Raw genomic sequence first — 60,948 nt, 5'->3', positions numbered from 1 at the left:
ACCATAGACTGCATATACAGTCTATGGATTTGACCATGAATAGGCCTCCACCATTCCAAATCTTATCATATAGATGCGCTCACTTAGATAGTCACTGCAAATACAGAGGGACACAATGCAGAGGCACCTGGACAACAATAACAGGCTGAAATGAAGACATATGTATTGTAATAGCAACCTGCCAACTGTCCAGAAACGGAGTCCAGCGAGACCATAGATTCTAGGGATGGGATCATTTAGCTGGGAACTTTATTGACTCTAACTGTCTAACATCATCCCACTTGACTGTTTTAATACAAAGATAAACCTGCTGCTACAGATGTTTCCTTTCATGTCCACTTATGGGTTGTTGCAACATTACCCTTGGAAATGTTGTGTGTGGTAAGTAATGTTAAATCAAATGCCATTAGTATATTGTTCAACGTTGGTGTAGGAGATGGGATTTTGTTGTTACCTCACACAGTTGTTTTTCCATTTCACATCTTTTTTATTTGTTTGTACAGGTATTACAAAATTCCACTTCAATTTAATGTTCACTTACAAATACAGTAGTTGCATACCACTGTGTGATTTAAATGCATTTGGCAAATCGATGGGTAGGAAGTATTGAGCGCAGTGTCCTTTTTCTCCATTTGACAGATCTGTTGTTCCCTATAAACTGTGAGTTTGCTACATACAACAGTACTACATCTTGCAGGGCTTCTAAATTGAGGAAGCAAAGCATAGACTTACAAAACAACTGTTCCTGAGGCACTTCATGAGATATCAAAGGGGATAGTGAGAATTGCAAAAACAGATACCTTACTATCTCATTTTTTTTTGAAAACATTAACAACTAATGAATGACGACGTCTACAATATTTCAGAATCTGACCCTCACTCTAGACTACAATGATGCCCAATTTACAGAAACAGAGAGAGTGAGAGCGATAACAAAAAGGGACCAAAAAAAAGTCTATTTTGTCATATTATTTTGTTTGCTTTTGTTGTGTTTCTTGAGCGTCGAGATGCTCCTTGAATGTCCAAAAACAAACAAACAAAGGGACTAATAATACAAAATAAAACTCAAACATGGCGGTTTGGTCAGTGGGAATCATTGTTTTCGCTGACCCGTGCAGCCTGCGCATCCTGATCTCCGAAGAGGCCAGCCAGTGTTTTGAAGCGTGGGCCCCAGTCACTGATGCACTTAAACTCCTCCTCGGGGTCAGGGGCCAAAGACTCAATGGAGCTGAGCGACTCAGCCACCGAGCCCTCGCCCTCGTACGCATACGTGGCCAGCGAGTCGTACGGCGGCGCCGTGCCGTTGACGTGGTTCTCCATGAGCCGCTGGTGGATGTACGAGCGGATGTCCTCGCTGTCCTCGGCGGCGGCGGCTGCAGCATGGGCCAGGTCCGTCAGAGAGTGTCCGTCTGGCCGGACGTCCCTCCTCAGCGCCAGCTCTTTCATGGCCTTGGGGTTGCGGAGTGTTCCCATGTCGAAGGCATGCGTGTCCTCTTCGCCGCCTCCCTCGTCGTCATAGTGGATGACGTTGTCCCGGATGTCCTCCTTAGAGGACATAAGAGCCTCCTTGTCCTTGTGCCGTCTCAAGCCCACGTAGAGCACCACGATCACTGTTTTCATAAAGCAAACGCACACAGACACACAGCAGAGACATAAATGGTCACATAAGAGAGACTCACATTACTGTCTGTAATCATCCACACCACATACAACACAGTTTCTACAGCAGCACACTGGCTTGTGGCTGGCTAAATCAACTAATATCAACAAATGTTGTTGAAGAATACAGTATAAGTGGTTTCGTTCATGACGAACAATGCAAACACAGCTGTGGGAAAATAAAATAAAAAACATGCTTAAAATGTGGTGGAGAGATCACGTGCTTGGGATCCATTAGCCGATCTCTCTCTTTCTTCTGGCTCTCTCATTCCGAGCGGAACTAAAGGGAATGGCAGCCTGGGGCCAGCTGTAATGCGCTTTTGACATGCTGTCTGTCACCATTGTAGCAAGGCAGTTCTCAGGAAGAGAAGATGGGAGGCAGCCTCTCCTGGATTTCAACCCCCACCCCCCCCCTCCCACATAGTCACACACATACACACTCACACACACACACACACACACACACGCACGCGCATACACACACACACACAAACACACACACACACTCACATACACTCCACACTACCACCACTACTTCAGGCACAAAATACAACACACTAATATTCTCCCTTTTAGAAAACGCTAGCTCGTACAAAATGGTTTAAAGCCTCTTGAATTTACTCTTGTTAGAAAAAATTACCCTAACCTATTTTCAAGGGGAGATATTTTGTTTTTAAACTGCTCTTCTACATTAAATTCATTATTTTTGTGGTGGGGTGGATTAAACTGCATTCTCAAATTACAACAATTTCACTCCAGCTCCCCCAAGTGGAAACTTGAAACACATGCTCAGCTAATTTTTTGAATTCTTATGACTATACATATTGTACAACATACCATTAATGTAAGTAACAAGTATGTTTCACCTTAGTATGAGTAAAATGTATGAGTGTGTGTCTGCACACTTGTGTGTTTTACGTCTTATGTGCGTGTGAGTGTGTGTGCTAGTGCCATCTAGTCACGTGTCTTGTATAGTTTTATTTAATGAGCCCTACTGTATGAAATGTGCTATAGACCCTTTCAAGAGAGTTCTATTATCAGCATCGTAGTTGGCCCCACAAGGCTTCCGTTTTAACATTCCATATGTTATCTTAATGCAGAGGAAGTAGATAGAACCAAATAGAACGTTCATGGGAACCAAATAGAACGTTCAAGCATTGTTTTTGTTTTTATTGTTGAAAGGGTCTATAGTGCATCTCTCTATGTGATTGTGATGACTCCTGAGATGTCCCTTGTCCCTGAGGATGGCCTTGTTTTTGAACTGCATTGCCATGGCATGCTCACTCCCTCACTCACTCACCCAGCAGTATGACTACACACAGCAGGATGGCCACCAGGGCGCCAGTGCTCAGGCCCACTGGCAGGAAGACGGCCTCGGCACTGCACGCCACCAGCGCACCGGCACTGCCGCCGCCGCCGGCGCACGAGCACACCTGCACCGAGAGCGTGGCCGTGCTGCTCCGCACCGGGAAGCCGCCGTCCTCCACCACCACGCCCACCGTGTACCAGCGCTGCTGCTGCCGCCGGAAGCCCGAGCGCCGGGTCACGATGCCCGCCGTGTTGTCTGAGGATGGGAATGTGAGAGAGAGAAAGAGAGAGAGAGAGAGAACACGAGAGGGAACATCAGGAAGGAAAGGAGAGTGCTTGCTGTTAAAGGGAATGACAGATTTGCTTCGTTCTCAATACCAAGTTCAAGTTTTTGCCTGAAATTGCACAGTGTCTGCTTCAGAGGCCACTGTTCCCACCTAGTTTGGCCTATAATCAAATGCTTAACCTCTTTGGAAAACTGAGACACTGTAGTTTGTTGGAAAACAATCAGAAGAACTGTGTGATGTACTGACACAGAGTTACAGAGGCTAGAATAGTGTTTCTTCTTTCTGCCGGATAGCAAGCATCTCTGAACTGACCACATTTCAGCCATCTAAGTCACTTGATATGACTTAGAAACACAACTGAGCCCAAGCACATGCTTGCATTTGAATTATACTTCAGGGGTTCTGATATGGAATGACTACACTAAATATGGAATAATTACACAAAAATATAAATCTTTGCAATTTCTATTTCAATTCAATTGGTGTGTATGAGATGGATTATACATCTGCACAACTAATATTGGATAAAATAACATGACACTGATTATTTCAAGACCCAATATGCTATTTGTAGCATATTGCTAGGGATATACACTGTAGCTAGAAGGTAGGGAAGCACCAAAGGAAGGAGAGGAGGGCATTTTTTATTCAATTTAATTGAGACATAGTTAGATTAATCTGACAATGTAAAGCACTACACATAATTTACATGAAAAATATTGTCATGTATTGATTCCCAAGAGGCCAAGCTTTCAAATGATGTATACTATTATACTGTATGACTATGCTACAATACATAACAATCTTATGTATAAAAATTATTTAGAATGTTGTGGGGTGGTGGGGGAGGGGGGAAACTGCCTCACCGGCAGGACACCGCAGACCATGTGAGGATGTTACGCCCAAAACACACCCATGACTGATTAAGAAACACAAGAACAACCCTTATGCGCCAAGCGCCCGACGTTTGACCACATAATCTGGACTGGCCACGCCTTTAAAGCAACACCAAAGCACTTTTCCTCTTCGGTCCCCCTACAGGTTGGAAGCGGAATTGTCCATTACCGCTGTCATGAATAATTTAGCCACCGCAGCCTACCGTCGCTCGCATGCACACGATTTGTTTATCCAGCACCGGCTTTTGTTTGTTGGTATGTTGCATGATTTTATGAAAGTATGATGTATTGCGACATCAGAAGCAAGTCAAATTTGTAGTTTTTATGTCTCATACAAACTACAGGTCCGATACCCAATCTGGCAAACTTCCATAGTGTGGTTATAACCGATAGAGGGCTGCAAAGCGAATGCAGAAGTGCTGTTCACCCTGTTACGAGTTGATGAACCACTGAAACAATTTTGAAACATTATTTTAGGGTACAAAAGAATCTTTGGTGTTGCTTTAATGTCTATAAACTTTATGCCTCTGACCATCCGTTTCTGATCGCCAAAATAGAGGCTTTGCAAGAGCCAGCCAAAAATCCAAACAGACGAGAAACCCCATTAATCAATTAATTGCAGCCATTTGAGTAGGCTTACAATTGGCCAAAACGCAAGTATTCTCCAAAAGTTGATCTCCTTTGAAGCTGTGAATAAGCGGGAAAGTAGTTCTGGCTAAAAGGGATTACAAGCTTACACGCGTAAGTACTGCGAAGAGCATCCTGTACCTTGAGATTCAAAATGATGTCTTAATAATTGCTACAGCCCCATTTTCAACGTCAGAAAAACACACTCTCCCTGCGTTTCTCAGCCTGAGGAGCTCTGTGTCATGGTGAGTGCAGTGGTCTGGTTGGTGAGTTATTAGTGTATCATTTCTCTCTTCTTTCTCTTGGGGTCAGGTAGAGTGTGCGGCTGAGCCTCGCACCTTCACCGCTGTGACGGTACGACCCGAAAAAGAACTCTCCAAAAAGTCCAGCAGTCTTCAAGAGAGGTGAGAAACATAGCGACACGGGGCCTGGAGCAACAGCGGGCGTGTTGGCGGACGCCTGTCTGCAAAGGCAGCGGTGGCGGCGGCGGCGGCGGCGCAGAGGTGATGTGTCGAGATGCTCCTGTCCTCCACTCAAAGGTCACCTGATCCTGTCGGGGCTGGTTTGTTCCGCGTCGACAGCCGGCGAATTGCACTTGACAATGTAGGGCCCCATTAGACCACAGCCCGAGCCGGAGAGAGAGAAAGAGAGAGAGTGTGTGTATGTGTGTGTGTGTGTGTGTGTGTGTGTGTGTGTGTGTGTGTGTGTGTGTGTGTGTGTGTGTGTGTTGCCTGGCCTGCCTTGAGTGCTCCTGTCTGTGGGAATCAGAGCTGATGATACTCATGTCCAGAGAACAGGCCAAGCCCCCGGGACCGCACTGGCAGCCAGGTGAGAGCATCTGGACAAAATACATCTGATCTGGAACACAGTGTCCCCTACTTTGGTCTTTGGCGTAAAAGACAAACACAAAGGCAACTTCCATCTGGTTATTCTAACATATTCATTTATAGAGTAAACATGCTGGATGTCAGTCAAGTATTACATAAGAACAGAGAAAACTTTTGAGAGCCACATGGTGAAATCCCTTTGGTTTTGACTTACTTCCGAAGTCCCGTACGGTGAAGTTCCTGTTCCGGACATCTTTGAGTGATTTGAAATAAAACCTCTGACCCATTGCAGGCAGATCTCTATCCTGTGCACTGACCAGCTGGATCACCTTGGAAACATGACAAATATTTAAGATGAACTTCATTCAACCTGGGCCTTATTGATAGATCTCTTTTAGATTCAATTTTTATTGCGGATAAAAACAGCCATTTTGTGCAAGCCTGTTAAAGCATTCAATTCATCATTATACAGTAGTATATGGATTTAAATTGTTTTGTCCCTACAAAAGCATTGGACACAAAAGGTGTGAAAGAAGAGCCCAAGATGAAAAATTACAAAGGAAGAGTGTGAATTTGGGCAACACACCGGCCTCTCCACCATATCTGCTGTCCCACTAACATCAACTGATATATGATATCTGATAACTAATAACTAATTTCCCCTACAAACACCAGTTCATTGTAGAACAGTCACATCTACCATTTGTCCCAACTGAGCTGATTATGGGCTCTGAATTGTCAAGACATGATTAAAAAGGACTTTTGTATTGTGTGAGCTGCCTTAACTAAGAGCAAATATAAAAGAGAGAGATAAACAAATCCAGTGCCTGCCAGGACAACAGTTCTTTCAGCTCTATGCTGTTCAGCACCATGGACAGCGCCTTTGTCAAAGCCCACAGACACAGACGGTTCCAGTGACAGGCGCGACCTGGCCACTGCTGCTACCGCCACCACCGGCACCGCTGCTGCTGCTGCTGCCAGCTCACAATCACACACCTGCAGGGCAGCTAGCCCTGCTCTGACTCCGAGGGAGCCGGACAGACAGGGGAGAAGTGTCTAATAAAGGAGCGGCCTGTCTGACAGAGATTGGGACAGGCTGCGCAGGCCCCCTCAATCCCCTCACGGCTCCTCCACCGACCCCCCGCGGCTCCCTGCCCAAGCCTTTCTCACGAGGGAAAGCCAGGCAAATCCCCGGCCTTGTTGAGAGACAGAGAGAGATTTCGAAGAGGGAGTGTGAAAGGAACAATCGGTCTATGTGGGACTCTGTCAAACAAGCTCTCTTTTACAGACTCTTACTCACTAGGGATGAGCAATTGACCTGTGATTTAGAACATGGCATCCCCACTCCTCCTGAAATCATAACAGCTCCATATCAAGGGGCTCATTCAACACATTCATTGAAATCATAAATATAGGTCTATGTTAAGTGTTTCCTGTTTTATCATACATTTGTATTGTACATTGGTGAGCAGATACATATATGTCTATATATATATATATATATATATATATATATATATATCTCCACTGAATGTATGCACACTCTAAGACAGACACACCAACATGCATACAAATACATATAGATACACACAATCACTCACCTGTCCTACTTTGGCACTTTCACAAACAATGGTCTCAGGTGGAATGACAAGCTCTGGAGCAAACTCGTTGACATCCAACACGGTAATTGTGACACCAACCTTGCTAAACAAAAGTGGATTGTCTGTAAGAGAATAGCATTGTCCATTAATTCTTTGGTTTGGTAACAAAGGACCGATCACCAGAGAGTTGTAATATCTATCTCATGAATCCTGTATTTTTCTACAGTGAAACAGTGACACAAGGTGTTCATATGTGGAACTGCAGGCTGTAAACACAACAGTCTAAATTGTGAATTCTTCTTTCTTGGCTTCCATAATTCATATGATTTCATAGTGAATTGATTTTCTAAAGAAAAAACAATATTCTATCTTCTGATCATGACTATTAAATAGTTTAAAGTGTACCAGTCTGACCTACAGGTCAGTATAATTGTGTTTTTTCACATAGAGAGTGGGTTAAGGAATGATTCTAATATGTAAAGATCTTATTTTAATAATATATTTGTCTACATTACTGACTGATATTGACAACAACTGAATATATAAGTAGAAATGACTATATAAAGTATAAATCCTCTAAACAATGTCATTCTCCTACTTCGATACCATTCACACACAGCACTGTTTTACACAATTTCTTCACTAGATGGCAGTATACCGTTACTCATTCAAAAACCACTGAATATTTTTCAAGATAAATGTTCTACTTACTAACTTTAGTTGCAACAACTGTGATGTTGTGTCGTGCCACAGCCTCCCGGTCCAGGAACTCACTGACTGTGATAAGTCCCTCCACTGGGTCAATGTCAAATGCATGCTCCAAATCCCTCTTCCAGTCAATAGAGTACCTTCAGATAAAAAGAAGATAGATTATTGTTCAAGTTTATCACAGCCACATAGTTCCAACCTGTATGGTTAACCTCTAATGGCATAAATGTGTGGACTTCATACAGTGTGAGAGGTGACACTCTGAAACCCGCACACCACTGCTGTGCCACATTAGTCTTGGCATGTGCCCTGTCTGAAGTAACTACGAGACAAAAATGTGGGTAGATCAATCACCAGCCTATCATTTGGATAGAGGAGCAAGATGAAACAAGACAAAACTCTGTCTGCTCTGTCTCTAAAACAACCATTAGACAAAAGCAATGTCAAAATCCCCCTGATGTTTAGACAGAGGTGGACATCCTGGGTCCAGTAAGTAAAAGTTCTACCATATTTGTACCTGTGCACTTAGACCAATCTAAACACTGTATGCAGACAACAATAGGGTGCCAAGTACTTGTATACAAGTATAGCAGACTTTATTTTCAATACAAACTGCATTATATGCTATGAAGTGTATTTGATGTATTATGAAAACATTTGACACCATTATGTCTCTGGTCTACAATTAACACAGACACATAATATTGAGGGGAACACATTCTTTTGTACACAGAAAAACAAAAAACAAACAGAATGAATGATTCATGTTGTGTACTAAAAAGACAGATGTGCTTTTACTGCTGTGGGCTAAAATATGAATGCACTTCTCAATTTGTGGACAAAATAAACATTCATGGACAAAAGTAATTCCGTCCACAGTATAGGTTTTGTCATAGTTCTGTATGATGTGTAAGAAAGAGCTTTGCCAATTGAGAAGCATAATTTCAGACTACTGCATAATCCCAGCTCAGACTGCGCAGGGAGCAATAGGTGGCAGGCTATATCTCCTCTACAACCAGTCAAATCCAAAACATAGGGCTTTCATGGCCCTCAAACATATTAAAACAGTTGGCTTTTTCAGTGTGTTTGTGTGTGTGTGTGTGTGTGTGTGTGTGTGTGTGTGTGTGTGTGTGTGTGTGTGTGTGTGTGTGTGTGTGTGCATAAAAAAGTGACAACAAAGACAAAATATTATTCCAGATATGAAATAAAATCCTCAGACACTGTGTGTCATAGTCCCTATTGACAGGACCTCAACAGGTCACTGCTACTCTGCACTGCATACCGGTGCTTTTGTGATTTAATCTCCCTGTAGAACAATGGCAAATGTACTGCTGTGAAATATTAAAGACCCACCAAAAAGACAGCCTTTTAAGTCGGCTGAGTGACTACAACCTAGCAGGATGTTTCCACATGCAAAATTTATGATGAAACAAAATACTTCTGTGGAAACATGCCGCTTTTGTGTTAGGCCATGCCACATGCTTTAAGCATCAACACAACAAAACATTAAACAACACTCACCTAGAGGAAAATAAAGGAAAACAAACATGCCAATAAATTAGACAGCTAGAAAAGCCCTAACGTGGCTTGTCAGACTGATGCCAGCTAAAAGTACAATACAGACTTTTATCCCTGCTTGGGAATGAAGTGAGATTTATTTTTCTTTTCATCACTTTGTGTATGAAATAAAAATGACTCGGGCTTGGGTTTCAAAAATGGCATTCATAAAAACAAATCCACTGTTTTTATGGCTATGGGAACAGAACAATACCTCGGTGCTTATCTTAGACTTCTTTGTTAACCTGTGTGACTTGTCCGAATGTGTATGTCGCAAAAATAAGTCATAGCTTGTTTTTGTCTGTATGAGAAAAAGAGAAAGAAAGAGAGAGAGATAGATAGATAGAGACAAAGCAAAAAACAGAGAGAGAATAGAGAGAGAGTTTGTTTACCTAATTGGACTGTTGCCTACGTCCATGTCCTGAGCTCTCACTGCGCCCACTATGATCCCTACAGGTGTGTCCTCGTAGGCCTCCATGCTGTAGTGGGGCTTGCTGAACACCGGGGGCTCATCCACGTCCAGCACGTTCACCTTCACTGTCGCCGTGTCCTTAAAGGGCCCCTGGTGCAGGAAGCGAGGGTCCAAGTGCACATTCGAAGCTTCCACTTTAAACGTGTACGCCTTTCTAGTCTCATAGTCCAGACGCTGTAACAAAAGACAGACAGACAGATGGACAGACAAAGAGTGTGTGAGAGAGAGAGGGGGAGAGAGAGAGAGAGAGAGAGAGAGAGAGAGAGAGAGTGGAAGAGGGAGAAAAAAACAGTGAGTGGCACTTTAAGGTATGATACTGACATGGGTGACTTATCTAGTGCCTGCAGTGGTGTGTGTGCATGTGTGTGTGTGTGCCTGGTGACGGGCTGTCGGAGGTGTCACAAGACTGCCCCCACACATCGCACCTGAGGCGGAGTGACAGGAGGGAACAGCGCTCCCCGACAGCAGCCCTCTATCAGGAGGAGCCATTAGCAACGGCTCCCCTCCACCACCACCACCACCACCACCACCGCTCTCCACACAGCACCCACCCCGCTAACCGACCTCGGCCCACACGCCCGTCCCAGCGCGGCATGACATGATGGGGAGGGGTTGTCCCTGACCTGGTTTCTCACAACTTCTTTGGTGCTTTTACAGGTGAACCCAAGCATGGGATTTCATTTAACAAGCTAGGAAGCCTGCAGAAAAAAACACACAACTGAAAAGACAAAGGAGAGGGAATTAAAATGCCCTCCATCCCGAGTGTTTTTTTTTATCTGAGAAGAGGCAGACACTTTAGGCTGCAGTAACATTTCATTTGGGGATTGATGGTGCTCACTCTGTTTATTATGACAGAGAATTAGTTGGGATTAATGAATGCCACATATTTAGACCAAAGCCAAATAGACAAATCAATAGCTCAGCATGATGAAAGAGAGAGGGCTAAATGGCCTCACTTAACTCCTCTCACTCAAACCATGTGACAAATATGGATTTTTAAATAGAATTGAAACCCAGCAAGCCACAAAGTGTATTGTGCTCAGTTTGTCTCCTTAAGTTAATGGCTCAGACGAGCCTATTTTTAGCCTTGAGCTTATTGTCTTGTTTTAACACTATTCAGCATTTCATTTAGCCTAGCCCAGCCTGACTGTTACTCTTTGATTGCTCTGCAGTAAACATTGCAGTAAAGCATTCCCTACTGGAGCAAGAAAAATGTGTAAAGTTATGTTCCAAAGGTAAAGACATTGTTTACTTACTCCCAGCAGAATTTTGGAAAGCAAAGGCAAAAATATTGCACCATTGCACTAAAAGCTTGCACCATTAATGGTGAAGTAAGAAGCAGGCCTTCCATATATATATATATATATATATATACTATAAACCTAGCCATATATATATATATATGGCTAGGTTTATAGTTAGAAATCAATTACAGACATTTATACACGTTTAGAAAAAAACTGAATGTACTTCTGTAAACTAAACCTACCGCAGTTGTACCACAAAGAGTAGTACCGCAAACACTAGTCTAGTACTGAGTGCTTAATAAATAACAATAAGTGATAATGAGAGCATCTGCTGAGTGCAGACTCCATATGCACATCTAAGCCATCCCTACACTTACTTAGTCAAAAAAATACACTGGTGTTGGTCCATTAAAAAGTCTACTGCCTTCAAGCAGACCACACATCAAAATCTGCAGAAAAACTGAGTTCAATTGAGCTGAGCTCACCTCCACTCCCGCACAATTAGCTGAGCAGCACGGTGCCGACCCAGGAGCAGCCCTCTTTGATATGGAAATGTGAGGCGCAGGATTGATTCTCCCATAAGGAGTACTGAGTTAAGGAATGGCAGTTTGAGCCGAGTGAACCCAGCATATGAAGAGGGGCTCTTCGATTCCCATTCAAGGGAGTTGGAGGGTGTATGTCTCATTTAGCCACTGGTTTGCGTCTTTTTATCAAAGATGCTCAGCCGAAAAAACTGGGAAAGTGCACTGACACTGAAGCGTAAACACTCCAGGGGGATTGGCTTGGCCCTGCAAGCACTGCAAACACCAAAACCAGACTGTTTTTATTTTGTGTATCACATTTGTCCCTTTGACGTCCTCCTCAACAGTCATTCTCTTCTTTTGATTTTTGTTTATTTTGCTTCATAAAGCGCCTAACCGAATAACTTGCCGTGTGAACATGAGTTGTGAATGAGTTCTTTTGAAGCAAGCAGTAGTGGGGTAAATTGATCTTTGGCCTAATGGTGTTCCTGCAGGTCTGGAGGAGAATCTGCCATGGATATGATTTAGACAGCACACAAATTGATAAAACGCATACCCCTCTCTCCTCTAGCGCTGCGTGTTTCTCTGGAAAAAACTCCGAAAGAAAGAAATGACGTGCTGAGTGAATAATAGTTATACCGCATAACTCAGAGATCAGAAATGTTACACTTTGCATACAGAATACACAACTGCAACCTTCCTCTCCTGCTCTACTCTAATCACTGACAGGTTATGTGGTCCAAACAGATACACTGTTCACTGTGCCACACCATTGTTCCCAACATAAAAAATAGAAGAAAAATAGAATCCACTGCAAAATACAGCCACATCAACAACAACAGCAACCAGCAAATCCCTGCGGGACACAAACAGAATCACAGATACATCTCCCACACTCATCCCGCTCTGGTCACCCTGCTGCTAGCCTTGTTACTGATGGCAACAGTGCTGCTGTGTCTGCCTCAGTTAAACACAACGAGGGCCAACCACACCATTCACACACACAAACACACACACACACACACACACACACACACACAGAGAGAGAGAGAGAGAGAGAGAGAGAGAGAGAGAGAGAGACTCACCCCCCCCCCCCCCCAGGCCTGGTATCTCCAGGTCTATGTGTGCACTGAGGGCTGACACCCTGCTGAGTGGCTAACAGCTGTGCAGATAAACTGGAGATGAGACAGGGAGTCAGGCCGGTCAGCTTTAACAAGAGCCATGCAAAACCAGCGAGGTCACAATAAACCCAAGAGGTGAGCAAAAGGACTCCGCTGACACTGATGCAATTGGACTGCTACGTGTGTAAGCATAACGTTCAGAATTCATACACGTCTCTAGTTGCACATCCTTGAGGGATTGGGGTTTTTTTTGTCTTTTTTTTTGTAGGTGATATGACTTTCAAGAACAAGGCTTTGTATACTGGCAACTGGGAGCTTTATTTCTTTGTTTATTTTGCTCTGAAGATAACTGAACATCTTCCGTAAAACACCATCTGACAGTCCCATTTTAGCATCAGGCCTTTACTCAACAAAAGACAACAGTACACTAGAGCAAGTAATCCCTTGGTAAACTGGTTGGAATGCTGTTATTTAAGATGAGGGACCTTTTTATTAACTTTAGCTTTTTAAATTACATATTTTCTCCGTTTTGGTTGACCAGTTTCTCTGTGAATAAGAGATGAAAGTGGTTTGTGGCACTGCGTGTATGGTGTAAATCAGTGGGGTGACGTGTTAAGATGAGGTGAACACACCACCACACCACACCCCCCACACCACACAGGCAGCTACCTTTTCTCTGGGGTTTTTGCTGGACAGCTCTGCCAGCTCCAATCTCATCTGAGCAGAGACCGGGGAAGGACAGGAGCGCTTTTATCCCACTGTGGACTCCATAAAACAGCATCTCCATGATCCAATTCACCCTGGTAACGTTCAGAGTTCAAAGAACTCTCCCATCATCTGCTCTGTGGTTTATAAAACATAGCCTATAGGTGGCACTGTCTGTCTCTTCAGCTCTGGCTCCACAGAGGTTACCCCACCACATTTGCAGCAAAGAGATATATGCTTGTGTTTTGATGAGGGACTGTGAATAGGATGAATGGAGATGAGGCCTAGAAATGGATGAAAGAACAACTGGAGACATCATTTGGTGTCAACATCTAACTAATACTTAGGAGACCAATGTTTGTTTGAAAAATACACTTCAGTCATCAAAGCACGAGCGCTTCCATAAAGACAGTTTGAAGACGCTGTGTAACACCATGACTGTCGTTCGCTATCTGACAGGGCCGCACTGCTCATCTGCTGAAATTTTTAACACCACAAACCAGACAGGCTGAACCGCTGGGTTTCCCACTGGCCCACCATTAAGCAAGGCAGTAAGATGCGTCACTGTGTACGTCACATTTTAAAAAACAACCCTCTTGACAGCGACAAACATCTCATCATTTGCTTGTTTAGCAAATGGACAGGCCAATTATTAGAGCTAAGCTTTTTATTTGATCTAACGCAAGACGGGGAGAGCCCACCTTTTATCCCTCTGTCCTCACACAGCCCATTATCTTTTTTAACTCATTAGTGTGGCAGATGCTCTTAACAAAGAAAAAAGAAAAAGAAACACACTCATTCACATCGAGAGAGATAGAGAGAGAGAGGGAGAGAGAGTCAGTAGAACAGTAAACGGTCTTCGACTCACACACTTTGCATGGCACAGCAGGGGGGCTGGGGACAGTCTGCTGTTTTACTGCATTGGGGATGGGTGGAGGGACACTTGTCATTGAGATGGTATAGTGGGGGTGAGAGAGCAAGCGAGTGGAGCGGGGTGGCACCGACACTAACCCCTGTTCTATGGCCCAAGGTTCGGATCTCTCATATTCATATGAAAGTGCTTTTTGGGTCACAGGATATGCCATGCTCACAGTCTGCTTTGTCGGGACGTGGTGTCTTTGTGCCTCTCCCATGGACCTTTAGTCTGGTGCAGAATAGGCTACGTAACGACAGAAAGAAAGACTGAGATAACACTGCTGAAGGATACTACTGAAATCACTGAAATTATTCACAAGTCTCAGGCAGCACCCATCATGTCTCTTGAAGAAATGTGATAGAATTCACATTCGCAATCAATTGGAATTTGAGCTGAGCATAAAAATGGGATGCTGATGATGATGGGATGTAGTGATGTATCCCGGCATGTTTTCACATCAAGTGAAAATGAGACCAGTTTTTAATAAATCTGAAAAAATGTCTGAAGGCTGGTTAGCAGGGTACAGTACCAGTAAATAATGTACTGTCTCCCTGCAAGGCATAGGTTTATGTACTGGAGCATTCTGGCGCAAAGTGAGGTGTCCTTGCTCATAATGCCAGTTCATGAAACACATGGAAGCAGGATGTGACTTTGAGTGTTTTGAGTTACATGTCAGGATGTTGCTCCCATATACATGTCCCATGAAACTGTATATTTGCCCCCAGATAGTCGAAGGCATGTTCCTTGACATACCATCAACACTAATGACTAGAGAGAGCTGCGCTGCAGAAGGACTGAATGCTGAGGGGGGCACAGATGTGTCAGGCACACATTATCATAACGCCCAAGGGGAGAGCATCAATCAGAGCAGCTTTTTTAAAGGACGAGCCAGAGAGTAACTGGCAGACGCGCTGAAATAAAGGCACAGTTAGTTGCCTTTTTCCGTGAGCGCTGAAATAAAGGCACAGTTAGTTGCCTTTTTCCGTGAGCGCTGAAATGCACTCGGCAGTGAGTGGAGAAGCCCGGCTACTCTCACTGGGAAAACACTTTTCCCCTGCAGCCTCGTGTCCGTGAGGCTTTTACCGGGGCTTTTTTGGCACAGCTAAGCACTTACAGCGGGGAGACCCGCGTCGGCCGGCCGCGGCCGTGAGCGTCTGAGAGGATTTCTGCCTGTCACATCACATTAACACGCGTGTGCCTGGACACCGGTGACCACACTCATTTATTTATGACCAGTAAATCAAAAAGGATTGAGCACTTTCTTGAGAAAACTCAAACAACGTATATTTTAAAACCTAACCTGATGCCTCAGCATGACTGAAACAGGTCAGCCAATGCAGGTCCAAGGCTATCTTCCCTATACTGCAGTCCAACCTTTGATCGCTCTGCAGTAAACATTGCAGTAAAGCATTCTCTACTGGAGCAAGAAGAATGTGTAAAGTTATGTTCCAAAGGTAAAGACATCAGCCAATGCAGGTCCAACGCTATCTTCCCTATACTGCAGTCTAGCATCTGACCAGGCGGATAAGGACTCTGACCAAGAACTCCATCCCTGGCGGGTCCATCTGAGCTACTGGACTTTTGAATGAATTGACAGGTTGAGACTTTCCACAGTTGAAACAGGCAACTGAAAGTGCAAGTTCAACAGGAACACATGAATGACAATGCATTATTCATGGCCAATAGCGTGGTTTTGCATGCTGTAATCAGGACTGACTTGTACAAGGGTAAACACTGAGCTCCTGAGGACTGCCAGGGAGTAATATCATTATCTGTACACACGCATGACTGTGTGAGCAGCACAATGCAAAGCGGGCATGTCAGGGAGTAGTGTGCCACCTCCTTGGGCGTATGGCAATGTCCAACAGCACCTTCTGCCCCCGGGGTGAGTGGGGAATAAATCCAGATACAGCGCTGGATGTCCTGCCAGATGACACAGCCAGGAATTTAGTATCACATGGGATGCTTGAGATCACTGGCACATTTGATGTTGTCTACATCATATACTGTAGCATAGTGGGTCGTCGAAATCAAAATGTACTCCTCGAACCGAATGGTAAGATAATAGATGGAGTCACTGAATCGCTTCATTGAGTCCTACCTTTTTGAGGATCACTGTGCCTTCCTGGTTGAGCTCGTTGGTGACAACGTCAAACATGGTGCCCCCATCCCCTGGAACGATACTGTACTCCACTTGCGCATTCTTGCCGTCGTCTAGGTCATGAGCTACGATCTTGCCCACGGCTGACCCAATGGGGGAGGACTCGGGGATGCGCAGGTGAAAGATACCTGCCACACGGAGGACAACAATGAGCACCTGTCACACCACACGCCAAGGTCAACTGGTCAGGCGAAACAAACAAGACAACATAATGACTGGGGGACAAAAAGACAGCAGAAATAGCCACTGAAGGATAAAGTTGTGAGTGGAGAATATGCAGCTCAGTGGAAACTCAGTGGAAGTGTAGCACTAGGGCCATCACTGTCTTGTAGGTTTTCACCATAATTACTTCTAATGTCTGCACAAAATAAATGAAAAAATAAATAAAAAGGGATTTGCATTATTTATATTTTCAGGTGATCAGAGGACTGGCTGTCTCAGACAGACTTAATTGGGTGCAATGTTGTCTTCCCAATGGATCAGAGACACCATATTGAAAGTAAATATGGTAGTGAAAGACTGCTTTGGTAGTGAAAGACCAGCTTTAGTGGCTTGGCTTGAGTTTCTTTACATAAAAGTATGGGTTCAAAAATCTGCATGCTCAACTGATACACAGTTTGCAATTCACAATTCATAATTTATAATGGCACATGCAGTGTTGAATGCATATTACCTGAAAGTCACAAAAAATGAAATAACATAAACACCAAAACAGAACAGTGCATTGCTGACTTGACATGTCTTGCGTGTCTTTGCATCTAGTAACTTAAATAAACAAATGCATTCATATCGAATGATTCTACTTCTATAAGCTATTTAAAGGCTCTCCATAACATACACTATGTGTCACAAGGACAAGGAGAGAAAATAAATAGACCATGCTTTAGATTTTTTTGCTCACTCTTTGTAAATCTGGGGGGGTTGTCGTTGACGTCACTGAGGGTGATGTTGATGGTAGTGGTCCCTGCCAGGCCCCCGAGCTGGCCTCCCATGTCCTTGGCTTGGATGAGGACCTGGTAGACTTCTTTTACCTCTCGGTCCATGTTTGGCAAAGCTGTCTTTATAATCCCTTTACATAATAAAAAAGAGAGAAATACACATTTAGAGAAGGGCCGGGAAACAACCAGAAGAACAGATGACGGCCCTAACCCTACGGATTTGTGGTGCAGAAATCCCTCATGTGGGCTTGCTTTGAGAAATTGGGTGTCTATTTATTGACCACTCATTAATCAGTAAATGGCACCTCTATGAACACAGCCCTTTGACATTCTGCTTATGGCTAATCTTTCCTAATGGTGGCTCCCCCACAGGGAATATCTCTTGATCAAAACTAGCCAATAAGATCCACTTCGCTTTTCTCGACCTCCACGAGGCCATACTACAGAGACAGGATCATACAGTAAATCTTTGTTTATTCTGAGGGCATTTGAGAGCATCTCCCTTCAAAACAAAATAAATAATTCATGAACATTCATTTAAGTAAACACCAACTGAAATGCACACTCTCCCCATCTTGCATATGGACTTTGTGTCTTGCAGGCTGCATCATTTTAGTTGAGATCAGGCATTTTGATATTGCACCTGTTTTTGAGTCCACTGAGAAGTATGGTTGGCCATGGATGATGCTGTACACAATCCTGGCACTGTGTCCATAGGTGGGGTCATCGGCATCACTTGCTGTCACTTGTGTCACATAGGTGCCTGATCAAAAAAATTAAAAATGAAACCATGATTTAAAGCAACCAAGTTAGGAAACTAAGGACACTACAATAAAAAAACACTACAATTAAAAATGAAAGTAAGTCAATGTATAAAATTTGATTCACCAACTATAACTTTATTACAAAGAGGATGTAGGTCACCAGATTTGCAGGGAATATACAAAATGCAAGCCACGTCTGTTGTCTGAAAACATTCCGCAAAAGTAGAATATAAGCACTATTTTTAGGTTAAACATTTTAGTGGGTAACAGACTGGTTTTGATGATGGCATAATCTGCACCCACTGAATAGCGGTGTTTGAATTTAAGACTGGATTAGAGATTAGATTTAAGACCTCTCTGTTAAATTAACTGCGAGGCAGTGTAATGGTATCCAGCTGGGAGTTAGGGCTCTAGGCAGTTAGGACCAGCTCCCAACTTAAGCAGCAAAACCCAAGACAACCAGATCAGTCATTGCGGCGAACAAAGAGACTCTTACTTTGTAACTCCTTCTGTTTGGAAAATAAACTGCATTTCCTTTCATGCTGTCAGTAAGTGAATCACCAAAGTAAACTATTTTATTTAAATACTAACAGTACTTTAAATGAAGCCATTTACAACACATTGTCAGTCTGAGCATATTGTTGCCTAGTGCGAATCCACCGAGTGAAACCATTTTGAGACTGCATCCATGTGGGCCTATATTGCATGCAGAGGACTTCTCACTGGTGTCAGCTTTGACATTGAGCTTTGCAAGTGAGTTGTTTTTGATGATCAAAAAAGACCACCTGGGAATTTCTTGCCCTCCAACTACTGATAGAATAACTTATGCAGAAAATATGCTGTGCATGGAAAATGCCCATTCCCCCAGCAATACTGTGGTCAAAGCTGTGGTCATTAGCCGTGCCTCACAGTCATTATTGGACAAGCATTTGTATTCCTGATAATATTTTTGCCATGTATCATTCTGACCATTGGTCTTACCATCTACTCATATGAGAGCATACAAGGTTAGATCATTCAGGCTTGTTTGCACGTCTCAGCTCCAAGGTGAGAGCTCACTATGTCCAGTGCATCCTCTCCATGGTCAAGCTCAAAAGAGCCAGTGGAGCACGCCTCACCTACAGGTGACATCTCCGGGACAGTGGCCGCATATGGTCCACCCAGGAACTTGGGCTCGTTGTCGTTGATGTCCTGCACCTTGATGATGAACTCGGACTCGGGCTCCAGCGGCCGGCCGGTGCGCATGTCCACCGCCTGGGCCCGCAGCGTGTAGTAAGGCTTCTCCTCCCGGTCCAGGCTCCTTAAGGCATGGATGTCTCCGGTGGTGGGCTCGATGGTGAAGATGGAGCCCACTCCTTCTCCAGACAGGGTGTACTTCACCAGGTTGTCCCCTTTGTCCATGTCTGTGTGGAGCTGAAACACACAGACAGGTGAAGATTAGCCCTGACTTAAGAAGAGTGGAAAGCAAAAATCAAAACACCAAAAATTTGTGAAGCTCTCTGATAATTCTGTCATGTTATGTCTGGCCGGAAAGCGTGACAGGTTTGACTAATTCGCCCCCTTTTATTTTGACATTGACGACAGTTAATTACGACTAATCATCAAGGGGGTGAGAAAAACTGCTTGTTTCAACAAACCTCAATACCTCTAATATCCGCTGTTGGCACCCCTTGGGCAATTGCTATGCTGTGATGTACTGGGCTAAAGCTCTCCTGCTCTCCCTCAGCCTCAGAGAAGGAACAATGCCCCATGATGCGTGATGACTTTGCCTATTTGACTAAGGAGCCGAATGACTGAGGACATGATTTCAAGGCCCGTTAATTCCGAGATGGAAACCTCTAGGAACAATTCATGCTTTATTGAGAAAGACTGTTTTTCAATGGCTCATGTAATGAGTGGTGAGTGTATTTATAGAAGGAAAATAAATAGAATAGATGGGGACATTATCTACAGACCTGAATTGAGAATGTCGGAATCTTTGATGGAGTTGAAGCACCATCTTTAACAAATGTGGTATTGTCTTACAAAAGATTGCTCTGTTAACATTTCCGACTGGCCTCACTCACTTTTATCTGACAAACAACACACACACACACAGTGTAAATAATGTCATCTATGAATAATGAACAGTATTTTAAGAAGAATTTGCTATAGAACCCTGTGGGACAGAATTGTCCTTTGCCTTGTATTGTGCCATAAATCCTGTATTCTGTTTGAATCACAAACTCTGTTTGAATCCCAAATCCAAGTATCTAAATTTGTCATAGCCAGTATGACATTGAGTGAAATTATCATAGTGAAATAGTAGGGATAATGATATTGCTGAAATAATGTGATTGTGGTCTGAAAGTTGTGCATGCAATAAAAAAACAAACAGATAATTCACCATGTGTGCAAGAGATGAGGCATTTGCTAATTTGAGTCCCCATAACACAAAGACCTTTGAAAACTTCCAGGAACTAACATAAGGTAAAATTGAATTGCTAAAGATAACAAGCAAATACCAATGTTGAAAAGAAGCATGAGATCCTTAAACAGCCTACTGTCATGCATTGTTTACATACAGTATATTGATGAAAAACTACTCATTGTTTTCCCTGATGTATTATTGAGGAATTGAAGTATGAAACCCATTTTGATTAGTGACTGACCCTGCAATGTTTTACTAATTGAAAAGAATCGCTTGGATTCTAACACAGAATGGGACGGATTATTATCCATTTCCAAGTATGGGTGATAAATACGTGTTCACACCATCTATGGGGCATAATAGAATGATAAAGCGGAATATCAGTTAGCAGAATGAGGTCAAGCCTCTAATGTGACTGTCCTTTTATGGGCAATGGCAGTGGTATCTCAGCTATTCACTAACATGAGCAGACTTTTGATTTCAGAGAAAACTGGGGCTCTGGATTTTAGACATACACATTTTAAGGCCATCTGCTTATGTTCACAGCTGACAGATCCATAAACCATTTGCTCCAAACTTCTAGTATTACAGAACCATACTGGTAAACAAAGCAATATAAATGGAAATGGATCTATATTTGTTTTTTTTTCTGTTGACACAGTTGATGTTATCTCTTGTGAATGGCTGTGTCAGTGGGGGGACAGGGTAACAGATAGAGATTCTCTGGAGACAAATGACTCACTCTCCTTAAAGGTCACAGAGAAGAGCAGATCATAAAATTGAGGTAATGTATTCTGGAGTCAAAGGGCAAATGGCGTGACATATGTGCTCCTGATTGAAACAAATGAGGGGGTTCTGTGGCAGCCGGAAGGATGTGAAAGACACGAGCGCACTACAACACCCATGACCCCAGCCGAAAGCTAGAATTTTCCAGTCATTTGTCAAGCGTGTAAAATATTTTTTAAAAATCCATGGAATTACAAAATTGTATTATATAACTTATTGGATAGTTTCTATAGTGTTGACAGAATCATTGCATTTTAATTTATAACATTTCTATTTCCTATCATAAGAATTGCCACCCACCCAAGAGAAAAGTTTCCTTATTAGGAAGAAAGTTTTGACTTATTAAGCTTGCACATGACTTACATCACACTATTTTAGTTATTAAAGTTTCAGTCTAATACCCACCCACATACTATCAGGTAGAGCTGGATAAGTAGCACCGTCTGAATAGCTCTCTGATGCATTCACGACAGCTTCTTTCACAGCTCACGGACACAAAAAGACCCTTCACATGAGAAAAGGGGGAGGGTGAACTGTCACATTGTGATTTGGAAGTTAAGCCAGATATACTGAAGTGCTTTCCAGCCTAATGTAGTTTGGAATTAATATTTTTTGTGTTTGGGTCTTGCAGATGGCTTTTGCCTAGTATGGGGCACAGGCAGATTATTTAATTGCACAAAGTAAAGTCATGCAAAATCATCTCTTGAAACATTTTTGCCGCCTGTATCAAACTAAAACATATAACTGATGTCTTTATAGACCCTTTCAAGAGAGTTCCATTATCAGCATCATAGTTGGCCCCACAAGGCTTCCTTTTTAACATTCCATATGTTATCTTAATGCAGAGGAAGTAGATTGGGGCCCAAATAGAACGTTCAAGCATTGTTTTTGTTTTTATTGTTGAAAGGGTCTATAGTTGCTCCATTTGCCCTTTAAAGGGAACATCTGTATGTGCCTTCTGTCCATGCGGTGGTGTTTTTGTTGGGGTAGGGTGTTTGATGACTTGGGGTTTGATAAGAGTTAACTAACTATGAAGAGGATGGGAATCGTATGAGAAAGAGATAGAGAGAGAGACTGAGTAAGACAGAACAAGTGAGAGAGAGAAATAAAGTGAGAGAGGAGAGAGAGAGAGAGACAGAAAGAGAGAGAGAGATGCACTTAATCTTCGACTTAAGGTTAAAAAGGTTTCAATCTTGATTCATCAACCTGGCATTTTGTACCGAGACAGCCTTAACTGTCTGTCTGCAATTAGAGCCTGATCCCTCCCCCTCCCCGCTGCCACTACCTCCGGCCCTGCCCTGGATTAATCAGTAGTCTTGGGCATGGCTCCATGTCATCTGGTGCATCCTTAAAACTATGGGGGGTGGGGAGGGGTGGTATCCTCGCTCACTCCCTAACCATTCCAACAGCAGCAGTGGCAGTTGGCTGTGAGACTGTAGCAGCAGCAGAAGCAGGGGCCACTATCCCTGCCTGTTTGGTCAAAGTGGACGTCTCCCCTCCAAGAGGACAGAGACCGCTGATTGCAGCAGCTATCAGTCCACACAAGTCAATCTAGATCCCATTTAAGCTGCAGGTGCTACAGAATCCAACTTCATCTTAAACAGCCTTTGAAATTTAATTTGGTGCTGCCGAGGGGGAAAAAATCCTTTTAACCTTGCCTCTATGCACTTAACACAGAATCAATGCTTGCAGATCCTGTGATGTCAGGTGTAGTTATCCCATCGACCATTATTGTCAAGACATATTAAATTCTTAAAGGGCACAAGCAGTTCACACACCATCCATCATCACAGACATCAATTTCTCTTTTTTTCAACAAATTCACAAAGGCTAATGTCCTTGTAGCCCTCCTTATAATAATGGGGCAGCCGTGGCCTACTGGTTAGCACTTCGGACCTGTAACCGGAGGGTTGCCGGTTCGAACCCCGACCAGTAGGCACGGCTGAAGTGCCCTTGAGCAAGGCACCTAACCCCTCAATGCTCCCCGAGCGCCGCTGTTGTTGCAGGCAGTTCACTGCACCGGGATTAGTGTGTGCTTCACCTCACTGTGTTTTCACTAATTCACGGATTGGGATAAATGCAGAGACCAAATCACGGGATCAAAAGAGTATATATACACTTATACTTAATATATTTTTCATGAAAAGACAAGGTTGTGGAGTGTGCTGAAACAATGATGAGCTTCAACCATCTAATTCATACACACACATTACTCCCATGTTTTCATGATTCCATAGCCAGACAGAAATAGCCTACATATCTTGAGTTTAGCTGATTTTAAATCATCCACTTGGACCATCCACCTACAGTAAGTGCATATTGTTCTGCTTTGTTCTTGTGTAGTCTCCACAGAGCATGAGGACCACTGTGAGAGATGTCTCCTGGCGCAGTGAGTGCTCTGCTAAGTTCAGTATTTCATTTAAACTCATCCGAGAAGCTGAATTGGGTGATATTTTTAGCTCTGTGTGGTATCTTCTGTTTGTTGCCACAGAACAGAGTCAATTCAGAGTGCACAATTCTAAGCATTCGAAAGCAGATCACACACAAACACACACACACACATAAACACAAACACATGCATTTGCACATACACACAGAGAGAGAGACACACACACAGGCACACACACTTTCTTCAGTTATTCACTGCATTCAAACAGCCCTTTGAAGTACTCTCACACTCTGTTCTTGCACTCAACCCACTATCACATGAGTACATAAAACACTATGAATTTCAGACCATGTTTAAAAATTGAACAAGGCACAGAAAGGAGAGTAAAGGGAAAAAAACAATAGCAAAAAGCAATAAATAAATATCACTTTACCTTCCCAACATACTGAGGTTCCGAACCCATATATTCTTCTAGAACAAAAAACTGGTTCCACACCCATCCTCTCTTGACCCTTTGAGCTCCAGAGAACCCATGTCTTCTCAGGTTCCGGTGGTGCTCCTTCCCCATCCTGCCGTGGGATGGAGAGTGGAGGGGAGCGACGAAGGCTTTGTCCAACAGACACCAGAGGAACAGCAACCAGCAGTTCCCCGTGAGCATTGGAAGATCTTTGAGGAGGGAGATTCTCTGCTAAATTCCAAAGGGGCCTCAGTAAGACAAATGGTCCGTAGATCCCAGGCCGGATGGTGGGGGATTTCTGGAGGACATTGATGAACCAACATCCAGAGTGGCTTGAATGCTTGTGGCTCGCTGAAGAGAATCACCTGGTAGATCAACCAAACAATCAATCAATCAGTAAATCAAGTGGAATAGTGAAATTGTTGGCAAATACCTTCCTCTGACTAGACATGGTCTCTGAAGGTTGCAATATAGCATCCTTTCTCACATTTCAAACAAATATCTATTCACAGCTCAAGCCATTCACCATTCAGTGTAAATGTGAATGTGTACTGAAAAAATCTTTTGTCAGGGAACTTGAGCTCGTCCTAATTGAATATGATGTATTTTACGGATCATGGTGCCAGGGATAGGAAATATGAACAAATTGGCCCTCTAGAGAACATTTAGCTCTCTCTCTGTCAAGCTTTTGGAAAAATGGCCCAGATACGTGAGGATACAAACTGGCAATCCATGAAGACTCGGTGACAAATGGCATCTTTCCCAAAGATATAGAGATTGTTGTGTTTTACCAGTCATTTCTTCAGTGTTTTACTTTGAATTATCTGTATTCTGATACAGAGAGGGTGATTAGATAAAATATGTAAAACCTATGCAGAGGTTCATAGGTTATCTGTAGACTTTAAGTGAGAATGTCTACCTAAGCTATTTTATTGCTGACAGAGACGGCTGCTGAGGCACTTTCAAATGGCCTCCTGTGACATTGTGTCAAGAAATTCTGTCCGAGAATGAGCTGGTGTTGGTATTTTCTCTCAAAGTCATAATTCATGTTGAGAAATAATTCCAGGCTGCAGCACTGACGTGACAACCAAACTAACCTTCCTGGTAACATTTTTTACTTTTTAAACTCATAGATACATTTTAAAAACCAAGGGAGTGAAATATTCTGTCTCCGATGATCTAGTATTTTTCCATGTTTACAGACGGGTGGAAATATTATGATTACAGTGAACATATCTGCAGCTGATCCTCCATTGCCCTTGGAATCCTGGTCTTACAAACATGCATAAATACTAGAAAATCTGCTTAAATTTAATGCGAACTGAATTGCATTTTTGCATTAGCGATATGCTAATTGCATGACCAGCAACCATGCATGCTGAGAGGTGACTTATAAAAATGTCTCTCGGGACCTATTCAGCTCTGGAGATGAAGCATGTCTTGTATTTGGTACATAACCCTCTCCATCTAACGCCATTCATTGTACGGAACCCCACAGCAATATTTCTGATTCTGTGCATTTGCCAGATGCAATCCCCCGCTACTACAAAACCCGCAAGAGCACTCACCATAATACTATAAGGATGTTTAGATGTGGGGAATGAGAAATAAAACATTACTGCAAAGCAAATGGATTTGTGTGTGTGTGTGTGTGTGTGTGTGTGTGTGTGCGTGTGTGTGTGTGTGTGTGTGTTTCCCTAGTGTGAAAGATACTGAACGCTGCATATTTGCATGCATTCAACCAACACAGATGATATACACAAAAGCTGGCCAAAAAAGTTGAGCTAGTTCAAGTATCTGGGTCACTGATGAGCGCTATGTTTCTGATGCTTAATCCTTTGTACTTTGGTCATTAGCTATGATCAACCCCAGCACACACTGCCTCTGAACATCTCTAGATATTTGGACCCCATAGCTTTGCCCAGAGTGGCTTCAGTGCAAGTGAAAAGAGCTGAGGGAAACAGCATATTTTTGCACACGCCATCATTTGATTGGTCCCATAATTGATTTGAAGGGGTGTGTGTAACCCAAACAGATCATTTATGAAAAGCCAAAGAGCTTCAGGCGACCACATTCACACACTGACGGCTGAATTTGATGAAGATGGAATAACTCTTTCACTGAATAAACACGAGACATCTCTGCACAGTGCCATCCAGTTGAATCATTGCACTCTCACTGTCAGGATGAGTTAGAGCGAAGCACGCGGGGCCTTGGCACTCAAAAGTGAGAAGAAACTTAGGATGAGAGAGTGCCAGACCAAAGCATGCAAACAGTCTGGAATATCCTCCTCAAACAAAGGTTTGCAGGAAATCTGTCAAAAAACCTAGCAAGTTAACTTAGAGGATGAATATGCTTTGACTAAATGGTCCTCAAACTTTTTTTTTACGGAGAATTAAAGCTGAGAAGGCGAGTAATCATATAATTAAATCTGGAAACTGTTCAGTAACATATTGCAAAAAGCACTACATCTGTTATTAAAGTAAATTCCAATTACACACGATGGGAGAAGTGTATTGCGTTCCCTGTACAATTCAGCCCCAATCAAGTTTAGACACGGGCATTAATAGGAAGCCTACAAGTACTCAATCAGGGGCTTTTGTCCCCTGACATTTCAAGAGCAGACTGTGCTATTCAAAGTTGACCATGTTTCAAGACAAGCCAGGCGTCTCCTCTGTCACTGAAACACTGTTATATATTACGGTCTAACCTCAGCGTGCTGCAGTTTCTTGTCTGTGTATCTGCAAGTTTGTATTTATATGGATATCGTCAAATGATGCAAGTATGAATTGCAGAGGTCAGTATGCTATACATACTGAGCAGTTCCGAAAAAGTTTGTTTCTTTCGTTGTTCGAGTGCATGAGTAAGTACTCTTAGAGCACTGAGCACATATGTTTTGATGTTTGCGCCATTCTCTCTACAGTTGCCATAAAACCAAAATGATAATCTCTGTAACAAGCTTCCCAAGCTCACTCTCACATGTAAGGCCATGGTAATGAAGCATGAGTTCAGTTTATAGAATGATACATTGCCACATTCTATCTTGTGCTTGACTTAATTCCACATTCCACACACAAGAGCAATTAGATTACACTTTCACTCTGCAGAGGTGGGTGTGGGTGTGGAGAGTGCCTAAGGCCCTCCTACAGACACTGTTATGCTTCTCACAGAACAGCCCTCGACACGACACAACATCCCAACATACAGTATGGGTGTTTGGCACCTTATGCTCCATTGGTACGTGGATGAAAAGAGGGGTCTGGAGAGGATGTCTATATAATGCTGGGGGGGGGGGGGGGACCGAGAGCATCACTGTGCAGAGGCAAAGATATACTGTGAAACCACAAGTTGTCCAAAGTGATGCATTTCACATGTAAGTGTTGACACCTGAAAGCTCCCAAAGGCTAAACGTTTTACTATCAGTGTCAGATAAGACTGGATGTAATCACTGCCTATCCTATTCTATTCCTGATCTATCATTTTTAAAACGTTACAGAAGTTATTATAGTTCTTCTAATCAACAAATGTTATGTACTGCATACTGTGAAGGTCCAGAGATTTGGGGGGAAACAGTCTGTTTAATGTATATTTAATACATTTAGGGCAGCCGTGGCCTACTGGTTAGCGCCTCGGGCTTGTAACCGGAGGGTTGCCGGTTCGAACCCCGACCAGTAGGCACGGCTGAAGTGCCCTTGAGCAAGGCACCTAACCCCTCACTGCTCCCCGAGCGCCGCTGTTGTTGCAGGGAGCTCACTGTGCCGGGATTAGTGTGTGCTTCACCTCACTGTGTGTTCACTGTGTGCTGAGTGTGTTTCACTAATTCACGGATTGTTATAAATGCAGAGACCAAATTTCCCTTATGGAATCAAAAGAGTATACTTATATTTAGAATGATGTTATCACATGTTCTCACTTTGTGTTGGTGTAGATGAGAGGTGTTAAATGTTTGCAGATTATTCTCCAGTTGACACAAGATGCTTCTAAAACATCACGTCTTTGGCTGATTCTAACTTTGGCTTTGACTCTATTGTCAGTCTCACAGACCAATACATGTGTGGCAAATTAATGTGTTTTGAAAGTTCACTCCTAAAATCAGGTGTTCAAAAGGTAAGGAGGGGAAGTATGTTTACTGTTACTGAGACATTATAAATAAATTAAATTATTTATAAAATTTGTTTCCTATGTAGGTGAAAGTCAATATTCCCTTCAGCAGTCTTGGAATTATTTTGTTGAAGTATGTTATTGTGTTGATCAGCATTCTATGTTGATTTCAATTGATTTCAAATTACTCATAGTTGACAGAAATTTGAATAACACAAATACAAGGGAATATTTAATTTTAATCCAATCATACATTTACTATTCTGTAATAAGAATGTGAAATATAGTTTTGGAACTAAATACATTATTTAGAATCCAATACATTATCTGCCGACTATTTCTTATTACTGTAGGTGCAGGTGGACATTTTAAAATCAGGATTCTGTGGACACTCAATAATTAGTTGAGCGGTAACACTTTATTTTAAGGTTCACATGTTAGCCACTAATACATAATGCCTGTATTAGTGACTTGTAAGGCATGTTAACCCCACAATTATATGGAAGTAAAATTCACTGCAGTTAGCTTACAAGTCAAAATAAAAACAACTTGTCTTGTTCTCCCACTATTTGGAATTTATTCAGACAGTATACTAGTGGGTTATACATATTCTCTTTTGGTACTTACTACTAATTAGTAAGTAGAGATCAAGGCTTACTAGGTCATTATTAAGATTATATCAAGAATAAAGGCTAATTCGTCATGAACAAACACATGCCTAACAAGTCACTAATACAGAATGTAACACATGCCTAACAAGTCACTAATACAGGCATGAATTAGGTATGTATTAGTGGCTAACGTGTGAACCTTAAAATAAAGTGTTACCAGTTGAGCTTTTAAACCTTGCATTACTCATCTTGTGTTGTCTCCTTTTACATTATTTTAGTGCAGAGATTAATACAATTAATGGCTGTGGGTTCTGATTCCTCGGGATACCACAAATCATGCCACACCACGGGCCACCAAGTCATGCTATCATACCTTTACCCATGAATGTATTAGACAGTGTCCTGTTCTTTATCAATTCCAGCAACATTTGTTTTAAGGAGGTCTCTAGAGGGCTCTGAAATGCTACGACCTCAGGGACTATTTATTATTTGTTCTTAGTGGTCTGTCATGAAGATTTCTTATTCCATTTTGTTGGAAAAAGTACAATGATTCACAACTCCAGTTCATACATATAAATAAGGAGCAGCAACACAATACATTGCATCCAGTCAGAAATTAGAGTCAGTAAACTGAAGCTTATGGGCGAAGACAACAAAAAGTCGGTCCTAGCAAGCATAACATCTTAGATAACGCCTTCAACAACCTCTTTGAACAAATCTGTCCCTTTCACAAATACAAGGATTTAAGGTGTTTATTAATTTCCACCAGTTGTTTTTATTTTGACTTGTAAGCGAACTGCAGTGAATTTTACTTCCACATAATTGTGGGGTTAACATTCACAGTCCCCTCTAGAAAACCACATTCTTTGTATTGCAATCTCCATGGACACCATGTTGAATCACAGATTCACAAAAGCTTGCTGTCCTTCCAGCTTCCAGCTGAAGCCCATAGGAATAGTCTTGGCATTAATGTGTGCTAGGCACAACGCTGAGCAGCATTCTCCTCCAGCTTCAAGGAACGCACACACAAAGGATGTGTGTGTCCATACACCAGATGTACCATAGGTAACGATATGAGCCAGTGCTCCACAGACAATTGTCATTCTGATGCCATATGCCACAATGAATTTTGAAACTGGGAACAATGTGAGATAGTAATGGGCAATAGGATGCCCATGGCATTGACAGACTACAAAGACCTATACACATACACACCCACAAGCATGCATGCACATGCACGCTCACTCACCAGGGCCCCAAATTTGGGCCATCGGTATCATCTGGGGGGACAAATGCTATCATTGTTTTTTGGCAAGGTATACACCCCTAGTACTAGAAAAATCACGATAGCAGTGCAGGGGTGGTAGCGAAATCACTTTTTTCAGCTCATGAAGTTACTAACCCCCTAAGATAAATTCCGTTTTTAAAATCTGGTGTATATCTTGTTTGTGCTCATGGTATGGATATTGTCAATATGTTATAATATGGTGCTTGGTATCTTTGGAAAGGGGACCTTTTAGGCTTTCATTTAAGCCCAGTGCTGAATCTGTCTGACAAACACAGACGTCACATGATTTCTTTAAACCAGAAATAACACACATTTTCTGCCTAAACTGTATGCTTTCTTTTATCCCTGTGGCTTGAAAGAACACCAGGGACACACAACTCAACAACTTCAATACTCAAGGCCCTCTGATGATTCAGAAAACGTACAATATATACAATATAGCCATACTATTTATTTGTGAGAGCCTTAAATTAGACTTGTGTGGCCAGCATAAGTCTTCAAAATAGAATGGAGCTAATAGAATGGACAAATAGAATACCCTATTAGTCCAGGGCCAAATGGCCTAGTTTTTGAGATACCTCCACCCAATCATGTTTTTTATATTTTTGATATGTCTAGTTTATAAAAATGGATAGTTGTTTAAAAATAGTCTGTCTGTCTGTCTGTCTGTCTGTCTGTCTATCTAATAATCTGTATTATTAATGGGTATGAATTAATTCATTTAGAAACAATTTACAGGTTGCACATTTCCCTTTTCCTATCAATTCAACCCACTATCTGTAAAAAATAAAAAGAATAACTTGATCATTTACTGTATGTTTAGACTTCCACTCTTGCCTTTATCAGAATGTACTGCGGTGGATGGAATGATGTGCAGCTTCGGCTTCCATCCAAGTTCTCTCTCTTGTGATGTGATAATGCATTATGGCCCACTCCACTGCAGACACCAAACTAATAAGAGGCCTCTCCACACTGCACCTCAATATAAATCCCACTCGTCTACTAAACTTAATCTAATGATAACAGTTTATACAGTAGGTTTCAGGTGTCAGAGAAATGACAGTAGCAGGTCAGATACTGACTCCTAAATTTATGTTTGGTTCGCATTATAGTCTTATTTTCCCAACCATACCAGACAATTGATTGTTTTATGTTTACTACAGGGACATAAAGAATAGTAAGTTACAGTGTTATCACAGAAGTGGGCACCATTTAGTATAGTGTTATACACTGAGTTAGAATGACTTACAGCATATTTATAACATTACCATGTACTTTTATACACCTTGGGAAGGTTCTGGGTTAAAATATCAATAGAAATACATTTATGTGTTGAATACCTGTGTTCTATACCCCACTGTCACACAGCATAGTGTAATTAAATGTATCAAAAATGCAATGGCATAATGATCAGTTACAGTTTTTCTCAGTCGCTTTGGTGTTTTTCTCTGATCAGAATGAAAATTCTCATAACTATAGGTTCAACCTCCACAACATTTAGTCATTTGTGCACATCATAGTAGCAATTTTTCCTTCCTCTGAACAAATTGCAAATGCTTTTGGACATGTGTATCAGTTGCTTTCGTACAATTCTCTGCTGTTTTATAACATTATCATTTGCTTATGTCATGTCAGTCAAAATGAATTGTACTTATGGATGCTGAATAGTCATTCCCAATTAAACTAATAGTCTTCATTTCATTGCTTGAGTCATTACATACAAAATTGTTGAACTAGTTATCAAATTCTGTCACAATGCTGTAGAATTGCAAAGAGCATATGGAGTAAAAATGTGAAACGTACATATTCAGTGTCTTGTACTCACTTACTCCTCTAACTACAGCAATGTTTAACTTTACTGTAGTTTTCAAATGGCTGTAGTGTATAGTATAGTGTATGCTGTCTTGAGCATGTTCAGGTAGTGTCACCGAGTTCTGACCCTTTTTTTTGCATTGGAAAACACAGAGAATAAACGGTCATAATGAAAACATGACAAAGCCATTTGACTATCTTGTTCATAAACGATGGTGTCAAGACTTCTCATTTTGATGACACTGGCAGTTTCATACATGAAGACTTGCTTTTGAGGAATAGACTATCCATTTTGAGCAAGTGACGTGCTTTTGCAGGTAATCCATTAGGTTTTGCCGTTTGCACTAATTGTTTTGAGAAATGCACTAACTGCTGTGCAAATGTTAATAGTGACGTGAGAAAAGCACCAAAGCGACTGAGAAAACACTGTAATATGCTTACTGGAAGGTTTCTCATCCTCTTGAAATAGATTATGTGTGTAGTTTGATCACCGTTTCATTATTATTCTATGTTTATTCACCATGTGGTAATCACCATATTAATATTAAAAAATTGTAGCAACAGGTGAACTGATTGATGCCCAGTGTCTTATAAATATCCAGTAGGTGACCAGAATGGAAAACTCAGAGGAAACATCACTACTCATGTTGATATATCAGACACCAGATATATAATAAGATTGTTCATAAAGTTTGACTGTATTTTGCTTGATGCACCACGTTTTCATCCACAAATTGACGCTTCACTTTAAAGCTGTTTAAGATGTCCACTTCAACATACCATAGCAAAGTATTGGAAATATGCCATGATGCAATTGAATAATATGAGTTTTGTCACTAATGTTACCAAGATTGACATCAGATAAGATTACTTAACTTAAGAGTGATGCTATTCAGAAACAACCAAAGTAATTCATACAGTAGGAGTCCACTGATAGGGGCCTGCTGGCGAATATTCATAACAGCAACTAAGGCTAGCTTCTCAAGATTAGCTAACATGTGCTGGCCTGGCAGCAGGATGCAGGATGTACGTTATAGCTGTAAAAAGGCCCCCCTTAGGCCTACACCTCACCTCAAAGTTCTAAATATAGACAAATATTAAGTGACTATTATGAGTTTGAAATGATACTCACTTTAACACCCACTTAAGGAGCAAAACATAAACAACATTAACATAAACAAAACCTAATATTTCGTCAATTTTCGTCTAGTTAGGCTACTCTGTAATCTTGCTCACACTCCAACACCAAATTTTACAAACATTACAATTTACACTTTTTTCGAGGAAAGTATTTTTGACATTAGAAAAAGATACTAATAGATACTTCAAAATACTATCAAAATACCTCCCCTGATCATTAAACTCCCCTTACAACCCTTTATGAATGTGTTTAATATTTTCTGTGTGGATTCATAGAAAGTGTTGCCATAAATGTCATAGAATGGTGGTTATTAGATTCTGGATTTTTCTCAAAAGTGCACTTGGACTCTGCTGATGCAATAGCAGTCAATTCAGTATGATCAAACAAATCTTCATGATCATGACAGCCTTGAAAAAGAATGTACAAAGCTTAGAGTGAAGATGATCCAATTACGGTTTTCTAAGGACAGAGAATCAATAACCTCTTTGCAAATTGACAATTGAAGTGTTACACACTGTACTCAGTGGCATAATTACACTGTTCCCAATGCATTAAAAGCACTTACATCAGTAACTTATTAATTTCACTGCTTCAAAATGTGGTGATTGCCTAAAGTACTCAAAATCACTTAAGCAGCAATTTGTCAGTTCTTGTTTGATTCTATCAGGATTTTTTTCCCCTTCTGCTGCTGAGAACTTGTTAACACTGGCTATGATTATTCACGTGTCTGTCAAAAGTGACAATTAGCTTTGACAGTGGCCTAACATAGAAACAAAATGACAGAATGTGGCATCACGCATGTTGCTTATATCAACATGGCTGATACACATCGTGTATCATCGCTCCCTGTGGGGTTATAAATGATGACATGTCTTAAAACGACCCTAACCTGCCCACCAGCTGACATCCCCTGAATAGTAACGCTGGTGTTCATGAATACGGTCACCTCTCAGTTGCTGGATCTGACATGAGAAGAAAACTACTGGTTTCACTCTACCTGATGTGTTTAGTGAGGTGTGGGTGGGAGTGCGTTGGGGGGGGGGGGGGGGGGGGGGGGGGGGCAGGCTTTACAGATTAAACATTCCAAGAAATGAGACATGGGACAAGTAATGATTAAAAAAGTGTTCCTCTGCCGACGGTCTGTTTAGCAGAGTGAGCACATACTTTAAGAAAAAATAGTTGAAACACTGCCAGTGACTGTTCCCAGAAATTCACTGACCCCTAGTGTCCACAATGCAGTGAGTGCTTATAAAAAAAAAAGACCAAACAGGTCCACGAGATAGGATTTTAAAAGATTATTCTGTTGAACTTATTTAGTGTTGTTCTGTATCACACACGTCCTATACAAAGCCCTCATTTTACTGCAACAAAAAAGACACCTATAACAAGATGCATAAGTATTGCAGCTCTAGCTTTAGTCTATATAAGTGGTACTTAGTCTCTATACCATAGACTTTTATCAAAATATTATACATTGTATTTCAGAGGTATGGTGTATATGTTAAGTCTAAACAGAATGTATTTCCTTATGTTTCTTTAAAGAAAAACACATCAAATCAAATACATGTCTTACCTGTGTGCAGCAGAATCTGTTTACTTGCAGCAATTCCGCAATAAAACTGTCCAACTGGTAAAAATCACCCACAGGATGCCAGCGGTGCTCTCGTATCCTCTTCTCTTTGGAATTCACCCTCTATCACACTTTCACTCTGTCCCTCTCCTTCTCTCTGTCTCTTCCTTTTCTCCCTCTCTCGTTCACGCACACTCACTCACATTTGCTCATCAGAGAAGTGAGTGCACACTCTGTGAAGGCAAAGAACAGACAGGAGAGAACTGCCTCAGTCTCTCTCTCTTCTTTTTTTCTCCTCCTCCTCCTCCCTCTCTCTCCTGCACTGTCAGAATGATGCTAGCCTGTGATTCCGGCTGGCTGCTAGGTCGCAGATGCTGTTAGCGCTTTACTGTGCTGGCTCCACACTGCTGCAGGGATGGTAAAGCCAAGAGGTGGGTGTCAGCCTGCCTGCCTGCCTGCCTGCTCCCCAGGGACATGGGATCTTCCCTTTTTCCAATCCCTGGATTAGTGGAGGACCCACCCCTTGCACAGATACACTGTCTGATGTTCTTTGTTATGTTGGACCCAAGAGAGTAGAACTCTTTCATGGCAAAAAAAAAAAACAAGCTCTCAGTCATATCCCAATGCAAAGAGTGTGTATTTTGTAGGTGATTGCTGTACTGTGACAAGTTCAGTCATATAAAGATGTAGTCTCACAATTTCCTAAAGCTGACCTGTCCCACCATGCATGTTGTACTAATTTCTGATTGCACAGTTCCTGCTGGTTAATGTTTAATAACTTTTGATGTATGATTCCCATGTCTTCCCCTGACCTATTTCGGAAACCATTTATTTTAGTAAAGCCACATTGTCTGCAATTTAGTGCTATGTTAAATGGTGACACACTTTTATTGTGATTGATCTTGTGTACATTATTCATATTTGTTCTGGTTTGTGCTTTACTGGTTCGTAATTGGAATCACAAAATCATGCCCCCCCCCCCCCCTCTCTATTCCACTAGTACACACTGGCCATATCTTGGCATGGAGTGAACTGTAGTTTCTGGAGAATTGGGTGTGCTTTTTAAAATTCTCCAGTAAACACAAACATCAAAGCAAGGATGAAATGTTAAAACTGGCATAAATTGTACAAAAAAAGTATGAAAAATTACACCAACAAAAAAAAAAAAAACTGAGCTTCAGTCACGTCTCCAAATAGAAGTGTCTTCTATCCTAAACCTTGATCTGAGATGAGGGGCACCACCAGGGAGTTTTACTGGCTAACAGATCAATTCTCTGGTTAAAATAGATCTGCAAGAGCAGTACACTGTCAGTGGTGCAAGTGGTCACATGTCCTTAAAAAATAGAGATATATTACACTGCTGGAACCAACTACAGAACCAACAACTACAGTTTTGAGGGGATAGAGTGACTGGATTAGCGAACATTGTGTGTGACAGTAGAGTGGGATTTTCAGCTTGTCATGCCTAATGGAGTAAGTACACACAGGATATCCAATACAATTTAGCGGATCATAGAGCCGGCTACAACTGTCGCCTGTTGTGATAGGCCTATGTCACGTCGGGGTTCTTTTGAACACTTGCGCAACCTGCAGTTTAAACGGCATCAGCACTGGTCTCGGCCCTGCTTCGCTTTACCTCACAGCTCTGCTGAACAGCTGAAAAGGCTGAATCCACATGCTAATACAGTCTCCCCCTGTTAGCTCATGTTTGTTGCTAAGCCACAGCTTTTTTTCACCCTTAACCTTAAACGTTTTACCTTAATTCGATTGTGGTCGTGAGGCATTGGGTAGCGTTTACTCTAACCAACCTCAAAGCAGATGGCATGATGTGCCCCCCCTCCCAACCCCACCCCCCAGAGAAACCCTGAGTGTTAATCCCTGCAGCACATGGTGGGCTACACGAGAGTGCACTCTTTACAGAGGAGGCACAGGAGGTGGGAGGAAGGGCGGCCGGGCTACTGTTAAGCTCATACACCATTACCAAACGGCGGCCAAACTACAGGATCTAATTATGAGTTTGACAGCTTTTTACAAGGAGCCTTGGCACGCGCATCCTTTTCACATGGACAGGACATCATCTCTCTCACTCTGCCTTGGTTTCACTCACACACACATACACTACACACCCACATGGACACAGATACACACACACACACACACACACACACAGTGGTAAACTCTCTCTTACACTCCTACTGTAATACTCAGAAATCTCCCACTCCGCACTGTCCTGCAGTGAGGGATTAGTGATGACATACAGTTCACCGCGGTGTAACCCTGACGTGTATATTAATCTTCTCCTCACAACAGCCCCTGATGTACAGATACATGCATATACACTATACTATACACATCTCATAGGGAGAACCTGTGTCAGTGGCAGGATTCGTTTGTAAATGTGACAGAATGACACCATGAGGGTATTGAAAAAGACAACGGCAGAGGAGACTTGAACCTATAGACTGTGCTGAAACTGCAGCCTGCTCCCTTGTACTCTCATCAGATAGCTGTTTTTTTTTTTTTGTAGTCATTACCAATTCCTCTAGTGGGCAGACACATGTATGCATACAGACAGAGCAGCCGTTCCGTCTTTGATAAGTAACTTGGCTCTGAGTGTGTGTCGGTTGGAAGATGCAGGGAGCCTTGAAGAGTATAGATTGTGTGCATTAGGCGTGAAAGCTTGTCAACAACAAGAAGTGGTTCTTGCCAGCTAAATGGTGCACTGCTACTGTATAAATACAAGGAATAACATATAGGAATGTATGATTCCAGTTCATTAGGGTTTTCTTCTGTATTCATGTGAATGTCACATTGCATGGAACTGAGTTACATTTCTACCCTCATTCTTCTGATAGTTTGAGCCTTGTATGCTTCAGGCCTATAGCTCTACATATTCCAGACACTTCTCCTGGTACCCCCACTGTCACAGCACAGGGGAGCTAAAGTGGTTTTTACAAGGGAAGAGGATTTTGCCTGACCTCATTTCTGACCATAACTCACCAACACTTGGCTTACAGGATTGGATTTGAGGTTGAAATCCCCCCTGGGTTATCTGGTCAATGCTCTGTATAATATCAACTAGGGGATACATTTCTTGGAATTATAGTAAACAAATGTTATTCAAGTAATCAATATGTTATTCACTATTGCTATCATTCTTAATATTTTCACAAACAATTAGTAGAATAATAGATGATATCATCCTGAGCCCTTGCATGTGACACAAGCAACCCTTGGGTGGGTAATGTGTAATACATACCCTAAAACAATACAAACAATAACCAAAACAATAAAAACAAACTAGTCTCTACATCTTTGAGGATCTCGCAGTACACTTGGATCCACTAAATCAATTCAAACAATGTTTTTAATTAAATTTGAAAATAAGTCATCTTATAATGTGGAAATAATGAAAGTCATCTTGTGGAAGTAAACAAGTACAACAATATTATTGCTACAAAAAAAGAATAAGCAATATGTTTAGTGTTATATCTATGGCTTGTGATAGGTCGGCAAGATATATTTATAGTAATACATTTCTCATAAGCCTGTTAAAAAAAGACCCCTCCTACACTCTGATTGCATGATTGTGGCTTATAATTTCCTGAAGGTTAAAATCTTATGTCAGTTGAGTATATGAGATGGATGTCACAGCAGACATCCCTTCGACTGTCCAGGCAACCTGACCCTACACAAATGAGAAACAGCTGATCCTTGGATGAGCAGGGAAAGCTTACACTGTTACTGGTGCAAGGATTACAACAAGAGACAAAACCTTAGCTGTGCATACCGTGATCAGCTTTGTTTACTTTGACATTATAATTATTCACACTCTAACCAAACATAATATGGCAATACTGCTTCTACTCTGATTGATTCCTTTGATTAATTCGGGGAGCTGGTAGAAGCTTGCTTGCTTAGCATAAACATACACAAAGTTAATCATGGTTTGTGTTACTGGTTGTCAGCCATTCCCTATAAACAGTTTGATTGTGTATACTTCAATGCAGGATGACATCAAACCAAGACTGCAAAACAGTCAAATAAAGATGCCATGCTTAACTCAAAACCTAATCTTCAGTGCAACCATGCACACAGTGAGCCACATTAGGCAAAGCTCTTGGCAACAACAATTCAGGAAAGCGTAATCTTTACCATAGTATGATTAGACACGATCTGAATTGTCTGTGGAGTGAACGGTGGCTTTTATTATTCTCATTAAACCCTTTCACGTATGCATCGAGACGTGCACAGAGACACCCCAGATCACCACATTCCAAGACCACGCTAAATGCAAAGGGCTAATTAGATTTCCACTCAGACATTTAATGGTTGACGCAATTAGTGGGGAGCGAATGACCTGGAAGGGCAGGGCATGAAAACTCATATGACAAAGTACGTCTTCAGGTTATCCCACGTCTACCGGGGAATGGTGTAGGCAAGGCCCTCCACACAGGGTCAAGGACCAGCGGGGAGCAAGCAGCCCTCTGACACCATGTGTGGTGAAGCATGTCAAAGTCACAGGAAATGAGACTGCTAGCCCTCCCTGCACTCTGTCCTTACTCATGAATACAATGCATACAATACAAAGATGTTAATCACCATTTGTATGTGGTAAATAAAGGTGACCCAATTTTGGGGTGTGCTCAAGTGTGCTTAACACTGGTGGCTTGGCATGAATAAAATCATTCCATTTCACACTATCTAGGTTGTACTGTGTAGCAACCTCAAATATTGTTTTTGTTAAAAATGTTGATTGTTTGTTCATGACAGTAGAAATGGTAAAATTACAAATAGTAGAATGGATTAGGAAAAGAAAGATTACTAACTTGTATAAATAATAGAGCAAGGGGAAAATATTTATTTTTGAAAAGTACTTTCTGACCTATGACCTCTATGGGAATGTCAACTGTGCTTCACTCCTGCGCTATTCAGATGCATAGCTGATGGAGATTGGAGTGAGCACGATTTATTCACCTGTTGCCATTTTCATATATGTTCACAGAATAAAAAGAAGTAAATGTGTTGCCGCCTCCTGTGAGTCATCCTTGGGGTAAAAGTGTAACATATTTTGGTGCCGAAACCCGGGAAAACAACTGACAAGATGGACCTTGCTGAACTCCAAAATGAAGTGGGCATGAAGCTGCGCACCCTGAAGAAAGAGAGTCATCCAGGTATGCTTGCATGCTAAATGCCTTGTGGATGAGGATGAGGCAAAGAGCAAGAACAACTTTACATTGCTGAAGCTTCTTGATAACAAAGTGATTTCAGTATCAGAGGCCGAAGAGACTGAAATCGCATGTCAATTCATTGTTGATTTGATCGCTATCATTGACAAAGAGGCAGGTCGGGCTCCTTCTAAAAATAAAACTGACCCGAGTAAACCCTCCCCTAGTCCCATGCCTGAAGTGACGATAAAAAAGGATTACAAGATCTGGGGACAAATTGGTGACTGTGCACAAAAAGATAAGTTGTCATACACAAACCTGCTGCACCAAATTAATGCTGGATTGCGAAAGGGATACTCAGAGAATGACATTGTTGAAGCTGTAATTAGGGCCATAACACCTGGGCTGCCACTGAGGAGTATGCTTGAGACAAAGAGTAATCTGACTCTAACTGAGCTAAAGACGATCCTAAAGGGCCACTATAAAGAGGAAAACACATCAGATTTATATCAGCAGCTTGTTAATCTGTCACAGGACACCAGAGAAACAGCCCAAAGTTTCCTCTTCAAAGCTATTCAGCTTAAAGACAGGCTTCCGTTGGCTTCAGAGGATGAAGAAATAGAGCAATACAAACCTGAGTTGGTAAAAAACAGGTTCCTTCGCACAGTATTCACTGGGCTACTCAGTGAATCACTGAAAACACAATTACGAGAGGTCTTAGCTAACCAGTCAACTAGTGATGGGCAGCTGATTGAAAAGTTAAATGAAGCTACACAGTTAGAAGATGAATGTAGTCAAAAAATGAAGAAAACATCCAACACACGTGCTTTACGGGCAGCAGAGATTCAAGCTGAAGGACAGACAGAGTGGCAAGGTAAACAAAGGGAGCCAGCCATTAACAGCACCAGTAGCCCCACCCAAGTAAATGAAAAAAAGAGAGAAAAGAAATGGAGTCTATCCGAGAGAGTCTACTGGAACTCAGGGAAGAGATAAGAGCGGAACGCAGAGCAGAATGTGCAGAGATGGCAGAGCTGAGAAAAGTGGTTGAAGCCTCCATGCACATGGGTTTTGCACAGCCTCAACAATCAGCAATCAGAGCATGCTATACATGTCAGCAAAAGGGGATGGAAGTTACCTGTCAACATTGCTTTAAGTGTGGCCAAGGAGGTCATTTCTCCAGGGGATGTCTGGGGCAGATACAGCAACATGGAACAGAGGCACCAAGGACGAGTGCTCAAACTAGCAGCCCCTACCAGATACCCCCAAGGGATAGACCAAACACTGCAAAAAGAACAGACAACCACTAACCCAGGCCTTCAGGAACACAAAATGTCACCTTATCGAAGGTAGGATATTGGGGACCAAAGAGCCAAAAGAAACTGTTAAATGTCATTGGAGAGAGATGCTTGGTCCAGTGCTACTTAGATAATGTCCCTGGTCTGGTGCCCAGATGAGCATAATCAATGAGGAGTGGAGACAAAAACACTTACCAAACACAGCCGTCAGACCATTAGCAGAGCTGTTAGGGTCCTCTACGGTGAGCGGGCAAGCTGTAAACCAAACCGAAATCCCGTTCAGTGGGTGGGCGGAAGTGATGTTTAAGTTGGAACGAGAACCAAAAGCGCAAAGGCTGTTAAAGGTCCCCATACATGTCCTGATCCAAGAGTAGCTGAGGAGCCCATCATTGGCTACAATGTCATAGCAGAAGTGATTCGACATTGTGCTGAGAGTGGAGAGCCAGCTTCAGCAAGCCAGTTGGTGCAGGTGTTAAGCTTGGCTTTCTCCCTGAATAGGGAAGGCGCTGAGACATTGATACAAGTGGTAGAAAATGATGGTAGCAGCGTGTCAACGAAGACAGTGAAGGTTGGCAAGGTAAGCGTACGTCTTCCACCAGGGCAGATCACCTTGGTGCCTGGCCGCATTCACACTAGGACACAAGAGAACGACAAAGTGATGCTGTTCATCCCTGAGCGTAGACTAAACTGGCCAGAAGGTATCGGTGTGGATGAAGTGCTGATAACCCTACGGAAAGGTAACTCATGTCGCACACTGATTCCCATCGTCAATGACACCAAACACGAGGTTATGCTGGAGAAGAGGACTCCATTGGGATACCTAGAAGCATTAAATGAGGTCTACCCAGCTGACAGGGAAGAAGAAAAGTAGAACAAGCCTCAAGTACATAGCACTAAGCTGCCAGTCAAGCGATAGGAAACTACTGTGGGGGAACAAATGCCTGTTGAGGAATGGGACCCACCAGTACCTCTAGACCACCTGACAGAGGAACAAAGAGAAAAAGTGAAGCAGGTACTAAGAAAGGAATGTAACGTGTTTGCTCGAGACGACTATGATATTGGCTGCATACCCTCTCTACAAATGCGCATCACCCTCAAAGATCCAGCACCAGTGCAGCGAACATATAAATCAATACCCAAGCCACTACACCAGGAAGTGAAACAGTATGTTCAAGACTTGCTCAACAGAGGATGGATCAGGAAGTCAAGGTCACCATACTCTTCGCCAGTGGTTGTGGTAAGGAAGAAAGATGGGGGACTGCGACTATGTTGTGATTACAGAGAACTAAACCGGAAATCTGTACCAGATAGACACCCAATACCCAGAATCCAGGACCTCTTAGACAGTTTGTGTGGGAGTGCATGGTTTTCCGTGCTGGATCAAGGGAAAGCGTATCACCAAGGATTCCTGAATGAGGACAGCAAGCCGCTCACAGCCTTTATCACACCCTGGGGCCTCTATGAGTGGAATCGCATTCCATTTGGGCTTAGCTCCGCACCTGCCGAATTTCAGAGAAGCATGGAGGAATGTTTGATAGGACTGAGGGATGAGATTTGTCAACCATACCTTGACGACAATTTAGTCCATAGCTGGACATTTGAAGACCACCTAGTCCACCTTCAGATGATACTTCAAAAGGTATCAGTGGCATGGGGTAAAATTAACAGCAAAAAAATGTGAGGTATTCAAGAAGAGTATGAGATTTCTAGGGAAGTGGGTGTCAGAGGGAGGCTACACCATGGACCCGGCAGATATAGAACCTGTACTGTACTGTACTGTAGTAACAAGAACAGTTATCAACCCTGAACTGTTTGCCAGAGACTGTTTGCTACTGGAAGCCGGGGTTCCTGGACAGCCAATGACCACATGGACTGTGGGGCAGCCATGGTCTGAGAGACCATGTGGTGCTGCTGTGCAGTCATGGCCCGCAGAACCACTATGGACTGTTACGCAGCAGTCATGGTCCCAGGGACCATTTACAGCTGCTGAGCAGGCATTGCCTGAAAGACTATTATGGACTGTTGAGCAGCCATGGCTACAAGGACCATATTGGTCAGTTTACCAGTCATGAACTTAAATGACTGTAATGGACTGTAGACCATGGACTACAGAACTGCAGGACTGACAAATCGAATATGCTATCTACAGACAGTTAATGCCCTCAAGGACTGTTTATCTGCAATGGTCCCAGGGACCATGTTTGGCTGTTGGGCAGCTGCAGCCCAAAGGACAATGCTGGACTGTTAAGCAACCACAGTCCTAGAGACTTTGAAAAAAAAAAATGTCTGGGCAGCAAAAGCCCAAAGGACTACGATAGACGGTTTTGGGCCATGGCCCTGACTTGGGACTATGACTGCTTGGGGCCTAAGTGGTTCCTGAGTTTTTGTGACAGCAGCAGAAAATGGACATTGTAACAAGTTTGTATGTACATTGAAAAAAAAAAAAAATGTCGAGGGCGCCATTTCTTTTAGTGGGGGCGAGTGTAGCAACCTCAAATATTGTTTTTGTTAAAAATGTTAATTGTTTGTTCATGACAGTAGAAATGGTAAAATTACAAATAGTAGAATGGATTAGGAAAAGAAAGATTACTAACTTGTATAAATAATAGAACAAGGGGAAAATATTTATTTTTGAAAAGTACTTTCTGACCTATGACCTCTATGGGAATGTCAACTGTGCTTCACTCCTGCGCTATTCAGATGCATAGCTGATGGACGATTTATTCACCTGTTGCCATTTTCATATATGTTCACAGAATAAAAGAAGTAAATGTGTTGCCGCCTCCTGTGAGTCATCCTTGGGGTAAAAATGTAACAACTGCTTAGATTAGCCTGACGCACCACCTTGTAGACTCCCTGGAAGTTCTGATGAAGCTCTCTGATGAAGCCACCACCAGTTGGATTCCTATAGGGGTCCCTCAGGAAGGCTCCTGATCTCTGTCTGAGTCATCAGACATGGTAGTGTCTCCACCAAAGGCTGGAAAGACTCTACTAAGTTATATACAGCACAGTTCATCTAAAAATACAAATGAAGACTCTAGTCAGCTCTTATATGTCTAAGAAGGAACCACCTTGGTCTGGTTCTCTAGTAAATACAACCATAGGCCTCTATCTCTATTCTCCTGTTCATACTTGAGGGAAAACCAAAGTTATTCATCAAAATACAGACAGGTGGCTCCTCTGTATGACAGCAGCTTTGTCGAAGTTTCCATTTTCATTTGCAATCAGAGATTGCACAGGGAACAGAGTCCATCTTTGTGTTTAGTCAGGAAATGATAATTGCTCTTCAGGACAGAAGCCAAGCGTAAAGCATACAGATGCCAACAACACTGGCACTGATCAATGCGTAGTTAAAAAAAGGTCACCTTTCCAGGGATCACTGGATTCCTTTTAATATTCTAGTGAAACTCAAAAAGGCACCTCATTTTGTCTGTTGTGGCATACTAAGTGGAGCACTCTGTCAGGACCTTTCCTTACAAATCATCATGATAGATGAAGAAGACCTCAGGCCATGAGGCAGATTCTCCGACATGCATAAAGCATCATAGACCCTAACTGAAATGTGACAAGACATGCTGCTCTGGTATGTAATGGTGTCAAGAATGCTGCAAAAGATTCTCACTAATTCAGAAGCCTGAAAGATTATTACACGGTGTTGTGGGTGTAGATGAATCCGTCACTGATTTACCAATAATGATCAGAATTCAAACAGAAATGCAAACAGGGTTGTAGTGGAGGCTAAATGCAAGTAAACACAATTTATCTACCACTGAAATTTCAGAAATAGAGTTTATCCACCTCTCAAAAAAGTTTATTTACCAATTGCAGCTTTTAACATCAAAAATCACACTGCATTATCTACATTGACAATATGTACAGTCATCAATAGGATCCATTTAATACCACTGGTATTGTTATACTGGAAACATTGGACAATAACCTCCACCCTCATCAAACATGTTTCAAATGCCTTTTTTTAAAAAAATCTGATACCACATGGCACAGTTATCACAGAATTCATTGTTTACCCACCTCTTATTTTACCACTACATCCCTGAATGCAAACCTAGTTTTTCTATAAGATCCACAGGGTTTGAATGTTTTTGCAACGATATTGAGCCATACGTCCCCAGAGTGCTGACTGACCCTACAGAGCCAATTCAGTTGTTGAGAAACAAAGCCATTACAAACAGATATACAGGCTCCTGCTTGCCAGCAAGGGCATAGGTTTGGTCTGAGCTTTGGTGGGGACACTACCCACTAACCCCCCCCCCCCCCCCCCCCCCCCCCCAAAAAAAAAAAAACAGCCACTCTTTCACCAGCCACTATAGATGTATAAAATGATTAAAATGATGTGCTACTGTCCAACTACTATCCATGATTGAAATGTGTTACTGTCCAACTTGATCTAACTATACTGTGTAGCCTACATAATCTGATTTTAATATGTAGGCCTACAGATATGCAGGCTATATTTAACATTTAACATTTATTTTCTATTTGGTCTGTTATGAAATCATGCATTGACCCATTTAAGCACAGCTCAGTTTTAAGAAACTTAAATACATGCATGCTTAGCATTTTGTGAAAAGAAATCATTAATGCTACATTGACAAACTCTTAACCGTGAGCTGCCTATATATTCTCTAATATTTACAGATATCTAGGCGATGTAAGCACAGCTCAGTTTTAAGAAATGCTTAAAGCCGAAAGACCATGTTGAATTTTGCTACAATTTATTTCAAAACCGGATTACTCTGGAACAGCTAACTATACGGGAATGCATTACACCTATGTGTTTGGTAAAGTCTGCTGTTTATTCTGATATATGGTTTGTCATGTGTTGCGTGAAGAGTGTGTAGCCTACGATATTCCACCGAGACGAATAGATGTGGAGATGGGCACATAGAATAATTATTACATCTCTTGAAGTTATTTTTCTCGCGAACTGTGTATCACAGCAAATAGTGTCTCTTTCATGTGACACATGTGTGATGAGTAACCTACTTCTCCAGGAGTTCAACAGAAGAATGGGTGAATTTGGACGCACTTCATATGCCTTGTAGTGAAGCTGAAACGCTGCGCCATGCTGCGCAGGAGATTGCGGCTGACTGGTAGTTATTATAGGTAACTTCAAATCAGCGCGATTTACCCTTATTGGTGTGCTGTGCGAGATGATCCGCAGCACTGAAGTGAGAAATTATTTAACTCTTTGTGTAGCGCATGTGAGCGCTTTTTTCCCCATTTCAACCTGAATATTGGTGGAGACATTTCAGTCGTAATTTGACATTGGTGTGGACACGTCCTTCGGCCCCCACGCAAATCTATGCCCTTGCTTGCCAGTCAGGATAAGGATTGGTTTTGTTGACATTGCATTTGTTCCCGCATAGGGCCTGCACTGCTAGAATTTGCGTTGCATTTCATCACCATAAAAATGAGCCCTTAAGCACAATGCAATGCTAATGGACACCCAGGTGGGCCTATGAAGGTCAGAGTGTAACCCTAACACAACTTTTTCAATAACCTCCATCACTTCTGTCTCAGACAATGATGGATGGGTATACCATGGGAACAAACTTTTCAGTGTAATTGCAGGTTATGTAAATCCATGCTTGTTAACAAGATGGTATCTTTCCAAACAAATAGACTTCCACTTCCTCTTCAACAAGCTCCATATTCTGCTTTAAGCCGATGCTGGTGAAAATGACATCTATCTCTAAAATCACCTGCATTACATTTGTCGTACAATGATTCATGCTCGCTCTCACAGCAAGAGTCTCCCATCAGGGCCGGTTTTAAAGACTGTGGCACCTCTTTCCACACCAGAGCTTTCACCTTCCACAATGCCTTTGTTTAATTATCTGTTCAGCCTGGTTTGGTGTGTTTGGATGGACTACTGAGTAAACGGGAATCTCTTGTTATCCCCATGCATCCTCAGTATGCTCTACAGCACAGCACACACAGCGCACAGAGCTCACTCTGGAGACATTTGCATTGTTATGCCCTACACTTGCCCTGCTTTGATGTGCAGAGACCTCCCTGAGGAACTTCTCCTCCCACTGCAGTCCTACCTGCTGGCTGGCTCGCGCTGTGGAGGAAAATGAGCTCATTCAAATTTTAGACAGGGCATTCTGAAGTCACAATGAGTCAAATTTTAGCAAATCTGTGATGCATATTTATGAAATTTCCATGGAACTTTCACACAAAGGAATGGGGCACACTGGGAACAACTCCATATTTTTTATGGTCAAAATGCAAAAAAGGTCTCAAAGACTTGCTAGGGTTACTAAAGGTTGCTAGTTTCCACCTCTGTAACGCCAGATGCTTAATGCAGTCATATCTGTGGTGTTCTCCAACATAAGACTGTTCTGTTGTTTCAGTTAATGGAATAACACATCATTTGTAATACATAAATGTTACATTAACTGTGTCTCAATGGCAACTGGTTCAACATAAGTTAGTTTGACTTTGATTGACCCTGAACATCATCTGACTGAATATTTAAGCTATTATTACATTTTAAATGTGCATTCTTTTATCCCCACAGTGCAGTGTGTGTAACAACAGTGATCGCACTGGTAGTTAGACAATATTACTTCTCAATCTCCACTCATTCACTACCCTGGGCACTCTGAAGTGCACTATAGTGAATATCAAACATATAGTTAGCACACCAACTCATTGACCTATAGTGCACTAGTGTAAAGGGAATGAGTGGAATTTTGAATGCACCTACCTTCTTACCACAGAGCTGTTCATTTATAACAATTACTGTGTATAATGGCGCTCTTAGCATTTACCATTTTTGACCAAACTACAACCCCTTCTAGACAGATTTGTAAAGTAGGTTGTTGTTTGGGAGAAAGTTATGTTATGCCACAGTGACTTTTCTTGCCCATAGTGGTCTGGCACCCTGGCTGGACAAATTAGTCACTTGAGTTTAAATGAGTCATTGCACCCCCCCCCCCCCCCCTCCCCATCACTATTGTGCACAGAGACGTTCCTTGTGATGCTGTTCTCTGTTTGAATGAAAGAAAAAAGAAAAGCCCATAGGTTTTTTCATAGCCTCTTAAACATTGTTTCTACATTTGAACACAACGTAAATAGATGTCCATTAGCTGTTGCATAAATGATCAACATTTTGAATTTCACACCACAATTTAGGGAAGCACTTGATTATGGTAAATAAAATAAATAAAACATTTGAGCCAAGACAGAGATCTTCATTAAAACAAAACAAATCCACACATTTCATTATCAGCCTGGATAAAGCCATTTCCAGAGAGAGGGACAAAATTAGTCATTCAAGGCTACTAAATGGCTCATTTTATGTCTTGATGAATGATCATTTAACATCAAGCCAAGCATTTCCCCTCAGTATCCTCCTATTGGCTGAAGCACTGCAGGAGATGATTCATCAGAGCTTATGTTGCTGAAGGTGATTCATTGCCTGTCCTGATAGCCTCACCCCGGTTAGCCTGGCCTGTGTTCACGGCTGGCCTGAGGTCTTCTAGCCCCATCACACATTCTAAGCGCTGTATGCTTTATGCTAATGCCCCACACAGTATGACCAACATGCTGATTATGCAGATGACTAGCTTCTCCAGGGGCTCTGTTTTAAGACTATTGTGTAATTGCCCATATTAGTGCACTCCACACGGTCTACTATAGAATCATCAGCAGATGTGTGTGCAAATAAAAAACGCTCTAATCAAAACCTATTGTGAAAGAAATAAATACAGCTGTCTCACACTGAAGAAATAAAAGTAGTACAGACTTTTATGTGGATGTCGCTGGAAGCCCTGGATGCATGGTCTTTCCAGAGCATCATCATTTTCACCATGCTCAGATTTCCATAAGGTCATCTTTTATTGGTTGATATGTAGAAGATACAACGTATGACATCAGTAAACTTTAGACATGCACCGTCACCTGACTGCCACAAAATAGCTCCTTTACTGAGTTGTCCTGAATAAAATGAATTATGGAAAATTATGTAAAAATTATGGAATGAAAGTCAAATATCAACTTTGACTAATTATATAATTGGGATATGATATTTGGACTTGGACTGTGATGGAATTCTTTCTTGCAACGTTGAGATATGTTAATATTTTTGCCTACACATTAAATATTCACAGACATGCATATGCACTGTCTATTTTCTGAAACCCCCCATAAAGCCCACTTCTATACCACTACCTTAGAGAACCCATGTCTATACACCACTACCTTAGAGAACCCACTTCTATACCACTACCTTAGAGAACCCACGTCTATACCCGTACCTTAGAGAACCCATGTCTATACCACTACCTTAGAGAACTCATGTTCGTGTGTTTCATTATTTCTATTCCTCTGAGGTGTCTAGTGGTTTATGTATTTCTGTCTTTCAAATCATGACATACCTATGCAAATGTGAGAAACTTGTGAGGCTTTCAATTAAGCTTATTAATGAGATGTGTTTCAAGGGAATGGATATGTGTTTGAAATGCTAATCAGCTTTGAATGAGGAAACAGGATTCCATGAATATGGAAGTCATAAATATGTTTATATAAAGAGCAGACCCATCGCATCATAGCACAACTAAACAAGTGTGTAAAACAAGTGACTATGACAAATAAAATAAAATTCACACCATCAATCACACTTCCCAATTGTTTAAATTACAGGAGCTTACAAACATACAAACATACATACAAAACCAGAGTACAACTAGGCTTACTGTTCTAAAGGTATCAGTTATAACTAGTGTGTTACACTTGTATCATATTATGTATTTGTCAATTTCTCTCTCACTCACACAAACATAAGCAGCACACATAAAATGATCCCTTGTAATATATGACCATATAATCAAAAATATCACACATAATAGCAACCAAAGGCTATCCCACCATCTTCATTGGAAACCAGTCATCATAAAAACATATTTCTTATGTTTTTATCATATTTCATTAATAGCATAGTCAAAATCTTGTGAAAATGTAACAAGTTTACAGCTTCAATAACCTCTGACATAGATGGAAAACATTGATGTATGTTACAGTTTTTTCTGAATGCTTAAACACATTTTTTGTAACTATGGCTTTTTTTGCAAAACTCTACACACAAATGGCAAAACCACTCACTGAGTTTGCAAAACTAAGCACAAACACTGCTTTGCACTCAGTTTGCAAATTTGTAACACACACTTTGTACAACTGTAGGCACAATGGCTATTATTTACACTATTTTGCCAACTCTCTGGCACACTTTCTCATGTGAAAACTGTTTTAGATAATTAGTTAACTTTGCAATCAGCCTAAGCACTATAAATAAGCCACAGGTAATGTACAATGGGTACAATGGAGTGAGCAGGAAGAGTGAGAAGAGAAAAAAAACAGACAAAAAAAACAGTCTACATGTGGGGATATTGTCATGTCAGGCCTGGATACGTCATTCCAGAATATATTTTTCCCGGTGCCTTGGACTAGGACATTGCATGTGATGTAGACAGAATTTTGAGAGAGACGACCCGATGTAGACTGATTTGTTTTGTCTCAGTGAAATGCTATTTTGTGTTTTGACTTGGAAAAACACACTTGTGTTTGTTTTGATGTGTGTAAATAAACACTAATACTTGAAGTTGGGATCCCTGTATGTTTACAGAACTATGACAAAAGTATGACCTCAAACTGACATAGTCTACCTTGTGCACAGAGAAAGCAAAAGCCAGATGTGTTTTTTATTCATACCATCAGTGTGTTGTTGGCACATTGTGTGCTTACTATTGTGATGGCTTGTGTTTACTGTTAGATACGAAAACACCATTTTTACGAAGGTGTGAAGAGTTAAGCAAGGTGTGTTAGCTTTTGCAAGAGAACTACAATGTTTTGCTGATTGGGTGAGAGGTTTTGCCATTTGTGTGTAGAGTTTTGCAAAAAAAGCCATAGTTACAAAAAATGTGCTTAAGCAATCAGAAAAAACTGTAAGCAATCAGTATAAACTGTAATGTATTATACTGGCTGTGAGTGTCATCATAGACAGGAGTTACTGACCCTACAGTTGTTAGGCAGGCAAAGTTTCATTTGTTGATGAACATAATGGACGTGCGCATAATCATTAAGAAACACATTTGCTTTAGTATTTCACAAAAGTAAAACACAGTGATACATAAATAATGCTGTTATTTAAAATGAGATTATTACATTGTTTCATATTTGTTTGTTATATGACTTGTGAACATATTAGACTCTGATGTAAATGATAATGAAAGAATAAAAGACGCCTCACCACAATTAAGCATAATGAAAAATGGAAACGTAGCATTGATAAATGTATTCTTAGTTGTAATTTCCCTGTATGTCCTGCTGGTGACCTCAGCGAAAAGTTCCTGTTAAGACATTAATCTGCAAAGACACATACATCTGCAATGTTCCTTCTACGAAGATTTCAGCAAATAGTCAGAAAATCGTTAGACTTTACATACTACTTAGGCTTACAATGGTTTTGGCCCCATTATTGATGTGCCAGTTATTGGCTGAGGCTAGCACTGACTGGCCAGTGAGTCTCTGGAGCCCGCCCCCCCCAGCGGTAAGTATGAGATACCAACACTCGGAAGAATGACCACCAGTTTGTGCTACATCCTTCTCCCTCCAGCTGACATTTTTTGCTTATGACAGTTGTTCCCTTCCTCAATTTCTTTGCATGTGTTACTTGCATTTCTTTTCGGCTTACCAATTTGAAAATAAATATGCTAATTCTTGAATGTGTTTAAAGTCTAATTGGTGAACGTAGAGGAGAGGCAGTTCTCTCATGAAGGTAAGGAAATAGCTTGCCAGTATTTTAAACGGACTCCCAGCAGGTGCCTTTAATATAGCCTACGACTTGGGGTTCGCTCATGAAACATTAACTCCCACCTGACTGAGCGAGTATTTTTTCCTTCCCTTTGAAAACAAGCTGGGGAAATATTAAAGTTTCATATACATATTTCATGTTGGTAATTTCAGCGTCCCTGTTGGCAATTTGAAATTTCATGTGAGACTGTCACACACACAAGAAAACACTGGACTCTGTTCTTGCTCATTCAAAGTGCTTACTTTTTTTTACCTCTTCTTGCTTTGACTTTAAAAATCTCTTTGGGCCCTGTCCCACTTAAACATTGTGTGATCCCAGACATCAACCACAGTAAGATAACTGAAATCATTAAGCGCAGGATTCATCATTTATGGTGGGAATATTTGACTAGGGATAGCATGGTTTTCACGCATTACACCACTATCCAATGGGTACAAACACAAACACAAAGCACTTTTCAGTCTCAGCACTCTGCTCTTATCCACTCAGAGATTCATCTTAGAGGATTGTGGCTGGCATCATTCTGCAGCTTACTATCCATTGAAATTCAGCCCATCTTAGTGCTTGTATCCCACATAGAATACTAAGGAGAAAGAATATCTGTCCTGGTGTAGAAATTACTCTGACAGCAGATCATTTTGGAACTGAAGATATTACCAGTGTGCGAAACTGCCACTGGTTTAATCACTTAGATAGGTTGTCAATATTACAATTCAGAACAAGGTAATAGAGCTACAGCTACACACAATGCATTCCATACAATGACCTTTGGCTGTAGCCCACATATCAGCTGGAGATATACAGGCTGGTGTGGGAGATGCCAATATGTCTGTAAGCATCGGCTTCCATAGCTTAAGTTTAGAAGAAGAAAGCCTCACTTCCACTCTCAAGGTCTAGTTTGTTCTCTTTTTCTAGGCCTGTGGGTAAGTCTGTCCCTTTCCTGTCCATGGATTATACATAGTTGCCTACTAGCCATGGCAGAGGCAGGCGGGAGCCTCCCATGGTGCCAAAACACTGCTTTAATGTATGCAGTAGAGCATACGTGCGTGCACACACACACACGTGCACACACACACGCGCACACACACACACACACACACACACACACACACACACACACACACACACACACACACACAACACACACACACACACAGAATTCTATACCATATGTTAGTTCTTTTCCATATATAAGAGTGAGATGCAAATGCGTAATAGAGGCTCCTTTAAAGTTGTTGGAGGGCTTCAATACTATTCTGTTATGGATGCCCACCTCATCCCTCACCTCTGCAGGTGCAGGATGGCACATATGACATACATTACTGCAAATGTTTTATTATTATAATTATTATATCAGTATTAGAATTATTATTTCTGATATAATTACTTTGAAATGCACAGACCTTACTGCTGCTCAAAGTTGCATTTAATGTGACTCATCTGAATCAATAGAGTTATTCTCCTTACAGATCATTAGTCATTAATATAAGCAAATCAGAGGAGTTTACTAAGATGGAGTTTCAGTGGGACTACTGCGACACTACATTCCTGCATATTCAGTGTGGACTGACCTTAGAATACATCAGAGAGCTGCAAAGTGACACTGGGCAATGACAGCGCTTCCTCAGGGATGGAGCAATAACAAATCAGTGGCCGGCAAAATGCCACTGAGCAAATGTGTTACTTGTGACACCTTGCTTTTCTGATGAGATACCTCCCAGGAAGAGGGTCATTTGAAATCTTCAGCGGAGCTTGGAAATGACCTTTAACATTATCACTTACAAGCCTATTATTCTTTCGGACAGACTGTCCATACAGTGCAGTGCCAACATTACTCAGGAAAAGGTACTGTCCTGAATATTTTTTTATGGCACACATTTATGACATTGAAAATGAACTTGGCCTGGAGTCTTTCAGTTTTGTTGTTGACAGAGCAAGAAGACTTGAAGAAGAAGAACTGAAATAACAGGCATTCTAACCACATTAAGGGTGGCAATTTAAGGGTGTTGTTTGTTTTGTATGAGGTGTGTGTGTGTGTGTGTGTGTGTGTGTGTGTGTGTGTGTGTGTGTGTGTGTGTGTCTGTGTCTGTCTGTCTGTCCGTTGCCTCTGATTGATTGTATGTTTTGGGATGGAAAAATCAATCAGAATGATCCTTTTTTGTCCATCACTGCAGCTATTTAACTCAATACTGAAGATCACTGATATTCCTTAAGGATGAGCCATGCTGTGTGCATGTGATATTCTATAACTGGTGGTTTTCAAGCCCTGCAGGCCTTCTCACCCAGCAAGCACAGTGCCTAATGTATCTGAGTGTTTGCACATCAAATAACACATTGCTTTGCCGATTGCATTGTTTTACCGATTCTCTCTACTGTCAATCATACGACTTAAAATTCCTGTGTTTGTGTACAGTTGTCCATTTAACCTTATCTCTTGTCTTAATTACTGATGACAGATATTGCGATCATTATTAACATTACCTATAGGACCTTAGTGGCCTTACTGCTAATTAGCTTAACTGGAGTCTAAGTGAGGGTAGGTAACTCTATAACCCTAATTAATTATGTCCTACTGACTTCTACTCATTTGCATACCAGCTTTGTTGATGTTAGCTCCTTGTCTAGTGTGCCCGTCCTAGTCTGTGCCCGTCCTAGTCCGTCACCAGCACTCCAGATGGGAAGAATCGTAAATGTCACAGAGAGCTCTGTTCAAGACACTTGTTCCTCACTGCTTCTCGTTATTTCATGAGAGTCTCTATCCATTTGTTCGTCACCTTCTTGTGTAAAAACAGCTTTTGCTAGACTGCCACCCAGAGTCTATGGGAGGAATGAGACAAAATCCCAAGTGGACCACTTTAACTTAACTATGAGTCAAATGTAAGGCTAATTATCCAATATGTTTTAATTTTTTTCAGACATTTTCATTTACTTTTTATTTTCATACAAGACCAGGTTGAATCCACATGAACATCACATGCAATTATGTCAATGGACTGTGTGTGAAAATACATGACATGAGCACTGTGCTATTTGTTCTTGCACACCATCTAGTGGTTGCTACAAACAATTTACTGAAGTCTTGCCCAGTTAGGGGTACATTTACACAATGCTGCCCACTGTAAATGAAGATTCAAAATTAGATGTCTCCTTTGTGTATTAGATTATAGAGAAAATTGAAATGTCAATTTAACATTTTCTCATATTTCTTAATTAGCAAAATAGCTCTCCCCCAAGAACAATTTAAGTTCAACTTAAGATCATGATATGTTGTTTTTTTTCTTGTCGTTGCTCCTTATTTCACCTCAGATGATTCAAGATAAAACGGTGAGATCTCAAAGTTCATCAAAGTTCAAGTCCTTAATTGGGTAGTTTGATAATCAGGGTAAGCGTTTTGTTTCATTAAAATGTTTATTTGTTTACAATGGCAATATACACCAACAACATGCTACATAACAATTATACTTTTCGGGTTCTCTCTCAATCTCCATTAAGATCTAACTCAAATGTTATGCTACTCCATTAATTGGGAACGCGTCTGAGCACACGAGAGAGTGGCAGGTTCTGGCTGGCTTGTCATTTTTGATAATTGATATCTACTTTTTAATATAAGACACTTTTAAAAGGAAATCATAAAGGCAACAAAGATGAGGCTGGAGGAGACTGCGCAGGTTCCCTCTTGCCTACTGGTCCGTTATAAACTGTGAGAGCCAGGGCATTTTGACATTTTGGCTGCACTCACTGTGATTTGGAAAATGGACAAAAATATAATGTGGTCTTTGCTTTTGTGTAATGGGACTGGTGAGTCTTGAAGTCTTCAATAATTTGTTTCCCTTAAACTAAGCATTTACATGAAGCACATTATATGCCGATTGAACCACATTCCACTCAGATAGGTGGCTACCAGGCTCATATATCACTTAACATTAATTGCAAACAGCAAAATGTCTAGCTAGCTGTTTATACCAACTTAATATCATGCCTATTGCTAATATTGTGCTAAATGTGGCACAAACAATGTTAGAGTTTGTGGACTAGCCATAGGCTTATATTTGAATGGAGTTGGCAAAAAGATCATTATGGTATTATTGCCTAGTCTATATACCATAATTAGTATTACAATAATTGTCTAGTCCCTAATAATTGTCTAGTCCCTAATAATTGTCTAGTCTCTAGTGTAGTCTCTGATAACATAATGTTATGCAACATGATCACATATTTAGAGGTAGACAGACATGTATGCAGATAAAGTCAAGCACTTACCCTGATCATCAATCTACCCAAACATATACGTATGCATTTTGATTTCCATTAATTAGTCATGGGTAAGGCACCCCTCATCAACACTTGCTATGTAACCAATTCCTTCTAAAACACAATTCCTCGACTCCTAAAAAAAAGAAGTAAATTGATGCCTGGCCCTGAAGAAGTACTTCTATATTCTCAAAAAACAATTTAAGTACTTACGACAATGTTGTGAAACTAAGCATAGTAACAAAATAGGTCCCCTTAATAATACTCATTTTGACATTTTACAGCTTCCAGAGAGTCCACAACACAACCACTTCACTCTTATCCCTCTACCCCCACTCATCGACCCGCCTCCCTTTCCCAGGCGTTTGGTTATGCAATGAATTAAACAACTAACAGTGACCAAGGGAGGAAATTTGGCAAGTGATTGATTCAGTATTTAACACCCTCCCAGATGATCCCCTCATGATCACAGATTCAGTTTCATGACCAGGATCAGTCTGCCATCTGTCTCCAACTGAGCTTTTGTGTAATGGTGGCTAACGCACCCAAGACTCTTCATCTAAAGCTTTTTATCTTAAGTTCAAAGACATGTCTTGATTATGACTGTAGACTAATAGAGAAATAGGAGTGAGGGAAAGAGAGAGAGAGAGAGAAAAAAAGATTTAATAATATTATATTGATATTTTATTTCATGATTTTACCAGAAGAAAATTAAGTGGAGTATTACAGTTTTTTCTGAATGCTTAAACGCTAACCGTGATTCTTATAGCACAATTTCTAAAACTATTAATTTGTATAGCAAAACCACTCACTCACACAAGCACAAACACTACTTTGCACTCACACAAAACTGTATACAAACTGCAAAACTGTATACAATCCACTGCACAGCACTCTTTTTGCAGAACTGTAAACACAACTCAATGCTTTACACTTAATTTACAAATGATCAACATACTCCTAGCAAAACTACACATGTATGGCTATTATTTATGACCGCCGCTAGCGAAGCTAGCGAAGCGGTCATATAAGGATTGTCAAAGTTTTTTTTTTTTTTTTTTTCCGTCATCTACTTCCTGAATTTTTGGTCAACGATACCCGGGACACCGAACCACCGGGGCACATGAAATTTGGTGGGTATGTAGCCCCACTAGACTTTTACGGAAAAATTTTGTTTCGTCCCCGGGGGCCAACTCCCCCCCCCCCCCCCCGTGCTGGGCCCCCCGAACCGCAAAAAAAGCAGTTTTTCCTAAATAACTACCTGAACCGTGGCACCGAGGATGAAGAATCTTTTATGGTATGTTGGTCTCAAGGGCCCACATCAACCTGGCCCATAATCACTTATTTGTGGTTTGCACCCCCCCGGTAAAAAATGAAAATGCAATATTATTCTGCTTTAATCGCCCCTATCTTCAGTTAAGATGTTCTGAACGGCACCAAATTCTATGTGTATGATTGACCTGGCATTCTCTGGGGGTATGCCAAGTTTCGTAGAATTTCATCCATGGGGGGGTCTAAAAAAAATTAGGTTATGTGTACATTTAGTGACTGTACACTCATTGGCCTGTAGATGGCGGTGTACACATATACACATGCACACACACACAGGCACCCACATACTATCGGTATTAGAACGGCCGATACATAATTACAAATTCAGTAGGATTAAAAGAAAGCCAAATATTCATCATCATCATCATGGCTGCATTTCCAGTATTGACGATAAGTAGTCGTTTGTCCACTGGATGGCGCATCGTTGCAGTGAGACGTAATTTTGTTGGAAGTTAAAGGTGGGTTGGAAAAACAATGGACGCTTCCTACAGGACTGTAGTTTACCGCAGAGAACGTCTAATAAGGATAGGACGATGTTCACATGAAATGTAATTCTCATTTCTTCTTGAAGCCGAAATAAATCTGAGGATGTTTATCGGACATGCTTGGTTTTTACTAGCCTGGCGGGGCCATCCTATATCATTGAGATGTATAGTCTGGCATCGAACCATTCACCTCGCTTAATCCAAGGGGCGGGCAGAGAATTGTCTTTCAAACTGCCTAGGCATGCAATAGGCCAGCGCTACGACCATATCCGTATCCGGTCGGCAAAACGGCAAATACATCCTTCATCGAAAGTAATGACTTAAGTGCATTGTGTTGCTCAACTTTCAAAGAAAAGCACAAGTCCAACTCCTCCAAAGTTGACGCCAACGCCGATTCAAACAACCGCTCTTCGTTCGCCATAGCCACCTTCCTTGTTGTTCACAGTCGCAGGACTGTCGTTATCCTGTTAAGCCCGCCTTAAGACTCTCTAACAAAATAGAGCGCTGTGATTGGAGAACATCGACGGTGCTAAGCCAATAGAAATCCCTATGGTTCGATACTAGACGTACAGGCTGAGCAAATTAATTTGCCGCCGCTAGGGTGCGTCTAGATTTCTAGGCTAGGTTTTTACTGCAGGTACGTTAATCTTATAATATCAATAAGGACCTAGGTAATGTTACCGTTAGCGTTGGTTGAGTGATGGAGGGAGGCCAATTTGATTGATTGCATTTGTAGAAAACTATAAATGCGGTTATACCAAGCAAATTGATAGCAGCACTGTATCGTAACACCCCCAATTATCACCACTTTTGTTCAGAAATTCTAAAACAACGATGTTTTTTAACACTTCAAAATAACATTTACTAAATGAACCTTACATTTTTCAGTAGCCATAGTTGTGTAGATTTGAACAAAATCTGGTTTGGTTCTTAACGGGAGCATTTACTGCCTGAAATATCCGATTTTGTTTACCACGCTCGGAGTTATAGTGCTGGCCTGATGGGTCCCCTATTTACACCGTTTCAACGGCACATGGACGGTTAGACCGAGAATTCTCGTCGTGAAATTAAAATTCCACTGGAGCTCCAAGCGGTTGTGTACACGCAGCCTTACAACACTGTTTACAGCTCCTCGAGTCACGGTAAAATGTCATTTTTGGTACATAGCTAATTTAGATACACCTATGTTGTGGGTGGTTGTGTTTCTATAGGAGTCCGCTGTCTTGGTTTGTATAGAAATGGATATTAAGTGACACATACACGCAAGACGGTGGAAATACGGGACCGGTGGAAATAGGGGGAGTTACTATAATTGTATCTTTCGACTGTCATTTGTTGCACGTGCTACAAAAATCATTCTGTGCAATGGAAGATTTACCAACATTACACCGGTCTGATACAGTTTTGCCTATACATGCGTGAGACTGAGACGCCTGTTTATTTTGTTTTAAGTGCGTGCAGGGTGTGAGAGGGGAATCGATGTGCTTTGATTCCAGCTTGGTAGTTGTAGTCTGTGAAATTAAAAAGCACGTGTGTGTGAAGTATCCAAACAATGCCACCTTCATTTCATTATGGCTGCTTTAGCAACACACCTTAAGCGCATTCGCGCTTTCCTTGACTCGTGGAGCTGCGTGAATTTTATTACAACTTTTCGCCGCGATATGGCAGTTTAAGTCCGCTTGATACTGTAAGGCGTAAGCCATTGGTTTCCAAAGGAGATTTTATTTGTGTCGCCAGCATAGCCTATTGACAATTTATGTTGTAAATAGGCCTACCTTATAAGCCTACCTGTAGCTTAGGGAAGCTAACAGCTTTCTATTAGGATCTAGTTTGTTAGTTACAGTTTTGTCATAACTCCCTGATGCATTTTTGCATTTAGAATCGCCAGAGTGTGGATATCTCAATCGGAAAATTAAACAATATCAGGTGCCTATGGACTAGGCTGGGTGAACCCAGCCTGATCTGCCCGCTATTTATTTTTTGATTTTTTTAAAAGATTGAGCTTGGTCTGGTGAAAGCCAGACTAGCCATGGACCTCAGTTACACAATGCAAGGGAACATGAATCAGCCTATATTTGCACGAACAATAACGCACAACAGCTCTTCAACTTTGGCCCGTTAAAATGTGTATGAACAGTCTAGCGACGCATTTCATCAAGGCCCATTTGGACATGTCAGTTATTTGCACCACTAGATGTAAAAAAGCATTTCGTTTCAGACTACTGTTACTTAATTTGTGCATTAACAATAACGTTTCAGACTACTGTTACTTAATTTGTGCATTGACAATAAAGTATTACATGAACTAAAGATGACTAAAATCTTATGTAGAAGAAGAAACATTCACAAAAACAAAAAATCCATCCATCCAAAAATGACCTTTGTTTTTGATAGCTGTTGAAAACGGCAATGGAACTGACAGAGGTGTTTTTGTTTATAAATAAATAAAATTATGCTGATACCTTTTGCTTTTCCCAAATACAATGTAGCCTACAGGTGTAAGTGACCTTTCATCAATCCAGTTGCAATGGATGAACTGTGATGAACTGCCCTACTTGTGATTGTTTAGAGATTTTAAAGGTTTTATAACAATGCTACATCTTCTTTGGCTATTCTACAATCTATTCACCTTTTCAGCACCAGTAGGCTACTTTCTGTGCAGCCGCACACACACACTCAGGCATGCCAAACAAGCAT

General features: G+C 41.5%; 1 protein-coding gene across 2 annotated transcripts; it reads right to left on the bottom strand.

The window, feature by feature from the left end:
* Positions 1-513: 513 nt before the first annotated feature.
* Positions 514-42,894, bottom strand: cdh12a (cadherin 12, type 2a (N-cadherin 2)). Of its 2 annotated transcripts, none has more exons than XM_042111139.1 (12): positions 41,539-42,894; positions 24,334-24,722; positions 19,434-19,728; positions 18,195-18,314; positions 17,515-17,682; positions 16,554-16,741; positions 9,863-10,116; positions 7,917-8,053; positions 7,206-7,327; positions 5,819-5,933; positions 2,960-3,223; positions 514-1,610 (listed from the first exon to the last, which is right to left on the bottom strand). In XM_042111139.1, exons 2-12 carry the CDS (start codon positions 24,556-24,558, stop codon positions 1,084-1,086), a joined length of 2,415 nt encoding a protein of 804 aa, XP_041967073.1. In that variant the 5' UTR covers positions 24,559-24,722; positions 41,539-42,894; the 3' UTR covers positions 514-1,083. The 2 variants fall into 2 exon arrangements, with proteins under 2 accessions (XP_041967073.1, XP_041966996.1); XM_042111062.1 differs by lacking the exon at positions 41,539-42,894 and adding an exon at positions 34,884-35,141.
* Between the last annotated feature and the right edge of the window lie 18,054 nt (positions 42,895-60,948).

This window comes from Alosa sapidissima, chromosome 1 (assembly GCF_018492685.1).
Source record: "Alosa sapidissima isolate fAloSap1 chromosome 1, fAloSap1.pri, whole genome shotgun sequence".
Classification (NCBI taxonomy): Eukaryota; Metazoa; Chordata; class Actinopteri; order Clupeiformes; family Clupeidae; genus Alosa; species Alosa sapidissima.
This window is presented reverse-complemented; position numbering and strand designations above follow the sequence as displayed.

Coding starts and splice junctions, on each gene's coding strand:
- cdh12a (XM_042111139.1), bottom strand. CDS start 24,558: ATGCTCACGGGGAACTGCTGGTTGCTGTTCCTCTGGTGTCTGTTGGAC. Junction 10,117..16,553: donor GCACAGTGATCCTCAAAAAG/GTAGGACTCAAT, acceptor CTTTTGTTACAG/CGTCTGGACTATGAGACTAG. Junction 8,054..9,862: donor GTAGGCAACAGTCCAATTAG/GTAAACAAACTC, acceptor TTTTATCTGAAG/GTACTCTATTGACTGGAAGA.